We start from the raw sequence: 60,414 nt of genomic DNA, 5'->3' as shown, positions 1-60,414 counted from the left end.
CGAAAGGAAAATGTTTTTGACTTACAATTTGTAAATTTTACAAATGCATTGTTTCTAATAGCTTTGGGATATTCGAGTTCAAAATGTGAGATGTAGAAGAAAAAAATTACAATCGATTTTTTCTTCTTAACATAAATCGATTTCTATTTATTTAAAGTCGACTATAAGTATTAAATAATCGATTAGTATTAGAATCGATTATTTGATATTATTATCATAATTTGAAGAGTCAGAAATGTCATGTATATGGAGTAATCTTTGGGCATAAGCGAACATAACTTAAAAATAATCTTAAATCAATGGTGTCTGTCAATTCAAATATTTCTGTCAAGTTGTATTTAAGTTTTCTTTTACTTCGACGTCATCGGAGCTAGACTCGTCATCACCCCACCTCTGACGACTTACATTTGTGACGGTAAGTCTTGGCGGTTAAAACCGTCATCGCTAAATAAGATGGCACGAATATATAAAGTTTTTACTAATTCTAATAATACGATTATACTCCGTCACCGAGTCGTTGGAGCGCTGAGTCCAGAGGAAGGTTCTATCGTCCGCCAACCGTTCTGAAGTACCGCAGAAGGTCTACGTCAGCTCGAGGCACCCACGCCGCGTTCTGTGCCACCACATCCAAAGCAGCGGCCGCACCACGTTGCTCTCCATACAGCTCCTTTAGCTGGAATAAAGTTGTATCTGGTGAAATTCTTGAGCTGTCTGGTGGTCGTCTTAATATATTCTTGAACTATCATATTATTTTTCATGCAACCATAATCTTACGTTAAGTATTTGACAAAAAAACACTATTTTACACGAATGTAATCACGATCAAGTCCAAAGAAAAAACAAGAGAAAGAATTTTTAAAATTTGGCTATGGAAGTCTAAGGTGAGTTAATTTTAGAAAGGGCGTCTCTCGCCCAAAATAACTGTGAGATTGCTGTTTAGAAACATTTAGTTCTCAATGATTTCCAGTTGACAAAAGTATCCCAAGTTTTTATAAAGAAATAAAAGACCCGTATTTAACCAATACTTATAAATAGTTCTTATTGCATTTCATTCATTCAATTAATAATGTGTAGATTTTAATATATCGAATATAATATTTAAAGTAAAATTTATTTTTCAAGATCTATAACAAAAACTGTCTGTAACAATAGCATAATAAAGATCATACCCGCCAGTAGTCTGCGGGCTCGTGGAGACAACGGGCAGCCGCCAGCAGAGCGCCCGGCGGCGGCGCCGCAGCCCTAGGGAGCACCCGCCACACGCTCGCCGCTCCACGCCATCTAGTGCCATCGAACTAAATTACTAACTCAGCTCTTTAATAATAAATAAAGTCTATATTGTTACCCGATTATTGAAAGACAATTTTTAACTTTTTTACCGATTCCTTTTTAACTATAGATGACCATAGATGTTCATATAGGTTTTATTTGTAATAATTTACGTCGATGTTTGTGTCGAATTATCCTTCAATCATAGACAATTTTGATGTTTTAGATGATTTTATTGAATTCTTCTTCAATTATACACAAAGATAATGTGTGTATTGGATTCCATGTAAACAAAGTCGTTGTTCATATATGTGTTTCGCCACCATGTTGTAGCAAAGAAATCTAGATTCCGACTGAACCAGTATTCCGACTAAATTTTATTAAACCTCTGTTAATATCGATGTCGGAGTTTCCTTATGAATTATTTTTGATTTAAATATAGAAAAATTGAAAGATCTATATTGAAATGGTGCTAATATGTATTAATTAGGAGCTAATATGCATTTTTTCGTGAAAATTATTGTATTTTTGATTTACTACGTTTTGAAACAACTCCTAATGGATGTAATGAACTATAATATTCATACAGATATTAATTAAACACATTTTTATTCGATTTTAGTATTGTTTATGCAATAATTAAACATTGTAAAATACCATAGTGTCGTAAGAAATGAGTAATAATCTTATTACCGAGTTACCACCTATATAAGGACGTTTTGGTCAAACGGTTCAAGTTTAAATATAAAAGTATAGAAGTAGAATGTACATTGTTGACCCGCAAAATGTTTAAAGATGGCCTGTTTAAAAACAACATTAAAAAGATATATAATTCGAAAATAGAACATCAATATTTTTACGTTACATTATTCGGTTAATTATTTTTACACATTGAAGATATTACGTTTCAGTTTTCAGCGTGGTAATTATCGTTGTACGATTTTTGACGATATTCAGTGTGGTTAAAGTCACCAGTAGAATTCGACTAGTTTTTGGTGATGATGCTTCATTTTGTGTGTTTGACCAGTATGTGTTGATGGTGATGATGTACGAATCTGAGACGTAGCTGCTTATAATGGAACTTCTCATAAAGGCTCAAGGTCACCGAGAGAGCAAGGGAGAAGGATATGGTTTGAGCTTCGAGAAATAACGCGATCCTGCTCAGAAGCATGGTCGACTTACTTCGAAGAATTGCCGGTCAATAGTGGCAGTTGTCGGGATACATTGCTCGTTCAACTGACGGCCGTTGGGGTCGAAAAGTGGTCGAGTGGCGATCTCGAGCTGAAAAACTAAAGGAGGTGCCTACTAGGAGGCCGTGGAAAATCTTTGGTCGCGATCAACGTAAGACCGGACGTAGTGGCAATCTTTGGGGGTAGGTCAATGTATTGCTGCGTATTGCGGACTACGTATTGCGGCAGTGGCGTAGCTATGGTATTTGGGGCCTGGGGCAGATTGGGGCTTGGTGCCCCCCCACCCCCCTAAAGATTCTAAATAATTTCAAAATTCAGGACAGAATGTAGGTAATATATTTTTCTTTGATTCAAAATAATAATAAATATATATAAAATAACATTAAATCTTAATAAAATTTATTGGGAAAATTTAAAAACGAACATTCCTCGCTTTTTGGCCTGCAAAGTCATTAATCACATTTTCAAAATCAATAGTGTCGACTAAATCATGTTCTATTGACATTATTTCAAGATTATTTAATCTATTTATCATTAAACGATCTTGCAAAAATGTAATAATTTATTATTTTGTCATTTAGGGCCCCTTTTAAAAAACACTTTATGTGTTTTGCGAATGAAAGGCTTAAACACTGTGTATATTATATTTTTGTATCCGTTTACTTTTTTTATGTTCATATTATTTAACAACTTTTTCAGCAGAAAAATAGTAAAATTCGATTTTTTTATGTTATTAACTTTAAATTATGGTTTTCATTTTTCTTTTAACATTTCATTATTCATCATTCAAAAAAAAATTATTTTCAACTTTGGTGCCCCCTCTGCTTTTGGTGCCTGGTGCGGCCGCCCCGCTCGCCACCACTACGCCACTGTATTGCGGACGTCTAACGACAAATATGATGATGATGACTTATAACTGGTTTCAACATGTGATGACCCAAGTGAGAGTAATTACAGAAACTAATATTGAAGTTGCGCGGCACGTGGCAATGTCTGACCAGTTCCTGAAGGAGTTACTAGGGATTTCGAGCAAGAAGTTGGGCAATGATATATTATTTTTATAGTATTATATTTCCCTGTCACAAAAAAATAAAAATATCAAACAACGCATTTGCACGTACTTGCACGCGCCCTCACACAACGCGGTGACCCAGGTCTTCCACTCCCGGCCCCGTTGAGCTTCACTGGACAGGACTGTGAAGGCAAACCTGGAACCAATACTATGTTATAAATTCTTTTTATTTATTAATATATCCCGACTAGATGATGAGAAAAGAGTGACTTATATGTTTTCGACCTTGGGATATGTATCTCTCTTTTACATCTTTAACTCATTTAGCTCAGTGCGGCTCCTTTTATATCTTCGGATCTTTTAGCTTAGAATTAGAACTTAGTAAGGCGGAATAAAACGTGTGAAACGTTCCTATTAAGCATTTTATGTCTTTGTCATAAAGCACAAAAAGCTAAAAGCGCGCGTGTGATGTTGTCGTTCCGAAAATCCGTAGTTTACATTTTTAATACAAACATGCAATAGCTATCCGTGTCTCTCTTTTACGTGTAAATTTCTATATAAGCCTATCTCTTTCTCTCTAACTCTGAACGAGCCGCAACTCATAAGTATAAAGATATAGAGATACAACTGAAACACGCGCGCGCTGAACAGTGATTATATCTTTTGCAAAGATATATTTTTCTTGTCTTTAGCTTGCGAGCTACCCATCTCTAATCCTGGCAGACCTTGTATAGTCAGAACTTATACTCCAGTCGCATTATATATATAGCAGTATATATAGCAGTGGTAGCCCAGGAGTAGAGGATTCAGCGATTGTAGGTTGCGTGTTCAATTCTCGGGATATAGTTTTACATTTTATGCATTAACCCTTTCCACTCCAAGGCTGTTATGTAGCATCGATAAAATTGAATTGAATTATAGTATCTTGCGATTCTAGAATATGTTTCATTCATTCGTGATTCAAACATTTTAGTATTACTACTACTCCGCTAGCTCAGTAACCCAAAGTGGGTCATGGCCTCCGAAGCGAGAGACTTCCACTTTCCTCTATCTTGCGCCATCGTCTGCCATTGGCTGACATTCAATTCGCGCAAGTCTGCCTCAACGCGATCGATCCAGCGATACCTGGGTCTACCTACTGGTCTTCGACCCCTCGGTTTTTCTAGGTACGCTACCTTCACGCTCCGATCCGATCCCATTCGCTCCAAGTGACCAAGCCAGCGGATTCGTTGAGCTTTATATTCGCCAATGATATTTGGCTGTGCTACTATAGTCTCAATTTCGGCATTCTTTCGGAGCCTCCAAGATCCGTCTTGATTTCTCGCTGGTCCCAAGATCTTCCGCATGATTTTGCGTTCCGTCACTAGTAACATTTTAGTAACAAAAATCTTTCCTGTTTTAAAATTTTCCGCAAAAAGAAGTATTACACCATGTCGAGTATCACTCGACAGTGGAGCTTGTGGAACAAAATCAGTGTCGAGTGACACTCGACATTGGAGTTGAAAGGGTTAATTATATAGGATTACCACTGCTTAAAAATAAGTTTCCAGAGAACGGGCAGCAGTGTCCGCTGCGTGCCATAATACCACTCTGCGATCTTCAAGTGTTGCGATTATTCTATTTCCCCCCTAACATCTTTGGGGTAGGCGTATGCCTTGCAGTGAGTATCTATGGGAGTGTATGGCGTAAACGTTTCGTATTATAGGTCACTAAGGTCACAATACTTCTGTGTTAAATTATTCTTACACGTTCCAATTAAAATTGAACGATGATTTGAATTCAGACACCATCTATGATGTGGCGCCGCTACCATCGTGTCGGGGTCAAAATTGTAAATTGTTAACACTTTTTGTATACATATAAATATACCACCTTCAATCAATACTGCCTCTCATTTACCTCGCCTTTAAAAAAGAACGAATACGTGCTCGGGTGATAGCTAGTAGTATATATATATATACATGCGTTTATCTGATATATATATATATATGTATGTGTGTGTGTGTTTGCGGAGTGTGAACTGCTAATGGCGCCGAGTTTGTAACGATTTAATAAACGCGCAAAGTTTTATAAACAATTATATTTAAATAAGTGATTAAAAGAATATCGTGTAAAAACATTGCAGTGTGCGTGATAGAAAAAATAATTCTGCAGGTATATCTTAATATATATAAATCTCGTGTCACAATGTTTAACTCAATGGACTTCTAAACCACTTAACCGATTATAATAAAATTCACACACCATGTGCAGTTCGATCTAACTTGAGAGATAGGATAGTTTAAATCTCAAATTATAGTCGCAATTTTAATTTATTGCTAATTATTGTCTGTTATTATTCGACAGTCACAATTATCTGTTAACTCCAAATGATCCTAACAGATGTCGATACCTTTCGACTGGGTTAAGTAAGTAATCAATAGATGGCGCTGCTATGGTAAATCTACGAACGTGTCATATAAGCTACATTTTAACAGCATAATTACCACGTGTTGTTGACGCTATAAAATTAATTAAATTTATTTTGTAGTGAACGAAATACCGTATAATTCAATTATTTCCACTTTTTAAATTTTCACAGCAACGCGTGGCCGGGTCAGCTAGTATATATATATATATGTATGTATATATGTATATATGTATATAGGTATATATATTGGTGACAAGCTTTTGTCTGAATGAAGTCTTTCAGTTTGCTACAAATAAAATATATGTTTATAATGCAACATCATCGTTTTTTATCAAACCAAGACCATTGACGATGAGTTTGCAGTTACCTGTAAAACAGCCAGTCTTCCCTTGGTGCTGCAAGGGCCGGGAGTAGAGCTGGTGCACGAGCTAAATGTGGCGCACGCATCAGCTCGCGCCACACGCGGTGCCATGCACGGGACCCTCGACCTCGGACCCCTGCCACCAGCGCGGCCTGTACCAACACCACATTTACACCTACAGTATACGTTGTGATTAATTATATTTATGTAAGCTTTATATAACTCATTCAACAGCCAAAGCTATTACACCTATTTCCAACCTATATAAAGTGATCACTCTAAAATATGTTATTTCATTTTCAATGCGACTGGCCAATAACTTCAGGCAGTACAAAGTCTGCAGACACAGATAGTAAACGATAAATAATTTTAATATGAAGTAATACGCATTTTGGAAACATGTTTGAAGTGAAGGTTATCTCAAGATGAAACTAATTGTTGAAAAAAACGCGCCCGTAGGGCACTTGCGTTTGTTAACCGCCGCTCCTGCACTGGCTGGCCACTTCTAAACGTTCAACTAGTGAAATTACGTATATTTCGACATGAAACAAAATGTTAAAAAACGCGCCCGTAGGGCACTTGCGTTTGTTAACCGCTGCCCCTGCACTGGCTAGCCGCTTCTTAACGCTCTACTAGTGACATTACGTATATTTCGAGATGAAACAAAATGTTAAAAAAACGCGCCCGTAGGGCACTCGCGTTTGTTAACCGCCGCCCCTGCACTGGCTGGCCGCTTCTTAACGCTCTACTAGTGAAATTACGTATATTTCTAGTTGAAACGAATTGTTGAAAAAAACGCACCTACAGTGCGCTCGCTTTTGATAACTGCCGCCCCTGCACTGGCTGGCCGCTTCTAAACGTTCTACTAGTGAAATAACGTTTATTTCGAGATGAAACAAAATGTTAAAAAACGCGCCCGTAGGGCACTCGCGTTTGTTAACCGCTGCCCCTGCACTGGCTGGCCGCTTCTTAACGCTCTACTAGTGAAATTACGTATATTTCTAGTTGAAACGAATTGTTGAAAAAAACGCACCTACAGTGCGCTCGCTTTTGATAACTGCCGCCCCTGCACTGGCTGGCCGCTTCTAAACGTTCTACTAGTGAAATAACGTTTATTTCGAGATGAAACAAAATGTTAAAAAACGCGCCCGTAGGGCACTTGCGTTTGTTAACCGCTGCCCCTGCACTGGCTGGCCGCTTCTTAACGCTCTACTAGTGACATTACGTATATTTCGAGATGAAACAAAACGTTAAAAAAACGCGCCCGTAGGGCACTCGCGTTTGTTAACCGCTGCCCCTGCACTGGCTGGCCGCTTCTTAACGCTCTACTAGTGAAATTATGTATATTTCGAGATGAAACAAAATGTTAAAAAAACGCGCCCGTAGGGCACTCGCGTTTGTTAACCGCCGCCCCTGCACTGGCTAGCCGCTTCTAAACGTTCTACTAGTGAAATTATGTATATTTCGAGATGAAACAAAATGTTAAAAAAACGCGCCCGTAGAGCACTCGCGTTTGATAACTGCCGCCCTTGCACTGGCTGGCCGCTTCTTAACGTTCTACTAGTGAAATAACGTTTATTTCGAGATGAAACAAAATGTTAAAAAACGCGCCCGTAGGGCACTTGCGTTTGTTAACCGCTGCCCCTGCACTGGCTGGCCGCTTCTTAACGCTCTACTAGTGACATTACGTATATTTCGAGATGAAACAAAACGTTAAAAAAACGCGCCCGTAGGGCACTCGCGTTTGTTAACCGCTGCCCCTGCACTGGCTGGCCGCTTCTTAACGCTCCACTAGTGAAATTATGTATATTTCGAGATGAAACAAAATGTTAAAAAAACGCGCCCGTAGGGCACTCGCGTTTGTTAACCGCCGCCCCTGCACTGGCTAGCCGCTTCTAAACGCTCTACTAGTGAAATTACGTATATTTCTAGTTGAAACGAATTGTTGAAAAAAACGCACCTACAGTGCGCTCGCTTTTGATAACTGCCGCCCCTGCACTGGCTGGCCGCTTCTAAACGTTCTACTAGTGAAATTATGTATATTTCGAGATGAAACAAAATGTTAAAAAAACGCGCCCGTAGAGCACTCGCGTTTGATAACTGCCGCCCTTGCACTGGCTGGCCGCTTCTTAACGCTCTACTAGTGACATTACGTATATTTCGAGATGAAACAAAACGTTAAAAAAACGCGCCCGTAGGGCACTCGCGTTTGTTAACCGCCGCCCTTGCACTGGCTGGCCGCTTCTAAACGTTCTACTAGTGACATTACGTATATTTCGAGATGAAACAAAACGTTAAAAAAACGCGCCCGTAGGGCACTCGCGTTTGTTAACCGCTGCCCCTGCACTGGCTGGCCGCTTCTTAACGCTCTACTAGTGAAATTATGTATATTTCGAGATGAAACAAAATGTTAAAAAAACGCGCCCGTAGGGCACTCGCGTTTGTTAACCGCTGCCCCTGCACTGGCTGGCCGCTTCTTAACGCTCTACTAGTGAAATTATGTATATTTCGAGATGAAACAAAATGTTAAAAAAACGCGCCCGTAGGGCACTCGCGTTTGTTAACCGCCGCCCCTGCACTGGCTAGCCGCTTCTAAACGCTCTACTAGTGAAATTACGTATATTTCTAGTTGAAACGAATTGTTGAAAAAAACGCACCTACAGTGCGCTCGCTTTTGATAACTGCCGCCCCTGCACTGGCTGGCCGCTTCTAAACGTTCTACTAGTGAAATTATGTATATTTCGAGATGAAACAAAATGTTAAAAAAACGCGCCCGTAGGGCACTCGCGTTTGTTAACCGCTGCCCCTGCACTGGCTGGCCGCTTCTAAACGTTCTACTAGTGAAATTATGTATATTTCGAGATGAAACAAAATGTTAAAAAAACGCGCCCGTAGAGCACTCGCGTTTGATAACTGCCGCCCTTGCACTGGCTGGCCGCTTCTTAACGCTCTACTAGTGACATTACGTATATTTCGAGATGAAACAAAACGTTAAAAAAACGCGCCCGTAGGGCACTCGCGTTTGTTAACCGCCGCCCTTGCACTGGCTGGCCGCTTCTAAACGTTCTACTAGTGACATTACGTATATTTCGAGATGAAACAAAACGTTAAAAAAACGCGCCCGTAGGGCACTCGCGTTTGTTAACCGCCGCCCTTGCACTGGCTGGCCGCTTCTAAACGTTCTACTAGTGAAATTACGTATATTTCGAGATGAGACAAAATGTTAAAAAAAACGTGCCTACAGGGCGCTCGCGTTTGTTAACCGCTGCCCCTGCACTGGCTGGCCGCTTCTAAACGTTCTACTAGTGAAATTACTTATATTTCGAGATGAAACAAAATGTTAAAAAAAACGTGCCTACAGGGCGCTCGCGTTTGTTAACCGCTGCCCCTGCACTGGCTGGCCGCTTCTTAACGCTCTACTAGTGACATTACGTATATTTCGAGATGAAACAAAATGTTAAAAAACGCGCCCGTAGGGCACTTGCGTTTGTTAACCGCTGCCCCTGCACTGGCTGGCCGCTTCTTAACGCTCTACTAGTGACATTACGTATATTTCGAGATGAAACAAAACGTTAAAAAAACGCGCCCGTAGGGCACTCGCGTTTGTTAACCGCTGCCCCTGCACTGGCTGGCCGCTTCTTAACGCTCTACTAGTGAAATTATGTATATTTCGAGATGAAACAAAATGTTAAAAAAACGCGCCCGTAGGGCACTCGCGTTTGTTAACCGCCGCCCCTGCACTGGCTAGCCGCTTCTAAACGTTCTACTAGTGAAATTATGTATATTTCGAGATGAAACAAAATGTTAAAAAAACGCGCCCGTAGAGCACTCGCGTTTGATAACTGCCGCCCTTGCACTGGCTGGCCGCTTCTTAACGTTCTACTAGTGAAATAACGTTTATTTCGAGATGAAACAAAATGTTAAAAAACGCGCCCGTAGGGCACTTGCGTTTGTTAACCGCTGCCCCTGCACTGGCTGGCCGCTTCTTAACGCTCTACTAGTGACATTACGTATATTTCGAGATGAAACAAAACGTTAAAAAAACGCGCCCGTAGGGCACTCGCGTTTGTTAACCGCTGCCCCTGCACTGGCTGGCCGCTTCTTAACGCTCTACTAGTGAAATTATGTATATTTCGAGATGAAACAAAATGTTAAAAAAACGCGCCCGTAGGGCACTCGCGTTTGTTAACCGCCGCCCCTGCACTGGCTAGCCGCTTCTAAACGCTCTACTAGTGAAATTACGTATATTTCTAGTTGAAACGAATTGTTGAAAAAAACGCACCTACAGTGCGCTCGCTTTTGATAACTGCCGCCCCTGCACTGGCTGGCCGCTTCTAAACGTTCTACTAGTGAAATAACGTTTATTTCGAGATGAAACAAAATGTTAAAAAACGCGCCCGTAGGGCACTTGCGTTTGTTAACCGCTGCCCCTGCACTGGCTGGCCGCTTCTTAACGCTCTACTAGTGACATTACGTATATTTCGAGATGAAACAAAACGTTAAAAAAACGCGCCCGTAGGGCACTCGCGTTTGTTAACCGCTGCCCCTGCACTGGCTGGCCGCTTCTTAACGCTCTACTAGTGAAATTATGTATATTTCGAGATGAAACAAAATGTTAAAAAAACGCGCCCGTAGGGCACTCGCGTTTGTTAACCGCCGCCCCTGCACTGGCTAGCCGCTTCTAAACGTTCTACTAGTGAAATTATGTATATTTCGAGATGAAACAAAATGTTAAAAAAACGCGCCCGTAGAGCACTCGCGTTTGATAACTGCCGCCCTTGCACTGGCTGGCCGCTTCTTAACGTTCTACTAGTGAAATAACGTTTATTTCGAGATGAAACAAAATGTTAAAAAACGCGCCCGTAGGGCACTTGCGTTTGTTAACCGCTGCCCCTGCACTGGCTGGCCGCTTCTTAACGCTCTACTAGTGACATTACGTATATTTCGAGATGAAACAAAACGTTAAAAAAACGCGCCCGTAGGGCACTCGCATTTGTTAACCGCTGCCCCTGCACTGGCTGGCCGCTTCTTAACGCTCTACTAGTGAAATTATGTATATTTCGAGATGAAACAAAATGTTAAAAAAACGCTCCCGTAGGGCACTCGCGTTTGTTAACCGCCGCCCCTGCACTGGCTAGCCGCTTCTAAACGCTCTACTAGTGAAATTACGTATATTTCTAGTTGAAACGAATTGTTGAAAAAAACGCACCTACAGTGCGCTCGCTTTTGATAACTGCCGCCCCTGCACTGGCTGGCCGCTTCTAAACGTTCTACTAGTGAAATTATGTATATTTCGAGATGAAACAAAATGTTAAAAAAACGCGCCCGTAGAGCACTCGCGTTTGATAACTGCCGCCCTTGCACTGGCTGGCCGCTTCTTAACGCTCTACTAGTGACATTACGTATATTTCGAGATGAAACAAAACGTTAAAAAAACGCGCCCGTAGGGCACTCGCGTTTGTTAACCGCCGCCCTTGCACTGGCTGGCCGCTTCTAAACGTTCTACTAGTGACATTACGTATATTTCGAGATGAAACAAAACGTTAAAAAAACGCGCCCGTAGGGCACTCGCGTTTGTTAACCGCTGCCCCTGCACTGGCTGGCCGCTTCTTAACGCTCTACTAGTGAAATTATGTATATTTCGAGATGAAACAAAATGTTAAAAAAACGCGCCCGTAGGGCACTCGCGTTTGTTAACCGCTGCCCCTGCACTGGCTGGCCGCTTCTTAACGCTCTACTAGTGAAATTATGTATATTTCGAGATGAAACAAAATGTTAAAAAAACGCGCCCGTAGGGCACTCGCGTTTGTTAACCGCCGCCCCTGCACTGGCTAGCCGCTTCTAAACGCTCTACTAGTGAAATTACGTATATTTCTAGTTGAAACGAATTGTTGAAAAAAACGCACCTACAGTGCGCTCGCTTTTGATAACTGCCGCCCCTGCACTGGCTGGCCGCTTCTAAACGTTCTACTAGTGAAATTATGTATATTTCGAGATGAAACAAAATGTTAAAAAAACGCGCCCGTAGGGCACTCGCGTTTGTTAACCGCTGCCCCTGCACTGGCTGGCCGCTTCTAAACGTTCTACTAGTGAAATTATGTATATTTCGAGATGAAACAAAATGTTAAAAAAACGCGCCCGTAGAGCACTCGCGTTTGATAACTGCCGCCCTTGCACTGGCTGGCCGCTTCTTAACGCTCTACTAGTGACATTACGTATATTTCGAGATGAAACAAAACGTTAAAAAAACGCGCCCGTAGGGCACTCGCGTTTGTTAACGGCCGCCCTTGCACTGGCTGGCCGCTTCTAAACGTTCTACTAGTGACATTACGTATATTTCGAGATGAAACAAAACGTTAAAAAAACGCGCCCGTAGGGCACTCGCGTTTGTTAACCGCCGCCCTTGCACTGGCTGGCCGCTTCTAAACGTTCTACTAGTGAAATTACGTATATTTCGAGATGAGACAAAATGTTAAAAAAAACGTGCCTACAGGGCGCTCGCGTTTGTTAACCGCTGCCCCTGCACTGGCTGGCCGCTTCTAAACGTTCTACTAGTGAAATTACTTATATTTCGAGATGAAACAAAATGTTAAAAAAAACGTGCCTACAGGGCGCTCGCGTTTGTTAACCGCTGCCCCTGCACTGGCTGGCCGCTTCTAAATGTTCTACTAGTGAAATTACGTATATTTCGAGATGAAACAAAATGTTAAAAAAAACGTGCCTACAGGGCGCTCGCGTTTGTTAACCGCTGCCCCTGCACTGGCTGGCCGCTTCTAAACGTTCTACTAGTGAAATTACTTATATTTCGAGATGAGACAAAATGTTAAAAAAAACGTGCCTACAGGGCGCTCGCGTTTGTTAACCGCTGCCCCTGCACTGGCTGGCCGCTTCTAAACGTTCTACTAGTGAAATTACTTATATTTCGAGATGAAACAAAATGTTAAAAAAAAACGTGCCTACAGGGCGCTCGCGTTTGTTAACCGCTGCCCCTGCACTGGCTGGCCGCTTCTAAATGTTCTACTAGTGAAATTACGTATATTTCGAGATGAAACAAAATGTTAAAAAAAACGTGCCTACAGGGCGCTCGCGTTTGTTAACCGCTGCCCCTGCACTGGCTGGCCGCTTCTAAACGTTCTACTAGTGAAATTACTTATATTTCGAGATGAGACAAAATGTTAAAAAAAACGTGCCTACAGGGCGCTCGCGTTTGTTAACCGCTGCCCCTGCACTGGCTGGCCGCTTCTAAACGTTCTACTAGTGAAATTACTTATATTTCGAGATGAAACAAAATGTTAAAAAAAACGTGCCTACAGGGCGCTCGCGTTTGTTAACCGCTGCCCCTGCACTGGCTGGCCGCTTCTAAATGTTCTACTAGTGAAATTACGTATATTTCGAGATGAAACAAAATGTTAAAAAAAACGTGCCTACAGGGCGCTCGCGTTTGTTAACCGCTGCCCCTGCACTGGCTGGCCGCTTCTAAACGTTCTACTAGTGAAATTATGTATATTTCGAGATTAAACAAAATGTTAAAAAAAACGTGCCTACAGGGCGCTCGCGTTTGTTAACCGCTGCCCCTGCACTGGCTGGCCGCTTCTAAACGTTCTACTAGTGAAATTATGTATATTTCGAGATGAAACAAAATGTTAAAAAAAACGTGCCTACAGGGCGCTCGCGTTTGTTAACCGCTGCCCCTGCACTGGCTGGCCGCTTCTAAACGTTCTACTAGTGAAATTACGTATATTTCGAGATGAAACAAAATGTTAAAAAAAACGTGCCTACAGGGCGCTCGCGTTTGTTAACCGCTGCCCCTGCACTGGCTGGCCGCTTCTAAACGTTCTACTAGTGAAATTATGTATATTTCGAGATGAAACAAAATGTTAAAAAAAACGTGCCTACAGGGCGCTCGCGTTTGTTAACCGCTGCCCCTGCACTGGCTGGCCGCTTCTAAACGTTTTACTAGTTAAATTACGTATATTTCGAGATGAAAAAAAAATGTTAAAAAAACGCGCCCGTAGGGCACTCGCGTTTGTAAACCACCGCCCCTACACTGGCTGGCCACTTCTAAATTTAAATCTCGTGAAAAAAGGTTTTTTTTTTCCAGTTAAAACAATACTCCTTGGTATAACACCATTAAGTTATTTATTGTTTAAGTAATTGATTTTTAGATAGAATGCAGAAAACACATTTATTAATTGAAAGAAATTGAGCTACACATTTACCCTTTTAAAGCTTATACATTTATAACCAATCATCCTGTATATATGCTTTGCCGTTTTTCATTTAAGTCAATTGTAATTGCTGCCTGTGACAAAACAATAATTTCGTAGATATTCCTACGTCACGATGTTCAGAGGCCGAGACATGCTTTTGAGTATCCGGACGATCCGACGACAATTCTTTTTTAACCTAGTTTATACTATTGCTTGGGTTTCTTTTGCAGAATTCACGGATTTGAGAGGCTATTTTTGGGATCGCAGAGCTCGCTTAGCTCGCTTGGGCATACGCTTCGTGGAATAACTAGATTCAACGGACCCCGCGAGGGGAACTTGGTCTGGGTTATCGCTCTACTATTATACCGGATCAGTATTACGACCAAATGGCACCCGAGATGGCCGAACCTCAACTTGGCTAGCTATTACCTGACTAACTTTACTCACTTCGGAAGACACTCTCAGCATTTGAAATAGGAACTCTAGTGAGTTCCTATTTCAAATGCTGAGGGATTAGCGAACCTTGTGATATACGTGTCGACCTCGATTTCAACGACGATGGTTTGAGGATGTTGGATTTCGAATAGTTGTGACAATAACACGACGAATAGCTTGTAAAATAATTCGCAGCTTATAAAAAATGCTACGCTACATGCTGTGCTAATCTCTCACCTCTTGATAAATCTCTGGTATGGTTTCGTTATGCTCGAACCAAGCGTCGAACAGCTCCAGTGCCTGATTGGTCACGTTCTCATTCCCCCACTCGACTCCCGCTGTCAGGAGAGCTCCACTCAACCAACTGGGAGGATAAGGAGATAAAAGTTTATACGAACAAGGCATCTACAAAGTGTGTTTTTTATACGTAGTAAAAAAGCTGAAACACAAACATTTGTATTGAAAGAAAAATATCATCATCATCTTCATATTAGCCGATAGACGCCCATTGTAAGGCTTATATTCCAAAAATCACAAGTCTCATCACCAATCAACAGTCTTGCGCTGCCAGCACCCAACGACCACATGATCTTCACTGCATAATCGATCCACCTCGTGGGTGGGCTATCCACACCGCGTTTAAAAAAAAATAGCCTGGACGACGGCTTACATCTCTTGTTGAGTATACCATCAGTTCGGATGAAATATCTCAGACTTGAGAGGAACAGGCGAAAGAAACTTAGCGGAACCTAGTATTTTTTTTAGATAATATACAGTTACGTAATTTAGTAATCATTGAAATTGCCTGCAGGTAAACATATCACTCCTAAGTTCTGCTGAATTCTATGAAGTCATTTATATGTATAGTAAACCTTAGCACATAAACACATTTTTTGATATATATTTAAAATTTAGCAATATAAGTTATTAATTATCGGACATGATGATGTTGATTCAATGTACAAACGATTAGTCAAGGTTACGTGAAAACCAGGTCTTTTACTTACAGCTGATCTTCACTCAATCCGGCTGCTTCAATCTGTTGCTGAGTGTATATTTCCACCTCCGGCTGTAGTTGGCTCAGGAGGTTGTTCAGATACGGCGCCGATGCTGAGAGACGCAGCAGTTCCCTCCACCAGGACAAGTGGGTTAGCACCACGCGCCATGGCGCCCAGTGGTTTTCTGTGCGCAGTCGCGCTATGGGCAACATATTACGTTATTAGGCAATTGTCGAAAAGTATATTCTTACCAAGTTTATACTTATGAGAGAAATAGTTTGAAAATATTCCTTCATATTTTTATGTACGCCTCCTGAACACAGATAAACAAGAAAACGGTGTAGAAAGTGTAAAGAGAAAAAAAATTAAACATTAATTTATTTAATACGTAAGAAATAAGTAATAGATATATCCAAAATGCTTTTTCTTTCTCTGTAGCTATTATTGTTATTATTATTTCTGAAACCATAAAAGATTTGGATGGAGTGTACAATACATTAAATGCCAGCAAATGTACTACTACTACTACTACTCCGCTGGCTCAGTGACCCAAAGTGGATCTTGGCCTCCGAAGCGAGAGCCTTCCACTTTCCTCTATCTTGCGCCATCGTCTGCCATTGGTTGACATTCAATTCGCGCAAGTCTGCCTCAACGCGATCGATCCAGCGATACCTGGGTCTACCCACTGGCTATGTGGCAAATGTGCTATATGTTAATTTATTTAAAGCTTTTTCATCAGAAACTAATGACCCTGTGAAGACTATGAAAAATGACATTTTCTCACCGGCCGCTGCCATGGCCCTGCTAGCAGGAAGCCTGCCTGCTCTGCTAAGGATGAAGGCATCGTCCAACAGTAACGCCCTCTCAGCTGGCGCTCCTTTATCGTACAGTTCAGCCGCCCTTTTCGCTGCTATCTCTGCTGTCTGGAACAATCTTTTCATTTCATATTTGTACTTTACATTTATCAATTGCAGCTTAAATGTTGCAGATTGACTTATGATCGTACATTATAACAAATTTTACTAGCACATCACATGCTTCCTGGCATATCCCCGAACAGTGATGACTCAGATATAGAGTTAATATTAAAAAAATAAAACAAAACAATTTTCGTGTCGTATCACACACTACAAATGATAGACAAATGATAGACTATATGGTATTAAGTTCACTATTGAAAAATCACCATTCAAAATGAATGAATGTGATACAAAATGCGAAGTCTTGTAATACAAAATAATTAAAAAATATTAGCTACCATAACATACAGTTCATAACAATACTATGATGATCGCCAAAATATCTGACAAGAGGAGATCGCCAAGAAAAAAGTACGCATCCCGCGAACGAGTGAGTCGGGGCTGACGGCACTAAATCAAAAACGTTCAGGTGGTTTACGTACTTCAGGTAATAAAATTAGGCGGGTGCTACTATAGGTCTTTCACTTTATTGCATATTTTACTGCAAATAGAAATAAAGTGCGAACTATGATAGAGGCTTGCTTCTGGTGGCTTTGAAATTTCTTCACCTCGCTGGGAAGGTGTCGAATGGTCCAGAAATTATTTAACACGCAGCCTTGAAGAAGGCGAAAAGTTTTTCGTCTGACATCTCGTGTTCGATAACAAAGCGATAGTCACACATCTTTTCAAATGTCGAATTAGGCAGTGTCCGCGGAGTTACAGTGTTTGCGTAATTACATTTTGTAATTCAAGCCCTATCCTGATACGTAACAATACTAAAATACAAGGCTAGAAATATTTCTAAAACGTTGTTCCAAGATTTAAAAACATGGTTTTCAATTGCTTCTTTTAAATTTATCAATTGGTGGAATAAAAAAAACAGACAAAATCTGATGAATTATTTTAAAAAATAATTATGAAAAATTTTAGATACCAACCTCTCCAATTGCGTGGTCTTGCGGTGCGACCCTGTACAAACCTCTCGCTCCCACATTATATCTCACCCACTTATGCTTCCCCAGGTCTGGTATCACCACTACAATGTGTATTGATTATATATTAATTGCATAAATACACTTTAGTCACAGATGAAATTAATAAATTTAAAAATTATGGTCAAATACTACCTCAGTTTATTTTTCTGTTGGTTCAAAATACTTCCCAATTTAAAAATCTTACAGGCGATTTTTAAGTTTAACAATGTCACTTCGTAGTATTTTTTTTATTCTAATAACAAGTTGGCACACGTAACATAAATCATTGTCCTTTCAGCATATAGAGGCCCATTAGAAGTCTCCTAAAGATGTCTATAGGGGGATATACCATAATCATCGTGCTTGGTAGGCGGGTTGGCGATTGTATTCAGTATTGTGATAGACAGAGAACACTGTTGTGTATCGTCTGAATACTTATTTGTGAGCTGTGATCCTATATAAATAATGCACAAAGTGTCAATTATATAGAATTGTATCTCAGGAATCGAACCCACGACACACGTCTAATAATTTTTTAAAAGTTTTTTTTTAAAATTTGGTATATCATCTATGGCGTGCATATCGCGCGCCACTCAAACACCAAGCTCTTACCCACGTGACCGTCAATCGCATCGCGGCGGCGGCGGCAGTGAAACAGATAAATGACAGATGGCGCCACAGTAGACGCAACGAAAATCTGCATCGCGCTGTTGAGAGTCTCCGCGCTCATTATAAGGGCTAGCGGAGGTGCGGTCAAAATATCAAGAAGCAACTGAAGATCAAGAAGCAACCGACGAACAAGAAGCTACAGTACTACGACCACTCTGTCACATCTAACCTTAGTTTTCGTTTAAGTCAGTACTTTGAGCGTCTTGATGAATACGTAAGTGACAAAATTAAAAAAAAAAATAAAAATTAAGTTTACTTACTTTCCGTTTCGTTCATCCATATCAAATGAGTGACGTTTTCAGTCCACCTGGACATGCGATGGCTTTTCGTATCGTTACTTATTTCGTACCTATCAATGCAATGAATACATGTTTTGATTTAATGGGGTAAATGTATAGCTCAATTCTCAGCACAAAACAAGTTTTTCCACCTACAATTTATCAAACCGTATAAAAATCACTCTGAAATAATTTACGTTATTTTATATCATTCGAATGCAATAGGCCAGTAACATTTGACAGTAAGTCTACAGGGGCAGATAATATACAATAATTAATTTGATTACATAGATTCGAAATTCAAAAACGCTTTATTTACGTTTATTTATTTATTACGTTATTATTACTGAAACCGTTGATTAGTTGTACTATACATTATTTGATAGCAAATGAGATATATAAATAATCTAAGATAAATAATCATTCTGTATGTGATATACAATGAGAATATAAAAAGATGTTATTTTATATAAATATTCACTTATATCCGTATTTTATTCAAATTCTAAAAATTTTTTTAAGTACGCATTTAGATTCACTTTTGTATCATCGATCATTTTTACATTATAAGTAGTAAGCTACCACCGAATCGGAACGTTGATCTGTTAAAAGCCAGCAAGGAACTCAACAGTTGCTCTTTTGAAATAAAATTTAACCACATTTTTTAAATACCATTAACCACGCAAATAAGCCAATAAACCAAGTTACACATACATCGATCAAGTAAAAACTCTTGAATGCTGTAATAAGATTTTTTAAATAATGTACTAAAAAGATTTAAACCTAAGAAAAGAAGGTCTAAGATATCTTGTGGTGTCATCATTCCCTAACTTTTTAAAATATATTAGTAATATTGAATTTAATGACATGTAATTAAATAAATAAATTTTGCATACATTTAAACTACTCACCAAGTTCCGTTATGTATGCTCTCGGTCTGATTCTTCCAGATCCTTGTAATGTTCTCCATTTCCTCGTCATCATCAGATTCCAGAGGACCAACGGTGAAAGTGACAGGTATTACCCATTTAGGTAATGGCGGTGGCTTAGTCGTCTTTATCGTCGTCCTTTTAGTCGTGGTGGTGGGTTGTGGTGTTGTCGTGGTGGCGTTTATATCCTCTTCTAGGGGCTCGGTAAAGTTATCTGTAGGATAATTTTACTTTTTTTAAGTAAATAACAATCGTTTATTAAAATGGTGGTCGAAAAATGGTTTTAGTTAATACATTTTATTTACTATTTTCGATTAACCTATGGATAAATAAAATATTATAAAGGAAGTCAGATATGAGAAGGACAAAATTTTCACAAAGTTAAAACGTTTCATAAATATATTTATTTATTTATTTATACATTTTTGTACACCTTAGACAATAACCAAAAAAAAGGAACAATTCACACAGAGGTACAAAAGGCGGTCTTATCGCTCGAGGTGATCTCTACCAGACAACTTTTAGATGGAGATGAGAGACATGAAGGAGAGAGCAGTTTAGTGTGCATATACATAAAAATACATTACAATACACACATACATATATATAAATATATGTACATATATACACACAAACATAAATACAAATAGATACATTACTATACATATATTTATATACATATATGTATATACAAATATATTACCCATTTTCTACCAGTTAATCGTTTAGGCGGTGGAAATATACAGTTTTGTATGTTAAGAGAGATTTCTCAACGATACCAATAATAGTCAATCGGATTAACAAGTCCACGTAGAAAAAGATTACATTGGTATGATCAATAGTTCGACCATCTTACCAGGCTCGAAGAACAGTTCCTCAAGGTCTGCCCTCAACTCCATGGTTAAGAGATTGGTTATCATCGGTGGTTCCGTGGCAGGAGGTTCTGCTGTCATCACGAATCTGTAAGCAGGACCGTTGCTTGATTTATTTGTGGTGACTTGTTTAAGTCATGAGAAGAATACTGGAAGAGCTCAAACTCGACAGCATCGTCTGGGCTAAGAGAGAATAGAAGATTATAAGAAAATACTCCGAAAATATTCTCTTAAAAATTAGTAGTTATTTCGAACATGCTATAGCTATAGGTAAGGTAGCCCACAGTCGAATAGCCTATACTGAAAAAGATTGACATCAGCGAAGTAGAATCTTCATCATTCATCGTATCAAAGATCACCAAAATGATCGGTGTATGGCGGACAGTCCCACTACATCGGACTGTCCTGTCCGCGGCGGCAACATGCGCCCCCTTGCGCATTGACGTAAGCCAGCAGCCCGGATCCTCGGTCGCTCGGCGCGCGCTTCTCATGGCACTCTGGGTTCGGCTGCACATCAGCGCACACGCAAGCGCGCCGTAATAAAATCTCGTTCCGACGCGCCTACCTTTGTGTGAACAATAAATTAGGATCTTCTCAGTAGCATCCGCTTATCTCATTTCACAACCGTGGTGAGAGAGACAGGACAGGCCGATGTAGTGGGACTGTCCTCCATAGGACTTTGGCTGCCCATATCAAGCGAGCTATCGCGACTTTGACTATGTCGTCTGTCCATTTTGAGAGGGGAAGTCCAACGCTGCGCCTGCCGGACCGTAGTCTTGACTTCAGAACCCTAAGTTTATGTACAGTAAGTCGTGATAGCTCAGCGGCAGAGCACTGACACTTGCGATCGTAAGTCGCGGATTCGATTCGACGACAATCTTATATAAGTCACACTTTGTCCATTAATTTTATAAGATTGCTACTGCTCACGAACAAGTTTTCAGAGAATGGACAGAAGCATTCTCTGAATATACTGCGATTGTAACCAGTCTGCCAAGCGTGGTGATTGTGGTATATCCCACCATTGATATCTTGACGTGTATCAGCTGAAAAGAGAGTATATTTATTTCAATTCCTTCTATTACTTGATGACTGCTCGCTCCATTTTTCTTTTTAATCAAGTCCACTCAATAATTGTCTGAAAGAATTATGCCTTTTGTACTTCTTCTTCTGATTTATTTTTTCCTGTCTCTTCATATGTACAGTAAATAATAAAAAAAACTCACCGTTCTTGTTTTATGATAACATCGGATCCTGATATTCTAGTGGACAGCAGTGGGTAGCCTGCTTTTTCGCACCAGCCGTCCCACGCGTGGGCAGGCGCTTCGTCCGTACCGTCTTTTTGTAACGCACGCCACAGGTCTCTAGAAAATTAGCAGTGGGAGATAAAAATACGACAGCATAGTGTATATCTGAACACAAAGGATAAAAGAATGAGTGTACAAGAGAGAAAGAGAGAGGCAGAAAGAGAACGAAGACAGTGAGAGAGAAGATCGAAAATAATATCTATATTAATAACGATGCAGTGTAATACAAAAACCATATACTTTTTATTCAGTTTTCTGAAACGTCTGTCTTATATTCAAAATAGAATGAGTGTATGTGTGTTAGAGAGAAAGAGAGCGAAGACAGTGAGAGACAAATCGAAAATCATATTTATATTAACAGTGAAATCGATGTAGTGATCGAGATCATAAACCATCTATTTTTTATCAGGGTTTTTCCAGAAAATTCTTACTCATATTAATTTATACATACTAATATCTACTTATGATAATTTACACTGTCCACTTGTATATGTAATGGAAAAAAAACCGATTGTCCAATTTGATTAAAACTAGAATCAATAGTTTCAATGTTTTTGTAATAATAAAAAAGTAATATTAATATAGTAAAAGAAAGCGTAATTCAAAATTTGTTTTACTACATATTAAAATTAATTATTGTTGACTATCTGTCCTGCAGAAATTTGTACTGCCAGAAGTTATAGATCTAACACATTTCAATAGAAAAAATGCATTAAAGGAACATACTTCAGAGTGATCACAATATACAGGTGAGTGTCAACAGGTGTAAAATATTTAAAGATTGTTACTAACGAATAAGCCATACATTCATTAATTTTAAGTTATAAACTATAACAAATAAACATGAATAACTTTTACTCATAAAATATTAAAAGTAAAATAAATATATAAAAATTTAAGTTTATTTACAATTTTTTACGTCACCGAAATGGTCTTCAAGAAATTCATTGCAACGATATATATGTACATCTATATAATTTTATATATAACATATGACATGAAATAAAGGCTGCCCTTGATTTTCAAGTGTAAAGTTTAAGTCTGCATTCACTTTTTTAAAGTCTTTACATCTATAACAGTTCACTCTAAAACGTTACCTGGCGTCGGTGCTGGAGAAGCGATGGTCACGCAAGAGGCGTGCAAGGGCGGCCCTCCCAGCTGCCTCTCCGGCGGCTTCGATCGCCATACTCACGATTGCAGCGCCCTGTTACCAAAACTCATGTCAAATTCTAATATTTATTTAATTTAATCTTCGAACGAGCACACTGTCTTTGAATTTACAACAAAATTAGTTTTGAGGCCTCAGATTTCCGTAAGTTAGGTTCAGGTATCACTTTATTTGGGAGCAACGTTTTCTCGCCCGAGATGTGGTTGCCTTGATAGCTGTCTGGTGGGGCTGCGGATAATATTTTGAGAATGGAGTAAAAGGATGAAAAGCTATGGGTGGAAGGTTGACAAGAACACCGGAGGAGTGGAAAATTTTATGACTGATGAAAGGAAAGAAAAAGAAAGATGCTGTGAAAGAAGAAAGAGGAAAACTGTAAATAAAGAAATAAATAAAAAAATGACTATACCCAATATTGTGAAGTCCCTGTTCCAATAACATAATAGAGGAAACAAGAGACCCCCAAACGGGGGCCGTAGAAAAATAACTCCTTAAATTTGTCCGTCACTATTATAGACTCGTCACACCCTCGAATCTCGCGAATGTCCAAAAATTACGTATATATTTTACCACAGATATATGCTGTGTATCTATTGGTATACATAGCTGTACTGGGCTTGAGGTGGCAGCTGAAGTAACTAGCCTCAAGGCTACGGAAGCATCGGCACGGGCCGTTGCATTAAACATTCCACCGGATTGGTGCACGAGTTCCAAAGGAACCCTATTAGACGTAATCGACTCCATAGATTTCCAACAGGATCGGTTACAAAGATCTTACTAAGATCTTCTGCCCACCTTGTGGGTGTGAACACCCTACGCTGCACTTGGTTAGTGATCTCCACTTCAGAACCTTAGGACACCAGCTACCATCTGTTCTGCACTCTATGTGACCTGCCCACTGTCACTTCTATTTACGGATTGGTAAAGCTATGTTTTTTTCCGTATACGGATCTCCTCTTTCCTCCATCTATATATTTAAATATTATAGCTATCGCTACGCAGACACTGATTAATACCTTATGCAGAGATAGTTCTTCAGCTGTGGACTCCATTTCGTTCCTGTCTAGACGAGGTGAAGCGACTGCTCGCACTGAATAGCTGGAATCTAGCCTGTATAATTAAAGTTTATATTTAAGATTTTTTTTTTTATTTTAAATTTTTAACACGTTCACTGCGGGCCTAATTTTGAAGAACTTTTAGCTGGTGCGGCTGAGGTCGAATCAGCCTCAAGCTGAACTTCCTTGTAGTGCGGTTGAGGCCTTTTCTGCCTCATGTTCATCAATATTTTTTTACAATATTGAGTCAATGCTTCGCAGACATAAAGAAAGCTATACTTGTCTTTGTCATACCTCATACGGTTGAGTGTAAACAGCCGCCGCACTAGAGAGAAAACACGAGTTTTACGCGCCGCACCAGTGCAAAGACTACCATGAGGCTGAATCGGCCTCAAGCCGCAGTGAACGTGTTAACATATAAAAAAGATTATATTAAAATTAGTAGCGGTAGCCCAGCGGCAGCGAATTGAGACTAGCGATCGTAGTTCGCGGGTTCAAATCCCAAGATATAATTTTATATATTAAATAATTCACACTATGTGTATCAATTATATAGGATTGCCACTGCTCAAAAATAAGTTCTCGAAGGATAGACAGCAGCGTCCTCTGTTTGTCTTAATACCACACTGCGATCGCCAGCCTGCCTGCCAAGCTGATGATAATGGTATACCCCTGGGTGGTGAGTGATACTGTCAAAAGGAATGAAACAGTATAGATAAGTAGGTACAAACCAAACTGCACAAATAACTAGTCAATTAATAATAGAAAAAATAATATAAGAACAAAGTAACTAAAAATAGAATAAGAACAATGTAGTATTGTATTAAAAAAGTCAAATCCAAAAATAAGAAAACTGTGATATAAAAAAAATAGGATAAGTAATAAAATAAAGAATAAAAGAAATGTACCTAGCCATCTAAGAGTAATAAGATGACGGAAGGAAGGCGATGAAAGCAAGAAGGAATGAAAGAACGAAATGAAAGATATCGTGAAGGAAAAAAGGTAAGAACAAAAGAAATTGAGAAGAATGAAAGTGAGTGAAGAATAAAGATAAAAATTTGAAAAACTCATTTGTAAACAAAGACCCTGATCCCAACGTATTAGGGGTACGAGAGGCCTCCAATAGCGGAGGCCATAAAGAAAAAAAAAATGGTATACCCCTATAGATGTCTTTGGAGATTTTTGCCTTACAGTGCACGTTTAAGAACTGTAACGACCAGTATGCCTAGTGCCACCTTGAACTGGATTATAAAAGCATGAATCCCAACTCAATGTTTCAATCTTTGGAATGGTGGGATATAAGGTAATAAAAATATTATATTTCGTCTATTCCGCTAATAAAAATGATTTGTATAGTAGTTTACAATAGGTATTTAGATCGACACATATTCTTAGTGTAATGTAGTTTATTAGTATATAACTATCTAAAGCTATGACTACTTGTGTAAATATAATGACATATGTAATTAATTAAATAAGGTACACAACTCAAACAGGCCAAAAATCAAGCTGTAAATATAAATGTTCACTCTAAATTTACTTTTTCATTAAAAATTCTAAATAGTGTGTGTAAAAAGGGAAAAAAAACATTAATTGTGTCTCCATAGGAATGGAAGTACAAATTGTTGTTAGAGTGTGTTCAAAATAAATTTAATGGAATCAGGCGTTACCTCGCGGAAGTCCATCCTAAGCAAGAAAAGGACCAATATCTAGCCACTTCCGCACATGCAGTGGTAGTCGTGCAATGAAATGCATCGCCCGCCAGCCCGCCGACAAATGCGTACGCGGCAAACAATGCGAATCACACAACCGCCACCACCAAATCACTCAACACGTGTTTCACCCCTCCACGGGGCATCTTCAGGAGTTATGTTACGTTAGTTATATTATTATGTAGTAGTGGGGGAGGAGGTGGCATATAAATAACAAGCGGCGACGGGCATTTCATTGCACGACTACCACTGCATGTGCGGAAGTGGCTAGATATTGGTCCTTTTCTTGCTGAAAATATATTTCGTCGTCGTTTGTCGTTAGTTGTTTCAGTGCAAATACGCCCACTACAAGACAAGTTTTCCTTAAAGATCCTTATGATGACTGGTCTTTCGCTGCCCGCATTCAGCACATTTACGCGACCTTTACTATACTGTCGGTCTACCTAGACTTTTTCCTAGGTTACGATCCACGGTGCGTCTACCGGATTGGGTCGCCACTCGAAAACCTTTCGATTCCAACGGCCATCGGATGCACGAGCGATATGCCCCGCCTACTGCCACTTTAGACATTTAAGTGCTACGTCGGTGACCATGGTTTATCTGAAAATCACATTTCTGCTTCCATCTTGCATATAGCTCTATCCATTGCTTTTTCGTTTAACCTATTCGCTATAAAATAATAAAAATATTATAAAGGTCTTTTACATCACCCAGAAGAAGATTTTGGAGTGAAAAAAAATACCTGAGCGCCGGTAAGACGTGATCTAAGAGGAGGGCGTCCTCCTCCCTTTCCGCACTGCCATCACCAAGTGGAGTCGCCTTCTCTCCCAGCACCGATGTCAGAGCTTCCATCAACCACTGAGAGCTCCACCACCGTGGTGACACCAGTCCACCGAACCACTGGATATCACGAACAACATAATTTACTCCGAAATATAGGCTGATATCAAGTTTTAAGTTTATAGTTTTTATTACAGATAACTTTAAAAATTAAGCTAGCTTCTTTACGGATACATCATAAATAATGTTATTCTTTTTAAAATAATTTTATTCATAGGATAAACATCGCAGATAATGTTCAGAGAGCTCACACTACTAGATTAAAAAAAGTCTACATATTTTTACTACCATAAATAACCTCGTAGACCAGTGATTCCCAAAGTGGTCTATATCGACCCCTAGGGGTTTATGACAACCTGCAAGGAGTCTACGTCAGCGAAAAAAAATTTGGGGGTCCATGCAATGAAAATGGGGGTCCACGATAGTGGATCTCAACACATACACTGATAGTACCTATTTACTTACATCATACTATCTTATAATATCAAAACATTTACATTATTTATAAAAGTACCTAGAAGTAGCATTTTGAGTAGTTTTAATTTAAATTCAATAAATAAATGTATATATTAACATATGTTTTTACTTTAAATTTTTATCACTAAAATTCACTACAGTTAGAAATTTACAGGAAATCAATATCAGGTAAGTAGGGGGTCTACCAAACACGGAAAAATATGACAAGGGGTCTACGACATAAAAAAGTTTGAGGAAGTCTGTTGTAGACGATAGCACACTTTGAGAACGATGTGTTCGCCTTCAGGCTCGCTTTTTAAAAATACTCATACAGGCACTTCTACTGCGTATATAAAAACCTTATTAGAATAAATTTACAAGCATTTAAGATAAGCACTCACCTGTTGAGCGATGAGCTTGGCAATTATCTTTGTGTCGGTTAGTGTGGAAGGACTTAGGATGATCAAACCCCATCCTTCTGAATAAGGATTGCTTCCATCGACCACCACCATGTCTGTGAAAACATTTGTGTTAAATATTGATGGTATGATCAACAGTATAGCAATTCTCTATGAGAAAATATTTATGGGCAAATAGCCTATTACAATATGTTGCGGTGGTGTAGTTAGAACATGATATCTATATTTTTGCATAAAATGTCGAAAAGACAAATCTCTGGTGGGAACCTTTTAGAGTTTATTAGGTACCGTGGCTTTTGCCTCGACCCATGAAATACATCCTTCGTGGGCCCCATTATTGGACAAACGTTGGGTTACACTCCTTTCTCATGAATGTTCAGTTCTTATATGAATATTTGAACGCCTGACATCGATATCTTTCGCCGCTCTTATAGTCTTTAGAAATTATCTTAATAATTCACTGTATCCATAACAGATTTTTAATCACAGAGCCTTGAAGAGGAAAGCGCATCGGAAGAAACATTTTTAAATTAAGAGCTCTTTTGGTGTTTAAAGTCGTAAGCCAGATGTTTCGTCTTACGTACGATTTTTTTCTTTTCAATTTATTTTTATTTGATGTGCTTTGATTTTTCTACAATGTTGTATAAAGTTAATTTTAAATGTTGTGTCACGTATAATGGACAACGCACCGGGGTGAAACATGTGCTGAGTAACTTGACGGTGGCAGTTGTGTGATTCGCATTGTTTGCCGCATAAGCATTTATCAGCGGGCTGGCAGGCGGTGCACTTTATTGCACGACTACCTACTGCATGTGCGGAAGTGGCTAGATATTGGTCTTTTTCTTACTTTAATTTATGTATTCTGCTGGTGTACCTTATTAGATAAATAATGGATTTTTGATATAACGATAATTAGTGATCCTATTAGCATCATCCTGAACTGCTGACATAGTCCGAACTGCAAGGAAGGGAAAAGATAGGGAAATGGAGAAGCAATTTGGAGGAAGCCTTTACTCTGACCGATGATCATATCACAGAACTAAATTGATTAACCATACTCATACTAAGAATAAGGTAAAACAATATTTGAAATTATTATTATTTATTAGCATCACTCATATTAGATAACAGACGAGATAATGTTGGTACAAGAAACATTGACGGCAATCCGAAAAATAGTCTTACAAAAACCGGGACTTATGAAGACTCAGGACGATCTACGGAAGACCCGCAGTGGTAAATTCCTACTAAATATTCTGATATTGAGACGGTACGATAGATCAAAACGAGTAGCAGTGGTCTAGTGGACTGGGTTACGCCCTGAATCGAGTATCCAAAGCCATTATTAGCGTCGACTATGCAAGATTTAGTAGTGGTAGGAATTCACATAAAATAGTTTTTTCCCCCAGAAGACAGAGAAACTTGTACGTACCCTAAAGAATCCTCCTCCCCCAACATTGCAAGTAACCTAAGTAAATTTCATGCTTAGGGTGGTACTGTATGTTCTATCGCAGATACCTGGTGTACTCCGCGTCATCACCGATTGGTTTAGAAAGTTTGGAAAGCTCTGAAGAATCTTTTAACTCTCAACAAGAGTGAAAGGAGTTTATATTCCTCGAAGGCGTACCTGGTCGAGAGTCAATAGTGCGTTTATTAAATATATATATATATATATATATAATTTCCAATTCTATCCCCTTCACCAGCATTCTTTACCTACTTGAATATTTATTATCATCATCATTTTTGCAGCAAAACATCCACGGCTGTGTATAGTAAAGCCATGAGGGTAATGTTCAACAAAAACTTTTAGAAACAGTTCAAAATACACTAATGTGAAATAAATAAAGCTAAAACAAACTAAAAAAACCTATTGTAAAAGTATATAAGTAATTTAATAGGGGTTTTATACATTATAATTAGATTGTAATGCCCTGTTCCATAAATATGATAGGGGAGAGCGAGCCCCCAATAGCAGGGGACATTTGAAATAAAAAAGGTAATGTTCATAGATTTCATATAGAGGGGTAAGTAAGTACTACCTGAATAAATCTCCAATTAGTTCAGGCATCAATCCTAATGCCAATCTATATTCTCTATACTAACTTACCGAACTTAGGCAGTGGGTAAGACGTATTCAACTCGTACGTGAAAAGCTGTATTGTCCTCTGTACCCATTCCAACAGTGGTCTGAAAGAGAATGGTGTAATTAGTCAAGTAAATCATTCGCCCAATAATTCTATGGAGTTGTATCAATCTTACTTTGAGATAATGTCAAGAATTGCAAGCGATGATAGAAAAAAACTAAACAGAGTAATGTTTTTAGTAAGAAGAGATGGGGTAAAGCACAGAGAGGAAAAAAAGAGTCAGAGGGAGGTAAATAGAAGCTACGATAAGCAGAGAGAGAAATAAATGGAGGCATAGAGAGGCAGATAGAGGTAGAAAGAGGCAGAGAAAGATAAAGGGAAGCACAGATAGGCAGAGAGAGGTATATGGAGACATAGAGAGGTAGACAGAGACAGGGAGAGACGGAGAAATAAGTAAAGAAAAGCAACGTTAAACAGAGAGAGGCATATGGAGGCATAGAGGTGCAGAGAGAGACAGAGACGTGTACAGAGAGGTAGAAAGAGGCAGAAATAGGTAAAGAGGAGATAAGCAGAGACAGGCATAAACTGGAAGAGAGCAGGAAGAAGTGGAGAAAGGTAGAAAAAACTAGAGAGATAAAGAGATAGAGAAGTAAAATCATTGGATATCATTCTCTTCTTTTATTAACTTACCCGGACTCATCCAGTATGGACTGCTGATCGCTGTACAAGCTGATCTCCGGCACCGTAGCCTCTTCAGCTGGTTCTTCAGTGTTTACTTCTGGAAGGTTTGTCAATTCAGTGCCGTTGGTTTCTATGGTGGGGATCGGGGCTGCTCGACGTTGCAGGCGGCAGACGGCGAACGACATCATATGCGGCGGCATGGGTGGTGACTGCGCGAACTCGTCTTGCAGCTAGGTAACATATTAAAATGAATGCATAGAGAATTACTTTTGCCTTTATTGTTGTTATCGCAATAAAGGTTAAAAGACGTTTTTCCAACTTTGACCGGAGTTTTATTATTGAAAACCATAAACCAACTTTTTGTTCATATTTTTATTAATATTAATATACACTTTATATCATTTACAATGACCACACGTGTCTGACGAGCGTAATTTGGAACTAGAATTAGATTGTGCTCTCCTATTTACCCACTGAGAGCTCTGAAAGGTTTGTTTTTAGTTCTATAACACTTAAAATACAAATTCGATTTTCTATTTTTTTTTTTGTTAAAACCGTATTCAATATCATTAAGTTTAATACACAAAATTTTTAAATTATTTCAATATAACTAATAACCAACAATACGGAAAATATTAAAATTATAACGCTTTTAGGTATTTACAAAAATGGCAAAAATTTACCTAAAAATATTCCACCGTGACACATTACTGTAACTTAAATTACTGATGATTAAATATAAAATGAACCACTTTTCATAAAATCAAAAAACAAAAACAGTCAAACCTGTACCTACCTTCTTGTTTTATCGGCTCGTTAATATAATTTTTGCCGCGGTTGCGTTAATACGTAAGAACCCGTTTTTAAATATCTAAGTTCTTTATAAGAAACAATTGAATCATTTGTATAACAAGACAACTAGTCTTTATATATGTTAACAGTTAGATTAACTGTCATATAAAGTTTACATAATGTATTCAGTTGATATGAAGCATTCAAATAGATCTTACCAGTCTGTGACCCAAGTAGAAACCGGCTTCCTCTGTCGCCACGATCGGCATGTTTGTTAAGGACACGTGAAATCTGAAATATCGTTAAATGAATAACGAGCTTATTCCGTGTTATAATCAACTTTGAATTATTCATAGAGATGATTGTATACTTCATGTGAAAAATGACAAAAAAGCTCAATTTAAAACAAACTAGAATCAAATTGATCTCGAAGCTGACATTCTTCAACATGAAATAATGCTAACAAGGTTTTTAAATATATGAGAAGAGTCCACAACAAATTCAATCATTTTCTTGTGGCTATTTTATGTTAGAATTCACATAAATATTTTCTTTTTGGTAAGATTTACATTTAAAATATTTCTAAAAGTATTTTCTTTTATGTTCAAGAGTTTCTAACAATATAACTTAACGTTTCGTGTTATTGTCTGGGGTGGTCATCTACTGAATGGTTTTTTCAGAAAGTATCAGATTTTGACCGTGATGGTCAACTGTTGATTCAATTGACTTAACTTCGATTTCAAAAAGAGTTTCTCAAAACTTCACTGTCTCACGGGCAGCAAAGTTGCAGGCCCTTCACAAGAGGAGATACCAAGTCCATTTAAGAGGCATTTCTTTTATCTTGCGTTTCAAGAAAAAAAGAATAATTAGGGAAAGCATGCCAACGATTGTTTCCCGAGAATTGTGCCAAAAATATTTTGAAACCAAAAAGAAGAATAAAGAGGATCTTGAGCAATTGAAGATAGAAAGAGCCACTGAAAGACAACGAAAGAAGGAAGAGAATGAAAGACTAAAGAAAAATAGGGTTAAAGTGGGAAAAAATAAACACATCAAAAGTGTATCAAAGATTCTTTCAGATAGTTCTGACTTGAGTGTCGATGTTTCTTTTTGAGATAGTGTGGTTTCGGGATGCTCAGATGATGAAAACTTAAGGAACTTTAAACCTTCTGGGAAACCGTTATTAAAACAAATGAATGAATATGTTAATTTCACATATGATAATAAGTATTATCTTGGCAAAATAATTAATGTTACTAAACACACTGCAACAATTTCATTAATCAATACAGTGTGGTCGCTTATAAAGATATGTGTGCCATTTCATTTCTTGATTTCGTGACTGAATATTATATTTTTTCTATGTGAAAATTAAAATTTTAAGTTTTGACATATGTGTGGTCTTATTTACTATAAAAGTAGGTTTTTATTCATATGGTCAACTACTGATGCTAAATACGGTCAATTACTAATTTTTTTCAGATTTTGATTGGTCAACTACTGAAGCAAAAACTTAATATGAATCAAAAAAAATTTAAGTGTTTACGATTTGTTAAATTGAAAGACTTCTTAGTAAAACTTAATCTAAAGGGTATAAGAATTTCCTTTAAGCACCCACTGATATTCTAAAATTTGAATGTATGTGGTCAATAAAAAAAAACATTTTAGCAGCGCTCTTAAGTGGTCAATTACTGGTGCCGTTACCCTAAGTATTTAAATTTTAAAGTATAATTATTTATTTATAAAATGTATGGAGAAGCAAATAGAATACCAATTTCTTAAAAAAACATTAGAGAATCCTTAGCGTTTAAGTTATAAATAGCACAGTTGTTTTTATTTTTTTAAATAAATATAAATTTATTGTCGGCGGCGCCGCCTCGTAATAAAATACCGTAAGGTAAAATCCTATTAAAATAACTAAAACATACTTTGTTTATTTAAATTTAGAATTAATATTGAGATAAGGAAGTCCAAGATATCCTGTGGATTCCTTATCTGGCCAAAACAAACTCAGCTAAATTACTTTATTACTTAAACAAATTTAATCTTCAGTTTCCTCACCTGTCCCTGACGATAGTGAGTTTGAACGTAGCCCTCAGATGCGGTTCATCGAGGCAAGGAAACGTAGAGCGGGCATGGGTCAACCAGAACCTCGATACCGCACAGCGTCTGGGAAGATCATACAAACTGTGTTTCACACTTCATATTTTGAAGCTTGCTGCAACGTTTGTGAGTTTCTTATAAAATCGTATACATTGACCTACGAATGACTAACAAATTTATAAAGTATAGTGTATGTATATATACTCGTATGTATATGCTATGTTTAACAACTTGCTTATTTATTTAACTACCGCGGAGTTTACAAATAATTATAAACATTTAAATCGACCACAAAAACAAAAACCAAAAAAAAAATCACTCAACACGTGTTTCACCCCTCCACGAACATCCTCAGGAGTAATGTTACACCGATTAGTGCCAAACACCGAGTGAGCTCAAAGTGTTAACGGTGGTAGTTGTGTAATTAGCATTGTTTGCCGCGTGCGCATTTATCAGCGGGCTGGAGGACGGTGCACTTTGTTGCACGATTACTGCTACATAGCGGAAGTAGCTATATATTAGTTCTTTTCTTGCTTAGGATAGACTTCCACAAAGTAACGCCTGAATCCATTAGATAACAAATTACTTGTTTAAATATGTAATATAATATTATAATGGGGCTTAGTTTTCCTCGAGAAAAAACGTACTATCTCAGCATAGAAAACACAAATCGAATGATGTGAACAGTTAATACTCACCTCCTGTGGGTGCCGGTTAAGAAGAAACCTCTCTGTTTATCACTCCTCCCCAGCTTGGTGATGAAGCGGAGACTGAGCGTGTAATTATACTTACGACGCAACTTCTCCTTTGAAATAAAAAGAAAAGCGTTTTAAGCCTTCTAGAATATGTTCTAGACATATATATAGATTTTTAATGATTTATATATAAAAAATATAAATCATAAATGCCATTGTTAAATATTTTGATCGCTAAATCGTGAATAGTGCTAGCTTGGTGCTTAAGGCGATCATCACGGATTAACCGAAATGTTAAGGCTAATGCTGACATATGGCGGAAAAAACCTCATGAGGAAATATCTGAAAACAGTGGCTTTTGAAAATTCCTGTACAAATCCACGGCCTTGCACTTAAAGGATTCACGGGTACTCCACGACTTTGATAGAGTCTGAATGAAGGAAACTTAACCGGTGGTTCAACCTGTTTTTTTTAAAAAAAAATCCCGTTGTTGGGGATCTCACATTCTCCCCTACTGTTTAAGCAAGGACATTAAACAGTAAATTTAACACAAAATTTTTGTTATTTCCACTCTATTCTTTTGCTCTTCTTAAGATGTTTTATTCATTCCTTATCATTTCACACCTGTTATCAAACATCCTGTATATCTATTTTACCTTGAACTCTATGTAGGTCTGATCAGCAGCTGGATAGTCCAAAGCCTTGGCGACCTTGGGACCCAGAGAGCCTCCGCTTTTGAACAACGCCCTCTCAGTCACGTTCATGTCCCTCACGTTGAGGACCACGAAGTTCGTATCGCGGTCAACTTTGAAATCTATTGATACTTCACCTGGTTACAAAATGTAGAGAAGACAACATTAAGAGAAGTGTTTCGGGTCACAAAAAATAACTTAAATACTATTTATTTCTTTATTTTATCACCCTTTTTAAAAATTTTGTAAAGGCGGACTCGATGCCTTGCATTCTCTACTAGTTAATCTAAAGTGGTGCAGAGATAGTTAGTGTTAGAGTGATCGAATGTTATAAAAAATTTAATTGGTTATGCATACATATTGTATTTTTATAAATGCTATAATTACTATGTTTACATAAAGAGCTATTCATAAACATTTTGTTGAATACGAGGAAATAATATGAATATACTCGTATATATATAAATAAATATTTATATATATACATATATATATATATATATGTGTATATATATATATACATATATATATGTGTATATATATATATATATATGTGTATGTATGTATTTATACACAATACGTTATTAGATAGCAATCAAAATTTTTCCGCCAACATGTCTCGAACATTCTTTTTTAAACAGTTTGCTGACTCTCTAAAGATGTGGGGAAATTTATTCCAAAACAGAACGCTTTACATTTTAGACAAGAACAGAAGAATGAACAAAGTGAGATTTGTGCGAAGGACAATGTAGTAAAAGATAACTTGGACACTAGAACTATAACCACGAACTGGGGATCATAAGAGAGATGTTTCAGTGTAAGAGAGACATAAGTAGAGAAGTAATTGGGCTAAGATTATCCTTAATATCTTTTTTTAAGCTATAATAAATCTAGACATTTCTTGCTTGCGCGCATATTTATGTTCTATCTACGAAAAAGGCTACATAGTGCGCAAAAGAAACGACCCCTGGCGCCTATTATGTTTTGAAGTGGAGGCCATGAACCTACAAGCACAGCGAAGGAAGTCCATCTACAAGGTAGATAGATGACCTTATTAAAGACATCAGAAAACACCGGGAACAGGCCGCTTCACAACAGGTTTTTAGTTAAAATCTATATGGGATGTTATGTCCAGCAGTGAATGTCCTATGCCTGAAATGATTGATGATGATATATACAATTGTTGTTCTTGTCTATGTGTATAAAAATATCAATAAACATAAGAAAAGTAAAGATAAGATTAGCACTAGGAATAGAAGCAAGGAGTTCGGGAGAGTTCTTTTATTTAATGTGTATAGTAAAGCAGATAATTTTGACGAGATGAACAAAACTATTTAGCAAATATTGAATTGGTTTACAACTTAGATTTAAATTCTAAATAAAACTAAATGCCTAAAATGTTCTTTACTGAATATTAAGTACGACACTTATTATAATATAACAATTAATGGTGATATTTTAAACTACGGTTTTCCTGGATGTTAAAATCGATACTAAACTTCAACAAAAGCCTCACATTAATTTTTTCTTGCGCTCAGCCTTAGTGCTAAGGTTTATGCCATAACGATCATAAAATTTACTCTGATATTGATACTGCTAGAATAGTGTATTTTAGTTATTTCTTTAACATTATGTCCTATAGATTGATGCTTTGGGGTAGAGGTGAGGATATTGAAAATATATTTGTTTTACAAAAAAAAAAGCCATCCAAGCTATTTATAGGTCAGGGCCTCGAATCTTCTTCAAAAAGCAGTTTAAAGACTTTAATATTCTTACTGTGCCTACATTATATATTTATGATAATATTTTGTACATTTACAATATTTATAATAAATAAAAAAATAGGGAACGTCTATAAAGTATTAACAAGGAACCGTGTAAAACTGACTGTACCAAAAAGTCTCTAATTTATTCGTAATAAACGGAAATGGATTTTTTAATAAATTCCGCAAATCATTATCGGATTACCAATAGTAAAATTCAAAACGCATATTAAAAGTAATTTATTCGAAAAGGCTTATTCAATAAATTAATATTTAAATGACAAGAATCTTTGGCAATAATGTTGCATTATTTTGATTTCATTAAGGCTATATCTGATAGTGTATATGTATAAATCTGAAATGTTTAACTTTATTAAAACATTTGTTGTCGTGGAGTTTCTTTCTGCTTTTTCTTCACAACACCTTCCGAAGCAGAGTAGAGCCAAAAAATAAATTAGATTAAAAAAAAATTTACGATCAATGACAGTTTTGTTATAAGTTTCAATGTTAAATAAATGAATTTTATCTTTTTACTAGAATTTAGGTCATACAGGTCTCCCTTACCTCTCAGTTCTCCAGTGGTCAAGTTGGGATGGAGCCAGAGGCTATAGTGCTTCGGCAGGACGAAGGTGGGCAGCCTCGCCCCACGCCACGGGAACACAGCGCCGCTCGTGGCGATCCTGTCTCTGGAGTCACTGCACAGTGTGTTTACGTATGAAAATAAAACACCAGAGTAACGCCATTGTGACGATTTTGGACCGTCGTTAGGCGTTTCACATAAAGATCTTATATATTATAACTTTATTAACTTACAAATTATCTAAATTTAATAAAAAAAAAATTTTCGTTTGTCTAAGTGTGCACATGTATATAATAAAATTTCATAACATATTTTACACTAACTTTTTTAGGTTTCAACCTAAAATTCTAAGTATATTATTAAATAAATATTATTAAAGGAGTCGGGCGTTTTTAAACGGTTTTATTTAGTTCGACCCGTAAGGAATTTATTTGTTTATTTATTTGAGTTAAAATTAGAAATTTAAATTTAAACATCTCCCCGTCGTCAGATTGATCTGAAATTTGGTACACACATTTAATTTAGATGACAATACAATATAATAAAATCAATAACATTATAAATCTAAGATGGCCGCCGATACAAAATGGCGTATTACATATTTTTCCTTAACCCCCTCAATATGGGTATTAAATGAAAGGGCTACACTAGTAAAACACGATGATTATGTCAAAATTTAAAATTCAATTACAACAATCCGTTCCAATATGGCGGACTAGGTACATATTTTTCCACGACTACCACAATATGGGTATCAAAAAACCGTTTTACTAAAAGTTTTTAAATGTATTTATTATGTAATCGAAATGTGTGGAACTTGGTTTGTTGACTTATTTAAACGAATGATAAAAAATGTTAAAATTCGCCGGCTCTCCTTAACAGATTATCATTCCGAGCCGGTGGTAACTTATTACTTGTAATGTTAAAATATTAGACGATTCGAAAGCGAATAAAGTAAGTAAATACCTACTTGAAAACAAACATTTTGAATTTGAATTTAAAAGATAAATATATTTTTTTTTTAACTTGGCTGTCACTGCTGCTCGTGTGGCATTTACAGAATCTACTAGTTCGGGGAGGCATGGCGCAAAAAGTGCTTAGCCTTAACAGCTAGTAAGGTAGCGAAGGTTGAGGTCTCTACCTGGCTGAGGGACCACAAAGATCTTCGATCACTTAGGCGGACATTTCACGGAATGACTTGACTCAACGGGCCTCTCTAGGAGACCTCGGCGTGGACTGTCATTCCCACTTAAGAGCACCCCAAAGGGCCGAACCTTGACTAGATCTGTTGCTATTATCTGATTAAAATTACTCCCACTTCAGAAAGCGTTAGCACTGGGAGAGTTGGCGGAAGAAACTCCGGCAACGCTTCCATCTTGAATAATTGGGGATATGACTCCTATATTGTGTATTATACAAGTATACTTCGATTCCGATGAGAAGCGTAAGGTAATTGTAATAAATAATAACTAACGCCTTGCAACACGACATAGTTAAAGTCGAAGGAAAAGGGAAAAAGGGATTTTTACAGGTTGAATACGCCCTACAGTGGGCGTCCAATGGCTTAAATGAAGAACAAGAACGTTCTGTCGCTTTGCCGATTAAAGTTGCAAAGGATCCAGATCTACGACTGTTGACTGCCTGTGACAAACTACACCGTTCTTTTTTTAAATATTTTTAACTGATACATGTATAAATATGTACGGATAAACTTTATTAAAAGATGTGTTGTTGTGGAGATTCTTCCTGCTTCTTTCTAACAACTATAACACCTTGCGAAGCAAAGTAGAGTTAAAAATATAAAAGATTAACAAATTAAATAAATAAGCTGACAATCAATAAGGTTTGTGTTAGAAGTTTCCATGAATGAATTCTAAATTTATCTTCGGTAACACGTGCTACTTAAAATAATTATAAAAAAACACCTTCCCATTGGTCTGATCAAGTTAAACCAATAACTGAACTATATATCTACTGCCTTTAGGAAAGTAGAATATGATGGTATGCAAAGTGAAGCACAGAAGGAAAGAAACAACTTAAAAGAAATATTACGGGGACCGGAAAGTAATTTCGCTTTCTTAAGTTAAATTCACACGACTACATTTTTAACAAGTTTTTATTTCTAGTCAACAATATATTCATCTTCGTTATCAACAACCTTTTGTCATCTAGTATACAAATTTTCAATACCGGATTGGTGAAAAGCAATTGATTTTTCTGTAAAATATGCCGACAGACACGACATCTATTTTTGGACCCCCTAATATACGAAATTGTAAATACTATCGAATCGAACGCAGAATCCATAAGATTATGTTAAATAAAAGTTATAAAAAAATGAATGTTACAGTTTTTAGAAACGGTAGAGTCAGTAGAAACATTAAAATAGTTGACAGTTAATTCTTAATACATACTTGTTGGCAGCTGCGACGTTGGCTTCAGATTCTGTTGGTGGTTGACCTGGTATCAGCAGGCTCTCTCCAGCGCATGGACAATCTGTTTACGTAAAACATCAAAATTCCGATAATAATTTAATTAAATAAATTAAAAAAATATTTATTTATTATTACAATTTGTCCCCCCCCCCCCATTTATGTAAGTATTATGCTGTTAAGAGCTTATTCCGTCAAATTCGGCATCTACAGGTAGTATTACTTTGTGATTTTTTTACATTTTTCTAACGTAAAATGACGAAAACGAAATACTCATAATTAGAATCTTAAGAGTGAGTACGATGTTATTCGCGGATAAAAGGTTTGATAGGTTTCCAATAATACGTATCACTGGCTACTTTTGTACTCTTTTATGAATATATTTACTGTTGCGTCTTATTATTAAAATATATTTTAAAGAATCGATCACAAACTAAGCCAATGACTCGAAAAAATCTGTAAAAAACTATTGCGGTGGAGTTGGCAGAAATATACACTAGAATAATATCGTAGGATATTACTCTCAAGAATATTTAAATTTAATTTCAGTAAAATCTATTATCCGTAATAACTCAGATAATTTTTAGAATATATAGACAAAAATTAGCTTTCATTTGGTATAAAAATTACCCCTGTAGGTTGAATATGACGAAAGTTATTGAAGAAATTCGGTTTTTTGTTTAGAATTAGATTTTTGCGAATACGCGTTTATTCAGCGGGGGCGACGTATTATCCATGTATTATAAACATTATTTTTATTTCATAAAAAAATCACCGTCTTCTTGTTTGATAACTTCATCATCATCATCATACCAGCTGATAACCATTTGCTGCAAAGCATGGGCTTCCTGAGTTTACCTGCTCGTGATCGCCAGCCGCGATCCTTTCGAGCGATGCACCAAGCCCATTGCCATTTCGGAAAAGATATTCTTCTAGCTATGACTGGTTCTTCTACATATCTTATATATATCTCGTTTATTAAACAAAAAACAAATAATTTTAAATATTTACATCTTTAAGATTTTCCCAAATAACTGATGACCTTTATCAAAGTCATCTTGATCTCCGCTAAGTGTCCTAAAAGGTAAAATAAGTTCTACAGGAGATCTTTTTTAAAAAAAACACTTACCTGGTTGAGGACCAGCATATACGATGAGCAGTGCTGTCGCAAACATCGCCGACAGAACCAACGCAGTGAGGCACAGTGCCCTCCGCTGGGAGCATACTGCCACCGGCGCTTCCCCCAGCTCCCTGGCTTCTCTTGCCTTGTCCGTGTCTGAAGAGATACAATATTAAGTCCACCTGGTGAGATGTTCCTGTCAGTTATAGATAAAAACCTTTAAGTACTATCTCAGAAATATCTAGAGTTCTACATCGAAGTTCAGTAAGAGAATATCATTGCAAGGCTCAAAGACCGCGAGAGGGTTTTTAATATTAACTACACCTTCTACTAAACCATACTCTTAAATATTTAAAGAAAATGGTTAAGAACTAATTACTAGACCTATGATTATTTTTCTGTTAATTCATTTTATTTTCTTCCTCTGTTTATTTGTTCTTTCTAAGGCAAGTGCCATCCAAATCAATTTGATGTTTTTATTTACTATTTTATTATATTTTTAATTTGTATTATACCTTATTCATTATAAGTATATATGCTATAAACATATGTATGTATATTTGTATGTTTTGTACACGTTAACTACCCATTATTTATATTTCTACCTTTTCTTGTTTATTATTAAAAACTGTTTAAATGTCTCCTAGCGTATTCAATAAAGAATATTATATAATAAATGATAATTTTGATTAATAGGAAGGCGAAGTAAATTAACTTGGTTGTGATTTTTGTGTAAAAATATGTATTTTTGTATCTGGGTGTTTTTATATATATATATATATTATGTGATTAATTTCGTATATTAATAAAAAATATAAGTTTTAACTATACCACATCAGTGCTTATAAACAACGTAGAGAATACGTGCGTTTATGAGTTTTAGCGGATACGTGGACAAAAGGCTTTTTAAATAAAGTCAAGGTTATTTTTGAGTACCTCTCACATCAAGCTGGCCGTACTTGAAATATGCTTATGGTGTCAATTCTGCCCCTATTTTTCATAACACAAGTAAGATTCTTATACAAAGAAAAAGTAGTGAAATTGCAAGGAAATTAGTAAAAACAATACTCTTCATGTATATAGAGTAAAACACCTTCGTTCTTAACTGTGAAATCAACATGATCATTGCTGGTGCAAGACGTCCACAGATGGACATAGGTCCCCTCTTTATCTGCAATCAGTCTCAGACTATAAGCAGATTTTTTCCATTTCTTTAATCACTTTTAACACGTTCACTGCGGGCCCAATTTTGAAGAACTTTCAGCTGGTGCGGCTGAGGTCGAATCAGCCTCAAGCTGAACTTCCTAGTAGTGCGGTTGAGGCTTTTTCTACCTCATGTTTCAATCATTTTTTTACAATATTGAGTCAATGCTTCGCAGACATAAAGAAAGCTATATTTGTCTTTGTCATACCTCATACGGTTGAATGTAAACAGCCGCCGCACTAGAGAGAAAACACGAGTTTTACGCGCCGCACCAGGCTGAATCGGCCTCAAGCCGCAGTGAACGTGTTAAGGTGCTCTTCAAGATATACCACATCCATCACCGTCGGTCACCGCTTTTCAGTTTAGTGTAGTTGATAGTTGCTAATGCGGAAACTAAATCGATGATGATTTTCCAGTCGCTGTATCCTATTTATTATCTGCTTATGTTCAGTGCCTTGTGTTTCTGTGTTGGTAATTCTAGCACGGCGCATTAAATATTTTAAGGACATTTTGCAATCTATAAATAATACTAGCCGATCCCGCAAACGTTGTTTTGCAAAAAAAATTGATATTTTAATTTACAAATAAAAAATAAGGGTTGATCGTAGAGGGGTGAAAATTTATGGTTGTATGTAATCTTGTATGCTGTATCATAATAAAATAAAAACCAAAAAAATTGTCTAAAAAATTTAAAATAAAATTTAGGGGTGGACCACCCTTATCACTTAGGGGTATGGAAAATAGATAGTAGCCGATTCTCAGACCTACTGAATACGCATATTAAATTTGGTAAAAATCAGTCAAGCCGTTTCAGAGGAGTTCAAGTTCGAACACCGTGACACGAGAATTTTATATATTAGATTTAGGTTGGAGTCGCTAGCACATCCGTTCATACATGGCACATACATTCATGTACTAACATTTATATTTCAGAATATTTTTTTTTTACATCAGAAGTATATGGTCGATTGACAGTTTGGAATTGCGTGCTATTAATTAGTGAATGTTTCTGAATCAAATACTAAGGTCATCTAGCTTTGATCTAATATTTTCAAGGTTTTTCCAAGTCAACCTTTTTTCCAAGTATATACCGAGGTATCTACTTATTTTTACAGGAATACAGCTTCCTCTCTTCAGTAAATGTGAGATATACGTATTTTGTTGTTCTGAATTTGATTCTACGAAATAAATAAAGTAAAAATTACTTTTTTATATGTTAGATATTAAAGAGGCATGATACGAAAGTTAAAATGCTCCTTTATATGTAATGTACAAAGTAACCCCTTTTGTAGTAAAATGCGTTTCATCAATTTTTATCCAAATTTTTAAAGCCGAGTGCTAATAATTTAAACTATACAACATATTTTGTCTAGACATATGTTATTTTAAAATTTCATATATTGTAACTCTTGATATTAATGCAGCTAGCCCGGGGGATTCTGAACCAAGTTCGCAGAACTGAAGGATCCACGAATTTAAAATAATGAAACTATCCCGGTTTCGTCAGTTGAACGAATATGTGCGCGAAGGTAGACTTTATTGTACAGTGTATTGAGAGATAGCAAAAACTACTTGACGATCCAAGTTAGGATAAAGGTTCTACCTCGGATCGCCCTTGTTGTACGCAGAGGCGGAAGCGGAAGCGGAATCTGCTGACCGCGTAAGCGAAGCGGATTGTGAACTGTGCTCCTTAATTTTGATGTATCCTACTCGTGTTAGGGTGATGTCTTATGAGTGGAGTTATTGTAGTTGTGCGGTATGCGCTTGCAAGAGCATTCTCTTAGTAACTGAGGGGGTGATAACTGGGTCGTGGAAACTGTGGTTGTCTTTGTTCTAACTCGAAATTTTTTGGAGGTGAAATGCAGCTTTCCAGACGTCGTGGCAATAGACCGCCACAGCCTTCTCCATAATTTGCACAGAAGGAGCTTTTGAAGAACGCCTGGTATTTTAAATATAAAATATACGGAATTCTTGTGTCTAAAAGACAGATGTGTGTCATACACTCGATAACCAGTGCAATTTGGCCCGGTGTATTGCTAACATTACCAGTATTTAACTGCATCACAGTGTCGTTAGTGTATATTGTTAAAAACGGATCGCATAATGCACCGATTACCTTAGACGATCGTCTTTGTAATTTTATTCGTTAAATTTAACTATTATTAGAATTAGTTCAATTCGAAGAATACAACTTTTTAATAATTACAGAGATTAATAGTTAGATTAATAGTTAATTCAAGTTAACAAAACTAGACATATATATATTCAGAGGTATAATTTTTATTTAATAATTTTTTATTGTATACGCAAGGATACATTTTAATAGTTTCATAATAATAAACAGAAGAGAACAATGGGCGGTCTTATCACACAATACTATCTCTTATAGACAACCATAGTATAGAAAAGCTAGAAGTACAAATAATGGGTAGTTAACATGCACAAAACATACATACATATGTATACAATATATATATTTGCAATAAATAAGGAATACATATTATGAATGTAATACAATAATAAATAAAAACATCAAATTGATTTGGATCGTATTTGTTACAGAAAGAATAACGAAACAAAGAATGAAAAAAAAACAATTTAGGGATAAATAATCAATAGTCCATTAAATATTTCTTAACCATTTTCTTAAAAATAAGTAGCATGTCTTATATTTAGCGGTAAATTATTTCACAATCGAACGGCCTGTGTTGTAAAAGATTAGGCCATAAACGAAAAAGTATGCGCCGGCATTATTAATTCCAGATTCTTACGATCTCACAAACCTCTCATGTGTATCATGAAGAAATTGAAACTTGATTTGAGATAAGAGGGAGTGGGTGGATTGAAGAGAATATTATAGAGTAGATAAAGGCTGTGAGCATTCTAGTGAAGCCTTATAGGTAACTAATTGAGCTTAGCGCGAAATTCCGAACCATGATAATATTTTTGGACAATAAATATGAAATATTTTGAAGGCGCTTAAGTTTATTTAGTTGGTTTTCAGTGAGGTCTATATAGCTGACATCTGCGTAATTAAGGATGGGGAGGAGTGACTGTGCAAGAGAAATTTTAGTAGTAGTAGATAAAAAGTAGCTAAGACGTCGCAAAGACCTTACCAATGCAAATAGTTTACGGCTTATTTCCCGAACCTGTGGACCCCATGAAAGCAGTCTACCGAAATGAACGCCAAGGTTTTTAACTGTCTCACCGAAAGGAATCACAGTGCCGTTACAAGCTACTGATGGTAGTAACGTCGACTTTAGTTTGGATAGCATTTGGATACATGTTATTATTTTGAAAATAACTAAAATTCTTATTTTCAAAATAATTTATAAGTAAAATAAAGTTGTCGTTATCTGTGTACAGGTGATTGCATATGTGTAGATGTAAACGTTCTAAAGGAATAAATTGCTCCTTTATCAGCTAAACGTTTTAAACTTTTTACACCTATTTACAATCACCATGTACAAACTGATCACTCTAAACTATGTTACATTAGATTATTTTTCCATCGGAAAGCGACAGGTCGATAACTTCTGGCAGTACAGTCTGCAGAGACACAGTGAACAATAATTAATTTTAATATAAATCAATCAAAATTAAAAAAAAAACACTTTTATTATTTTTGAATCCACTGATTTTAGGATGTACCATTCATTGACAACAGGAGGTTTAAAGCGCTAGCGCCTAAAATCAATCATTTTGTATATATACGCACAATAATGTTATACAATCGTAACGAATCAAGTTAATGATACTCTTTAATCTTTACTTTTTAATATTCACAAGATGCTTTTCATATAATCCTGGCCACGTACATACGTACACGCATATGAGACGCTATAAAAGTGAGTGAGGCGTGTACAGTTCAACACATTTTGTATTCACCGCTTAATGACATACTCGGTACTTCATTTCGCACATACGCGCCTAGAGTATTCAGTACCGTCAGCAAAAAAAGTGAAATATAGATTTCTTTAAGAATATTTTTATATGGACAAGAATTTTGGATAACATGATACACAGAGGTAATTAGCCACGAAAAAAACTACGCAAGAGATTCAAAAAGGAATGAGGAGATTCGTAGACGAATGAAAGTCGCCTATACAGCCCAGCGCATTGACAAGTTGAATTAGCAGTGGACAGGCAATATAGATATATATAGAGCGTAGAAAAATGCCCTCTGGGAACATAAGGTTCTAGTGTGGACACCACGTAAACGCACAGTTGCTTTACAAGCTATCCTTGGAACTGCTCTACGGGATCGAATCCGGAATGTGAAGATATGTAGACAAACTAATCAAAACAGTCGTAACCCAGTGGAATGGCAAGTTGCACTTGAACTCGCCATTCCACTGTAGTGGGCAGGCTATATAGCGCGCCGAACAAGTGGCTGGAACAAGTAGCTCTGAACTACGTACACACTCACAATCGCTCAATGAACCATGGTTCTTTCCATATGTTTTTTAAGGCCCTCGCTTTTGGGGACTTCTCGTACAACCCCTGTCTTAGGTATGCAGAGATAATATTTACAATAAATTTTTCACAGATTATTTTATTTTCGTCCCCATCTTTTATTCTTCACAGTATCTTTCATAGACCTTTCATTTATACGCCACATTTTCTATCATTTCTTTCCATAGTTTATTTTCCTTTCTTACATCGCCATCCTTACTTCTCCGTCATCTTCAAACTACTACTCGATCGTAGCAGGAATGGGGAGATTCGTAGATAAACAAATGGAATAGACATACCTCAGTGGATTGGCAAGTTAAAGTGGGAACAAATGGCCGCTGGCATCAAAAGATTCTGGAGTTAAAACCATCGACCGACAATCGCTGCGCGGTACTTACAATATTATTATGTTTAACTAGTTGCCGATAAAAATAATATTAATCTTTTTAAAAATAAACATTTAAAAAGTTCGTTATTATTTAAGTAAAAAGGAACGATTTAAAATAAAAAAGTCATATTTATTATTTATTAGCTGCCCTGATAAACTTCGCACTCACCAATTGGCCCGTTGCAATTCAATAGAAAAATAAATATATATATTTCAAAGTGAACACATTATTAATTGAATTAATTTCTTAACAAAAAATTAGGATTAGTTATAAAAATGAATAAATGAATAAAGCCATTAATTTTTAAATCTTAAAAAACTATATTTACTGTGATGTTGTTCAGCGTTTTATTAAAGTTATTTGTTAAGTTTATGTATTGTTTAAGTATTTTTTTTCTTTAGTTGTATGGCTTCTCCAGCATATTCCATGCATTCATGTCTTTTGCCTTATTCACCCAGTTTTTTCCTTCGTTTTCCAAAGTATCATCTCTCCTTCTTTTGTACGGCAGACCAAGCACCATATATCCGAGCATCTGAGCACACATGTACCAAATACAATATTTTTCAGGTTTAAGTTGTTCGGTTTCCTCTTAGGATTTCTTTCATCACCCTGAACTTCCTTCAGGCTAAGTTAATACGTCTTTACACCCCCATCTTCATTATTTGTTTCTGAGAATATTTGCTTTCCTTAGTACACAAGTCCGTTTGTCCCTTTTACGATGATTTGAATTTCGTTTCTATCGCTCATTATTTAAATTTGGAACAAATGCATCTGCGACCGCACCTTTTTGCTCTTTTCTTCTAGTTGAGTTATCAGTTGCTTTAAGTCTGTGAAAGTTTCGGCCATAACGATGATAAAATGGTTGAGATAACAACCTTCTATCTTAATACCTTTTGTTTTACATTTTAAGTGTTTTTAATATTTTTTTAGAGACATTAATAAAGGGGCTACAATTTGGGCTACAATCACCCTGTTTAAAATATGTTTTATAAATTGTACATTGCATAACTTGAGTTGTAAATAATGTTGAATGTTGTAATCGAAAGATAATTGGTTGATATCAAATATTTGATGGGGTAACAGATGTTGTTATTTACTCTATGGTTAGTATAGAAAACGAATGTTGTTTTCACTATTTTTCTCGGAACATTTTTTTTTTGGGACTATTCATATGCTGTAAGAAATATATGAAAAAAGACGAATTGTTTGTCTGTTAATTTTATTTGTACAGAAATCTGAATTGTTTTATAAATACATATTGAATAGTTTATTTAATTAATGTTACAACCGAAATAAAATGTAGTATAAACAGGCATTCATATATTTTTAATAAACGTTACTTGCTTTTTGCGGACCCTACTTTGAAAAGTAAGACGAGAGCGGGTAAAAGGCACGCACTGTTTTTGTCGAAGGGTGTAAATATTTTTTTTTTGTTAAAAAATGTTATATGTGTTAAGCAATTTATTTTCCTGTTATATTATTATTTTTATATTAAATTAAAAAGTAATATCTCATCAATGAGTTTTTGTTTCAATAATATGTAGTCATTCTTAATGCCATATATAAATTATTTATAAATAAAAGTCAATGATGTAAATAGGATAGAATTAGAAATAAAAAACTGGCTTGTTGCACTATTCTTTTAATAAAATTACCTATTACTTCGAAGAATATTGTGTACGATTTTACACATACAATAAATTTAAAACATTACATTAAACAACAACTAGTAAAAATAATTTATTCAGTATCACATTCAAAGCTCTCTACCCTTTTAGGTTTTTAGTTAAATTTCTTCGCGTTCGAATTCAAATATCGAACGCCGATTTGAATTCGAACGCCATCAGTGATGTATTCGCTGCCGTTGCGTTAGGTCGTGTTAATTGTAAATACTATTTGTACATATATGAATATTTTCCTTTACAACATGCTCGGGTGGTAAGGTACTTGCATCCGGTAATCGTGTGTACATATGTACACACATAACAATAGACTTAAGTAAATGTGAATTATTGAAATATAAAGATTCCAAGTATTTTGTGACCATCTCTCAGATCGGAACTCGTTTGGAACTTTCGTAGCATAACATATTTCGTGACCTCAATTTATATTATTCATTTTTCTAGGAAAGTTAATATTAAATTAAATGAATACATACCTGCAAGGAAAGCCACATCATCCAAGTCCTGATCAACCATATTCCTCCAGGCGGCTGCTGCGGAAAAATATTTTAAATATGTTAGTTACTTCGGGACTTCACTACACAAGGGTATTATAAAGACGGTAACGTCAGTTATATAATAATTACCTCTCATTTTGGATTTAAAACTTTATTTCTGGAAACGCTATACTATTTAAATATTTTGAGTGACATAAGACGTTGTAGATAAAAAATCAAAACATCGCTTACAATTTCAATTTTTAAATTCTTACCCAAGATCACGTCACGCCATTGAATAATCAATCATTTATATGATATGTTTATATTAATTAGATTTTTTAAAAGATCTTGTAGAAATTTATTTAATTGATAAATATTTGAAATGAATAAAATTATGAATAATATCTTTAGTGTTTAGATTTCCAAGGGTATTTTAACGGTGATTGTTTACGCATTTTCTCAGTCTTACATCCCTCGTGAGTCAATTCTTGTTACACTAATCGACTCCTTGCTCCTTCCCCTTACATGACATTCAATAATCTTAATTCACATGAGATAGATTACGATATCCATACGTATAGATCGCGCTAAACTTCTTGTGGTACGTAACTACGGAATACATCTTGAAGTACAATCAGAGAAATGTTTCGGCCGATTTAAAAAATAATAGAATTAAAAAAAAACAACTTTAGTTTTTAACATTATATTTCGATTTATTCTTAAAAGTGAAATTAAAACCTTTTTTTATTCACAGACATTATTTATTTACATACATTTTGTAATGGTTCAAACCGGTGTTTCCTAATGTGGTGCCCACGCCTTACATGGGGCAATTTAATTTATAAGGGGGGCAATTTGAAAGTGAACTCGACTCGATTTTAAAACCCTTTCGCTTTAATGTAAAAAATGTTTAACATATATAGTCACATTAAAGATTGAAAAATACTAATTTAAATGCTTAATACGTAAAACTATATTCCGTCCGGGCATTTTATTGTTGAATGTAATACAATGTAACAAGTAAAAAACAGTAACTATCGATAACAAATAATAGCAATAAACAAAATGTCTACGCGACTGTACTTTCGATCAAACAATGGCGTATTTTCTGCAGCAACAGTATGTTCACACTCGCACACGTAACATAACGCGACACGTCTTTACATTTACAGTGTACTTGTATTTAGGCGTGGTTTACCATTCTAGTTCTCATTGGGAAGCTCACTGTCGCTATATGAGCCACGGAGAGAGATATGCTCGGGATATTTCTCCATTAGAAATATCTCTCTTTAAATCTAATATATAAAATTCTCGCATCACGGTGTTCGAACTTGAACTCCTCTGAAACGGCTTGACCGATTTTTACCAAATTTTATATGCGTATTTAGTAGATTTGAGAATCGGCTACTATTTATTTTTCATACCCCTAAGTGATAAGGGTTGTTCACACTTAAAATTTTTTTTTTATTTTTTTGACGAAATTTTTTGTTTTTATTTTTTTATGATACAATATACAAAAATACATACAACCCTAAATTTTCACCCCTCTACGACCAACCCTTATTTTTAAATTAAAAATTAAAACTATTTTTTTGCAAAACAACGTTTGCGGGATCAGCTAGTAAGAAATAAAGAAATCCGTAGACGTACGTAGAGCGCATAGAACAAGTGGCCTCTAGAGCATGGTTGCACAGAGTTATTAAGGCTAGGGACTAAGTTTTTCGAATGTACGAGAGTATTATTTTTGCTGTCGGCGGGCCACCAGTATTCGACCGGCGGGCCGCGGTCTGTGCATCCATGCTCTAGAGCTATATATAACTGGCAAGTACTATTTATAACTGGAGTAATCAATCAAACACATACCAAACATATATTATACACACACTAATATACATACTCCATACACACTCTCAATATAATATACTGTCCTCTGTTTGGTTTTTCTTCTTTTATGTCTACTTTCGTAATATTTTAACTCGAGTTGATAATATATACTACATAAGTGCTTTAAAAAATCTGTTAATATTTATATTCTATTATGTTTAAATCTGTTAGTTAAGAAGGACCGAGGAATAAATAAATAAATAAATTTTAATTTGGATAGAGAGCCTATCTACTTATAAATCATTTTATAGTGGAATAACAATATTGAGTTTTTTTATGGCCCCGGCTATTCGGAGCTTCTCGTACCCCCTATCTGGTGTGGGACAGGGACTTTTTGTTTACATACATTTAATTTTTCACCACCTTTTTTATTTTCACTCTCTTCATTTATGCATCTTATGATCTTCTATTCGGTATTCATTCCTTCTTTCATTCTCTTTCGCTCTATGACCTTCCATTCCTCTCATTTATTTATTACACATTAACATTTTAATTATTTTGTTTCTGTTTGTTTTACATTCTTTTTATTTTACATTAGTTTAATAATCTTATTTATATATTTATTTACAATTTACTTACGATTATTACTTATTTTTTATTTAGAATTGTGAGGTTTATAATACCTACAATAAACCAATGAAATAATTTATCTAAATCATCGTTTCTTTCAAATATTACATGTCACTTAAAAGCAAGGGCAGACTTTGTACAACTTCGCCCCTTTTGTCAGTCACGTATACTGGCCAGTAGGGATCAAAGTAAATGTATTTGGATCCGATGCAAAATTTACGACGTGGTAAGTAATTTAAATTTGCTCTTGTGAATTGTAGATTATCTTAACATTGTAAGCAGTAAGTTACTACAGGCTCAAAAAGCTGATTTGATGAAAAGAGCGAGTCAGAAACTCAACAGTTGCTCTTTGATATGAAATTTAACTATTTTTCACGTGTACATCAATATTAATCATTCAAATAAGTCAACAAACAGAGTTCCACACATGTCGATCAATTAAAAATTCTTGAATGTTATTATATGATTAATTTAATAAACATACTTTCAGTTTTTAGTTTAAAACTTAGGAAAATAAATATTAATAATTTATTTATTTTTTTCGTAAAATTAGTAATACTTTTATGGGCAACTGCAGTAATACAATACACTCATATGTAATGTCCCTAAATTATCACTAATGTCAGAGGCGATCGACGTTTTGGTCTTCTGTGATATTTACCGGTCTGGGACAAACAGCTTAGCCGTGCACTCACCTTTAGCCGAACCGTTCCTATCGGCCTTGTATTTGCCGATGGGCTCCATCTGTATGCCGTCCATCTCACGCCGCCCACGGCATCCCGAGATCTAGCTGTCAACAAACATTATCAACATATTACTGTTGATAGATTTCTTATGAGACAAGTATAATAAACAACTATTTATTTATATTAATTACTAGTCCAGGCTTTAGCTAGACCAGTCTAGGAAATAGATATAACCTAGGCAAGAAGTTATATCCATTTTCTATTCTTTCGTTCTGCAAAACAATGTAAACATCCGACGTTCCTTCCAACAAACTCAACTAAAGTACTGAGTTAGACTCCGGGAAAATCGCTGCTCACCAGAGCACTAGCTCAGACTTACAGAGTCCCCAAATCCATTCTTAGATAAGTTAAACAATACAATAACACATGTATATAATAAAACTTGTATAACTTTTTTTAAAAAATAATTCCGCGTCACACAATTAAAATAAAAACAAAAAAAACAAAAATAAAGAATAAAGAAAAAATAAATAAAGATTAAAAAATTTTGTTAAATTCCACATGGACACGTAGCGGCGGGACACAGCTAGTGTTATATAAATCACATTTTTAGCATCAACAAATCTTACATACGTATATATATATATATATATATATATATATATATATATATATATATATATATATATATATATATACACACACACATAACAAGTTTCCAGAGAACGGGCAGTAGCATTATCGTCTTACCATAATACCACACTGGGATAACATATCTGCATGCCAAGTGTGGAGATTATATTATTTAGTGCGAAGAGAATAAAATTACAAATGGCGTCCATTACCTTAGACTTTTACAAGCGATTTAAACTATATCTCGTAAGCAGAATATGTATACCGATCTTAAACAAAATGGTACATAAACAACGACAATAATAATATAACGTTATTTAAAAATAAATACATAACAACACAATTAATGATGTAAATATTTATCCATTTAAATAAGTGTCAAAAACTACAAATTTTGTCCAACTTTTACATTATAAACCTTTATACTTGAAAACAGGCTAACAAGCATTTACATATACACACAAATATAATAAAAACAACTAAAAATATTAGTTGCGTGTGTGTTAATGCAAAATTTTACTGTTTTAATTTTCGTTAAGTATATTTCAATTTATTACTTATCTAATATATAAAATTCTCGTGTCACGGTGTTCGAACTTGAACTCCTCTGAAACGGCTTGACTGATTTTCACCAAATTTAATATGCTTATTCAGTAGGTCTGAGAATCGGCTACTATCTATTTTCTATACCCCTAAGTGATAAAAGTTGTTCACACTTTAAAAAAAAAAATATTTTTTTAACGAAATTTTTTGTTTTTATTTTTTTATGATACAGCATACAAAAATACATACAACATAAATTTTCACCCCTCTACCATCAACCCCTATTTTTTATTTGTAAATTAAAATATCAATTTTTTTTTGCAAAACAACGTTTGCGGGATCAGCTAGTTTAAATATATAAGAAGAACGCGGCCCAACTATAAATTATTGTAATTTTAAATAACTAAATATTATTTATTATTATAAATATTACCTGTGACCGTAATCATTTTAATTTTCGTATTTCTATAAATTCTATATCGCAATTCCGATAGCATATTCATATTCAGATATATGTTTTACATTCGTTATATTGATATTCTATTAGATTTAGACATTCCCAAATTTATTAATAATGTTTTCGTGAACGGTTTGATTGTTGTTTTATTTTATTAAATAAACAATTTAAGAAAATTCAATAAAACTGAAACAACCTCAAAATTTAACTGTTATAACTTCCCGCGCAATTTTTTTTTTTTACTTCAAATGAGAAAACAGGCAAAAGGCGAAAGCTATTCAGTCTTTTACCACACTGTCACCCTCCAGAGTGTATAAACGGTTCATTTAAGCCTTTGTTTTGTTTTTATTTTTTTTAAGTTTTGCTCAGTGGGTTGAAAAGTACAATTTTACACTGGGGATATAATCTGTATAGCTGCTTTTCTTTTAAAACGTATTTTATTACCTTATTAATTAAATATTATTTATTTAAATATTGCCTTCATTACTGATGTGATATATATGATTATCTTACATATTGATTGTAAATAAAGTATTGTTAACATTTTGTAGAATGTAAGTATTGGCAGAGTAAATTTTTTTTAAACATTTTATATAAACTAATGCCAATTTTTTTCCTTCAAAGTATCTACATAAATCTGTAAGGTTTGGCAATTACGTAAAGTTAATACCGACAGATTTCGATACTTTGATAAAAAAAATTCACTCATGTTTTGTTTCAAGTTCAAAATGGCGGGTTTTTATATAACGAACTTATAGTTTTAACGTAATCGATCCGTTTGTTTCTATATTAACTTTCTTTTCACAACCCAACCAAAAAAAGTAAATTATGTGATCGACAAATAAAGAGATTCGCAGCCTGTTCGGCTACGAATCTCTTTGGCTGATTCTGATTGGCAAGTTCGAGTGGCAGAGGTTAAACCATATAGCGCGAACAGACCGATGGTGCCGTACATGGTGCAATGTAGGACATCCATCAGAACACATCCTGCTTGAGGTCCTCGGAAGACGCTGGACACAGGCCGCTTCTTACTGGTCCTGTTGGAAATGCGAAAGGTCTATCCAGCAGGTAAAATCTTGTGAATGAAATAATGATATACGCAATAAATTTTCTTAAAATTACAGTTCGTAATAAATACATTTAAAAAACTTTTAAGTTAAACGGTTTTTTGATACCCATATTGTGGTGGTCGTAGAAAAATATGTACCTAGTCCGCCATATTGGAACGGATTGTTGTAATTGAATTTTAAATTTTGACATAATCATCGTGTTTTACTAGTGTAGCCCTTTCATTTGATACCCATATTGAGGGGGTTAAGGAAAAATACGTAATCCGCCATTTTGTATCGGCGGCCATCTTAGATTTATAATGTTATTGATTTTATTATATTGTATTGTCATCTAAATTAAATGTGTGTACCAAAATTTAGATCAATCTGACAACGAGAAGGTGCTTAAATTTCAATTTCTAATTTTAATCCATATAAATTCCGTACGGGTCGAACTAAATAAAACCGTTTAATAAAAACGAAAGCATTCGTTTTTAATGATATTCTAAATAAATAAACGTGGAAATAGCTGTCATTCATTTATTGATATAACTTCGACAGAAATTCCACTATCGAGATGCAAAACAGAATTGCATCGATCCGCTCCCCCGCAACTTCACCGCGTAGGGTGAGGGTGCAGGATTCGATTAACGGATGGGAGGGTTCGAATCCTTCAGCGAGACGGGTCTTTATTATAGACCAGATGTTACTCTTTGTTGCAATAACAATCTCAACAAGCTCAAGTTTTCTCTTACACAAATTTAAAAAAACCAGTCATATAACAGTAACACTTTAGAATTAAAAAAAATATCTGTCTTAATATGACCGACAAGTAAAATCTACACACGTACATAACATCCTTATATGCAGGTTGATCTAAATAACATAATATAATATAGCAATAAAAAGCGTTTTCAACATTCAGATTACCAAACTTAATCTAGTCAAAAATACAGTTATAATTAAAATTAAAAAAAAAAATACTTTTGAATTTGGAATCTATCATTTTTAAATAATTGTTCATTGTGTTTTATTATTTGCGCGCCAATATACTGTCAAATATTTAGTGATATTAAAATGGAGTGGGGTGATAAAGAGAAGCGAATCGCTGCGTTCCATTATAAAGAAGGCATGGTGCCAAATATAAATTTGAAATTCCTTCATACGCTTGGTATCAATCAAATGATGTGTAATGGACAATTGATAGGTACAATCTCAACTCTCTGTGTCCATCCACATAGTGTTCACACGAATGAGGCGATCAAAGCAGCTAGCAAAAAAAATCGAAGAAATCCTGTCCGAATGCAAAAGATTTTAACCCGGTAAATGAAAATAGCACCTAGAAACATAACACGTATTTTAAAAGATAACTTAGGACTCGCAACCTATATGGGATACATTAGTTATTTCTTACACTGGTTATTTTTTAACTTATAATTTAAAAAAGAATAGGGTGGTAAAATCAAAACAACTACTTAAGCGGTACGTAAAGGGAGGTCACAAAAAAATACTGTTTGCGGATGAAAAAAATTTTACAATTGACTAACAAAATGACCGTATTTATGCTGAGAGCTTCAAAGAAGCTTTCCAATTCGTCAACAGAGTACAAGGTGGGTATTATCCGAATTCAGCGATGATTTGGTGGTGCGTTAGCTATGAAGCACTCTTTCATAATTTTATAGAAAATGTATTAAAACATCGAGAGAAATAACAAAAATATAAAAACGAAGTTTTTATGTATTTCTGTGAAAAAGAACACTTCGTGTTACTGGCCACCAAGGTCACAATATGTTTTGTTTTAAATCATTCGCGTGCGTTCGAATTCAAATTCGAACTCCCATTTGAATTCGAACGTTGTCAGTGGTGTGGTCGCTGCCATAGTGTCCGGGTCGAGATTATGAATAATTTCAGTTTAAATGTAAATATTGAGTTTACATACACTTAGCCTTCAAGGTCATGAAATCTGTTTTCCATACATAAATTAATATACACAATTGAATTCTTCACAATTCAAATTTAATTAAAATACAAGGCTACCATAGCGTTGTCTGTAACATTCATCCTTTGGCTTTTCATTTGGAACTAAAGTTTACTTTAATTTACCTTTATTTTCCTCATTAACTTTAACAATTTTCACGAAATGATGACGGAAGAACGCTGCGTCAGCGTAGACTAAACCTCCAGTAACTTCTTTTTTACTAGACTTGCTTTGCTGCCCAAACGGCATTTCCGGAAACCGCAGAAGCGAAAGGTCTAGTCACTGATGTCTCTTCGTCTAACACCTGTTTTAAGGTACCAGAGCTCAAGGTCTTCCTAGAAAGCCTCGGCTCGGGACGCTACATACTACAATTTCACCAGAATATAAGGCAGCCGAACTCCTCGATAACTTCGGTGGACGGTTCATTGAGTGATTAATCTAAAAGCGATGCGAGGGGACCTGTGCTGTAACTCGTCGATAATACCATGTTCAGCATTCCATCTCAAGAACACCCAAGAGGACGTAACCTCTACTTGGTCTACTTGGTAGCTTCTATGAACTTAATACCAAAGCTCTTTTAAAAGCTTCTGCTCGAGATATTTCATAGATATCACATGGTATTCGTTTTTCTTTCTCATAAAGCAGCAAAACTATATTAATTTTTAATAATAAAATGTTATTATTATTAAAATGGGCCTGAAGGTTCTGGAGTACAGGACACGAACTAGCGCAGCCTAGGATGTCGAAAAGAAAGAGAAACCACCATATCAAGGTAAACACTGGATGCAAATCTCTTATAACCGATTTTATTAGAAATACTACAGTACCAGCAGTAGAGGACGCCCTTTGGCTGAAATATTGATTGTTTTTAGATAAGATCGTGCAGACCTGAATTTATGATATCCGCTACATTTTCTCCAACACCACATTTTCTAGCTATCTATAAGTTTCCTTTTTCTCCCTAATAACTTTCATGTTTACTCGCTGTAAAAGTACAGTCGCATCAAATAGTAGCATAAGATTTTATTCGGAAACTGATTTTCGTAGCGTAACTACTCTGTCGATAACTGTACCTTACGATTGGATATTGGCAATGTCGATCTTAATATCCGTTCAGATTGCAATCGTGTCATTCATTCTACCGTTCAACTACTAGTTTTGTTACTTGAAGGGCTCATAGAAGTTCTATTTATAACTTGAGTATTTCTTTTTTTTAATTCTCATCATCATGACAGCCAGTAGACGCCAACTGCAAGTCTTCCAAAGATCGCCACAACCACGCCATACGCCATCTGCATTCGGATATACTCCGCGATCTTGACTATGTCAAAAACCCTCATACTAGATGGGCCGCATCTAGTGTGAAGGTTTTTTTTTATTAGGGGCCTCTCGTACCCCTAACTTTTTGGGATCAGGGACTCTATTGTTCAATAATTATTTCAGTCTTCACGCGCATTTCTCTATTTCACGCGTCACAATATCTTTCATTCTTTACTTTTGTCTTTCACAATATTTTTCGTTTTTCTCTTTTATACCTTCTTTCTTTCCTCGCCTTTCTTTCATCATCTTCTTACTCTATGGTGGCTAAGTACATTTTATTTATTTTTATTCTCTAATTTTATCTTAAGTACATTTATTTTATCTTTATTTACACATTTATTTTTACCATCTAGTGCCGAGGCCCATCTAGTGTAAACTCGTATAAAATATAAAGAGATTATATTATATGTATTTGAAGTTTTCACATCATCATTTCACCCGTAGAAACTTTAATGTTGGACATGGGCGTCGTCAACAGACTTCCAAAAAGGCCAATTGAAAGCGGCTCGCGTCCAATTGCTTTCGACGAACTTAAAAGTGTTTTCTCACCAAGTTACATGGACATCCTACTGTGCGAATAACTTTCTGTGGTCTCGTATAATATAATTTGACAAACAAAGCTTTCATAGCATTTCGTCTTACATTGTAATGATACCGAAATTTATTATATATTTATTTTATAAAAAATTATTTGCAAAAATTTACAATTTAAAAGCTAGAGATACCCCGAGAGATGTTTTTATACAGATTGGTACTCTAACAGCTGCTTCTCAATAGCTATTTTTAAAAATATATTTTTTAAAAATAGTAATTCCGTAACGCCGAGATTCTGCAATCAAATAGTTAATAAATACTTCATGGGTGTGAGTGTACGTTTAAATGATATAGTTCCATAACATGGCTTATATTTTCCTTTTCTTACTTTTATATCAAAAAATAAAAGTAATATACTTTTACTATTAAATAAATCTTATTGTAGCATTCAAAAGTTTTTTTTTTGTTCTAAAACTTGATCTGTTGGCTCATTTACATGCTTGATATAAAAAAGTTCTCGTCCAATATTGTAAAATTTCATTTACAAAGAACACAATTTGAGTCGGTGGTAGCTTTCTACTTATAATGTTAAAACTTGAATAATGACATTTTGAATTTGGAATTAAAAAAGTACTATATATTTATAATCTAACTTATCACCATTGCAAATTGACTGTGATTGATTGGTTTAAAAGATTGTAAGCTAAGACAAGCAGAGGTAGCTCAGCGGTAAAGAATAGTGTTGTGATCGTAGGTCGATTCGATTCCTGGGATAAAGTCTTATATATAATTCACATTTTGTGCATTAACACGTTCACTGCGGCTTGAGGCCGATTCAGCCTCATGGTAGACTTTGCACTGGTGCGGCGCGTAAAACTCGTGTTTTCTCTCTAGTGCGGCGGCTGTTTACACTCAACCGTATGAGGTATAACAAAGACAAATATAGCTTTCTTTATGTCTGCGAAGCATTGACTCAATTTTGTAAAAAAAATATTGATGAACATGAGGCAGAAAAGGCCTCAACCGCACTACTAGGAAGTTCAGCTTGAGGCTGATTCGACCTCAGCCGCACCAGCTGAAAGTTCTTCAAAATTGGGCCCGCAGTGAACGTGTTAATTACATAGGATTGGCACTGCTCACATACAAGTTTACAGAGGATGGACAGTAGCGTCCTCTAGGTATCTTTATACCATACTGCGATCGCCAACCCGCCTGCCAAGCGTGGCGATTATGGCATAATCTCCCATATATATCTTTGGGGAAGACTTATGTCTTACATTGGGCTGAAACTATGAATATAATAACTTCTGTCCGTATGTATAAGCTTTACAAGTTTATAACTATTAATGTATCTCTCAAATAGAAGGAAAACAATATCTTCGTAAAAAATTCCACGTCTTCTCTATTGTTTATTTTCAGTTCTTTCTATTTCGCTGTGCAAGTCTTTTTAGGTCACGCCTTCATTATTTCGCTGCGAGTTCGAGCCCTAGGTACTTTTTAGTTTTTTTTTAAAACCTTTCGAAATATGAGTTTAGACTTTAAGAAAATGTTCCAACCATGAAAGAATTCCTCAGTTATTGCAAAAGAATTATACAATATGCAATAAAAAAAATAAAAGTTAGGCTTCAACAAACAAAAACAAAAACAAAAAAGATATTTAAAAATAAATAATATTAAACTGTGATAAAGACAACAAAACTAGAAATTAAGAAAATGTAAAATGAAAAGAGGATGAAAGATTGGTAAAACAGAGCAAAAGGGAAAGAAAGCAGAATTGTGATATAAAAGAACAGAATGAAAGATTATGTGAGGAATGAAAGAGAAGAGAATGAAAATTAAATAATTAAGTGAATAGATTAAATGCTAATAAAGTCCCTATCCCACCGTAAATAGGGGTACGAGAGGCCCCCAATAGCGGGGGTCATTAAAAAAAAAAAGAAAATGTTCCAATTTGTTGCATGAGATGGTTATATACGTCTATTATTATTTTTAACTAACAAAATATGTATGACGCGCTGTATTATATAAAAATATAAGAACTCTAATGGAAAGTATTCACTTAATGATAACATTTTTCATTACAAGCTGG

At 36.0% G+C, this 60,414-nt stretch overlaps 1 protein-coding gene across 1 annotated transcript; it reads right to left on the bottom strand.

The window, feature by feature from the left end:
* Positions 1 to 544: 544 nt before the first annotated feature.
* LOC137927261 (leucyl-cystinyl aminopeptidase) lies at positions 545 to 51,884 on the bottom strand. Its single transcript, XM_068771041.1, has 27 exons — positions 51,821 to 51,884; positions 48,669 to 48,725; positions 40,472 to 40,618; positions 39,325 to 39,406; positions 36,895 to 37,016; positions 34,532 to 34,704; positions 33,879 to 33,985; positions 33,139 to 33,246; positions 31,299 to 31,371; positions 30,298 to 30,518; positions 29,631 to 29,710; positions 27,503 to 27,615; positions 26,548 to 26,705; positions 24,055 to 24,148; positions 22,971 to 23,077; positions 21,793 to 21,930; positions 20,551 to 20,654; positions 19,677 to 19,908; positions 18,748 to 18,836; positions 17,783 to 17,880; positions 16,670 to 16,808; positions 15,895 to 16,084; positions 15,125 to 15,251; positions 6,249 to 6,394; positions 3,581 to 3,667; positions 1,170 to 1,281; positions 545 to 673 (listed from the first exon to the last, which is right to left on the bottom strand). The coding sequence occupies exons 1-27, from the start codon at positions 51,882 to 51,884 to the stop codon at positions 545 to 547; spliced, it is 3,297 nt and encodes a 1,098-aa protein (XP_068627142.1).
* Positions 51,885 to 60,414: the final 8,530 nt, after the last annotated feature.

Source organism: Battus philenor, unplaced genomic scaffold (genome assembly GCF_028537555.1).
Source record: "Battus philenor isolate CCGP_79_NKW_IND1 unplaced genomic scaffold, ilBatPhil1.0.hap1 SCAF_30, whole genome shotgun sequence".
In the NCBI taxonomy this organism is placed as follows: Eukaryota; Metazoa; Arthropoda; class Insecta; order Lepidoptera; family Papilionidae; genus Battus; species Battus philenor.
The sequence above is the reverse complement of the archived record's forward strand: the minus strand, read 5'-3'. Positions and strand labels throughout refer to the sequence as shown.

Coding starts and splice junctions, on each gene's coding strand:
- LOC137927261 (XM_068771041.1), bottom strand. CDS start 51,884: ATGGACGGCATACAGATGGAGCCCATCGGCAAATACAAGGCCGATAGG. Junction 31,372..33,138: donor CTCACTATCGTCAGGGACAG/GTGAGGAAACTG, acceptor ACGATATTTCAG/ATTTCACGTGTCCTTAACAA. Junction 23,078..24,054: donor AAGAACTATCTCTGCATAAG/GTATTAATCAGT, acceptor TTTTGGTAACAG/GGCGCTGCAATCGTGAGTAT.